This window comes from Rattus norvegicus, chromosome 13, assembly GCF_036323735.1.
Source record: "Rattus norvegicus strain BN/NHsdMcwi chromosome 13, GRCr8, whole genome shotgun sequence".
NCBI classification, from domain to species: domain Eukaryota; kingdom Metazoa; phylum Chordata; class Mammalia; order Rodentia; family Muridae; genus Rattus; species Rattus norvegicus.
In genome coordinates this window covers 16304127-16376215 of record NC_086031.1, presented here as the reverse complement: position 1 = coordinate 16376215, position 72089 = coordinate 16304127, and positions in this window count along the sequence as shown.

Here is a 72089-nt window from a genome sequence, read left to right as displayed (position 1 = left end):
AACAACCTTGAATAGGATCAACTGATTAATGAATAATGCAATTGTGGTACCTTAACACAATGGAATTTTATTCAGTTATTAAGAAAAATAAAATTATAAAATTTAATAATAAATGAGTAGTGCTGGAATTAATCATTCTGAGTTATGTATCTCAGGTTCAAAAACATAAATACCACTTTTTGTCTCACTTTAATTGTTGGTTTTAAATCTTCTGCTGTGTCTAATTAAATTAAAGTTCCTTCGAAGTCAGAAAGCTTAGAAATCAGAAATAGGCCATAGGGATATGATGAAAGGGAAATAGAATACAAGGGATTTGGAATATTGGAACAAGAAAGTTTAGGTAGAGTAGAGTTGTGAGAGAAGGGTTGAAGAATGTATGAGAAATATTTTCTGATGATAGTAATGTGCACTAATCATCCATGTGGTATTAGTTTTGAAGGCATGAAAGGTCATGGAGAAAATCTGAGGCTTGGCACTCTTTTAGGCTATTGGTGAGGGAAGCCTCACTTACGACTGACAGCCCAGGCTTGAAGGGTTTATTCAAAGAATTGATACCATGAAGAGAGTGTATGAGAGGTTTTTATGTGCTTGGCCCATGGACTGGCATTATTAAGAGGTATGGCTTTATTGAAGTGGGTGTAGCCTTGGTAAAATAGTTGTGTCACTGGGGTTGTGTACTTTAAAATTCCCATCCAAGCTGCTGGATCCCCGTCTTCTCACAGTGGCCTTCAGATGAAGATGTATAACGCTCAGCTCTTCCTATACCATGCCTTCTCTGATGATAATGGACTGAAGCTGTAACCTGGAAGCCAGCCCCAATAAAATGTCCTTATAATAGTTGCCTCAGTCAAGATGTCTGTTCAGAGCAATAAAACCCTAACTAAGATATCTTAATTGCTAAGTGATTGCCTAATTACTTACTAGTACTATTCCTGAGCCAGATAATAACCACAATCTCTCAGAGATTTCTAGGACTCTGTACATGAGATATCAGTCCTGACAATGACCCTTAAGTCCTAGATATTTAATTGATCTTTGTTCTCACCATGCAGTTGCTTCCATACAGCTTTCAGGGTGTAGGTATAAATTTCTGCATTCAGTGTATATATGCAGAGAGAGTTTTCTGTGATAGTTCATCATAAAAGCATCAAATTTTTGCAAGCTTTCTGACTTGGAGATTTCTCTTGTCTTATTCATTTCCTTTGGAGAACAGCCCTGTGCTTGTAATTGTGGTGATAATTTTTGCATATTTTTGTTTTGTTTGTCTTTGTTGTTGTTATTTCTCAGTCAACATTGGCATTTTCAGGTTCCATCGGTTTGCCTGTAAATGTTTTATATATTATGCTGAAAGAAACATACTGGTCTTTCCTGGAGTGTCCTCAGGTTTCAATATGCATATCAAGTCTGCTTGGGTCACCTAAGTTCACAGAGTCCTCTTATGTTATTTGATTTACAAAGGCTAAGACTTTCTCTTGTATTTAGTCAGAAGAATGTAAAATTTTTGTCTATTTCATCTCCTCTGAACCATTGTTTTGTCAATGTAAAAAAAAAAAAAAGAAACTCAACATTTTCTTGGGCTACCATGCTCTGAGCACTTCCCTAAAGGCAACTCAATGAATGTTCTCATTCCACATTCATATATTGTATCTCAGAAAGTTGAAGGATGAGAGTGGAGAAATTACTCAGCAATTAAGACAGACTACTGCTCTTGCAGAAAACGTGAGTTTGGTTTACATCCCCCACATCATACAGCTCACAACCACTTTTAGTTCCAGCTCAAGGAAATCCAGCTTTCTCTTCAGGCATCTGTTGGTTGCATATACCCACATGCTCATATATCCAGGCATACAAATAATTGTAAAACAAAAGCCTTAAAATAAAAATAGAAAGATGATGACACTTCTTCTGGTCCATACAGATGGGACATGAAGAAACTTATTTTTATGTGTTTATGTAGCTTTCCCAATATACTTTTTATTTCCCTTAAGGGATTTAGCACATTGTCAGAACAAACAAAACTTTCTAATGTAGTGTGTTGTAAATAATATTTAAAGTTAGAATAACATCATCTGATCTATTTCTTTATTTAATTTTGTTAAAACTATATAATTGTGAAGAATATAACAAAACTTAATTTGCCTGATCTCAAATGATGAGTGACTGGCCTCAGTATGGAAGTATCTCAATCTAGACCTCTTTGCCCTGTTTAATATTTCTTCCATCAACAAATGGGAAACAATTTAGTTTATTCATTACTACGTAAGAATAGCTCACTTAAGCAGACTTTATAAATTATACAAATGTTTTAAAAAACCATATATGCCTAAGAAACCTTGGTAGAACATTATCCCAGTCTTCCTAACTTCTTTAGCCTTCTCAGTCCATTCCAGAATTAGTTGGGTGAGAGTGACAACTTCCTACCCAGGTGACTTCTTCATAACACCACCTGTACATAAAAAGGCAGAATCATTGATAGAAGGCATCCAAATTTCTTAGGTTTTGTTATATGAAGATTTGTGTGTGCCTTTGTGTATGTATGTACATGATTGTAGGTGTCTCCTGAGAAAGGTAGGAGGTAGTTTTTCTCCAGGACCTTAAGTGGCAGATGGTAGTGACCTTCCCAAAATTGATATACAGAACTGAGTTCAGTCTTCTGGAAAAACAGTGATCATACTTTATTCTTAGCAATCTCTCCAGCCCCCACAAAATCTTTAACACTCAATTTTTAGAATAGGACATGTTCCATCCCTTACATGAATTATTTCAATAAATAGCATTGAAATGCTGTGTGTGGGTAAGGAAAAGAAAATGCAATTATCACAGTTATCATTTACACTTGCAAGACATTATATCTTGATTGAAATAGTACTTTTTTGGAAAAACAAAATAAAACAAACAACACAAACAAAACATCATCATCATCATCATCATCAACAACAACAACAACAACAACAAAAACAGAAAAACAACTTGACTTCACATTAAGAAGTAATTAGAAGTCATTATAGAGTCCTGCAATTCAGATAAGCTTAATAAAGAGATTTTAAAAATTAAAAAAAATCCAAATTTTCAGTCTCAATCTGAACATAATGAAAAAAAGAAAGAAAGAAATATAGAAAGATAGAAAGAACAAAAGAAAGTGAAGGGAAGAAAGAAAGAAAGAAGGAAGGAAGAGAAGAGAAGAAAAAATCAAGGAAGGAAGAAAGACAGAGAAGGATAAAAATTGTTAACTGGTTAATTGAAGAGAGATTTTTTGGTTGTTTTTTTTAAAGTTGGTCTTCAATAAAAATAAGAAAGAAATGCTCACATGTACATGGAAGTTAAACAATGCTCTACTCAATAATAATCTGGTCAAGGAAGAAATAAAGAAAGAAATTAAAGACTTCTTAGAATTTAATGAAAACGACGGTACAACATACCCAAAATTATGGAACACAATGAAAGCTGTGCTAAGAGGAAAACTCACAGCTCTGAGTGACTGCAGAAATAAAGAGGAGAGAACATATATAAGCAACTTGAAAACAAACCTAGAAGCTCTAGAACAAAAAGAATAACTATACCCAGGAGGAGTAGAAGGCAGGAAATAATCAAACTGAAAGCTGAAATCAACCAAGTAGAAGCAAAAAAGACTATACAAAAATCAAGGGAAAGAAAAAATGGTTCTTTGAAAAAATAAACAAGATAGATAAACCCTTAGCCATACTAACCAGAGGACACAGAGAGTGTGTCCAAATTAACAAAATTAGAAGTGAAAAGGGAGACATAAAAACAGAATAGGAGGAAATTTAAAAAATCATTTGATCCTAGTACAAAAGCCTATATTAAACAAAACTTGAAAAGCTGGAGGAAATGGACAATTTCCTATACAGATACCAGGTACTAAAGTTAAATCAGGAACAGATAAACCATGTAAACAACTCCATAACTCCTAAAGAACTAGAAGGAGTCATTAAAAGACTCCAAACAAAAAAGAGCCCAGGTCCAGAAATATTCAGTAAAGAATTCTATCAGACCTTAACAAAAGGCCTCATACCAATATTATCCAAACTATTCCACAAAATTGAAGCAGATGGAGCGCTACCGAATTCCTTCTATAAATACCCAATTACTCTTATACCTAAACCACATGAAGACCCAACAATAAAAGGGAACTTCAGACCAACTTCCATTATGAATATTGACACAAAATAGTGAATAAAATTCTTGCAAGCCGAATCCAAGAACAGAACAAAACAATCATCCATCAGGATCAAGTAGGCTTCAACCCAGGTTTGCAGGGATGGTTTAATACACGAAAAACGATCAACGCTATCCACTACATAAACAAACTTAAAGATAAAGCCATATGATCTTTGCATTAGATGCTGATAAAACATTTGATAAAATTTAACAGCCCTTCATGATAAAAGTCCTAGAAAGAATATGAATTCAAGGCCCATAGCTAAACATAGTAAAAGCCATAAACAACAAACCAGTAGCTAACAATAAACTAAATGGAGAGAAACTCAAAGCAATCTCACTAAAAACAAGGACTAGGCAAGGCTACTCACACTCTCTCTACTAATTTAATACAGTTCTCGAAGTCTTAGCCAGGCAATCAGACAAAAAATGGAGATCAAAGGGAATACAGATTGGAAAGGAAGAAGTCAAAATATCACTATTTGCACATGATATTATAGTATATTTAAGTGATCCAAAAGTTCCACCAGAGAACTACTAAACCTGATAAACACCTTCAACAAAGTTTCTGGGTATAAAATTAACTCAAATAAATCAGTAGCCTTCCTCTACACAAAAAAGAAACAAGTCGAGAAAGAAATTAGGAAGTAGACACCCTTCATAATAGTCCCAAATAATATAAAATACCTTGATGTGACTTTAGCCAAGCAAGTGAAAAATCTGTATGATAAGAACTTCAAGTCTCTGAAGAAAGAAATTGAAGAAGACCTCAGAAGATGGAAATATCTCCCATGCTCATGGAGTGGCAGGATTAATATAGTAAAAATGGCCATTTTACCAAAAGCAATTTACAGAGTCAATGCAATCCCCATCAAAATTGCAATCCAATTCTTCATAGAATTAGACAGAAAAATTAGACAAAAGGATGACAAAAGTGCAAAGTCATCTGGAATAACAAAAAACCCAGGATATTTAAAACTATCCTCAACAATAAAAGGACTTCCAGGGGAATCACTATCCCTGAACTCAAGCAGTATTACAGAGCAATAGTGATAAAAACTGTATGGTATTGGTACAGAGACAGGCAGATAGACCAGTGAAATAGAAATAAAGATCCAGAAATGAACCCACACACCTATGGTCACTTGATTTTTGAAGAAGGGGCCAAAACCATCCAATGGAAGTAAGATAGCATTTGCAGCAAATATGATGGTTCAGCTGGAGGCCAGCATGTAGAAGAATACATATTGATCCATTCTTATCACCCCATAGAAAGCATAAGTCCAAGTGGATCAAGGACCTCCACATCAAACCAGATACACTCAAACTAATATAAGAAAGAGTGGGGAAGAATCTCGAACACAAGGGCACTCGAGAAAATTTCCTGAACAAAACACCAATGGGTTACATTCTAAGATCAAGAATCGACCAATGGGATCTCATAAAACTACAAAGCTTCTGTAAGGCAAAGGACATTGTTGTTAGGACAAAAAGGCAACCAACAGAATGGGAAGAAATATTTACCAATTCTACATCTGATAACGGCTTATATCCAAAATATACAAAGAACTCAAGAAGGTAGACTAAAGGGAGACAAGTAACCCGAATACAAATTGGAGTTCAGAACTAAACAAAGTATTCACAGCTGAGGAATCCCCAATGACTGAGAAGTACACTAAAGAAATGCTCAACATCTTTTTTCATAAGAAAATGCAAATCAAAACAACCCTGAGATTTCACCTCACACAACTCAGTATGGCTAAGGTCAAAATCTCTGGTTACAGAAGATGCTGGAGAGGATGTGGAGAAAGAGGAACACTCCTCCATTGTTGGTGTGGTTGCAGACTGGTACAACCATTCAAGAAATCAGTCTGTAGGTTTCTCAGAAAATTGATCATTGTACTACCTGAGGACCCAGCTATACCTCTCTTGAGCATATACACAAAATTTGCTCCAACATGTAACAAAGACTCATGCTCCACTATGTTCATAGCAGCCTTATTTATAATAGCTTGAAGGTGGGAAGAACCCAGATGCCCTTCAACAGAAAAATCAATACAGAAAATGTGGTACATCTACAATGGAATATTACTCAGCTTTCAAAAACAACGACTTTATGAAATTCATAGACAAATAGGTGGAACTGGAAAATATCATCCTAAGTGAGGTAAGCAAGTCACAAAAAAACACACATGGTATGCACTTATTGATAAGTGGATATTAGCCCAAATGCTGGAATTGTCCTAGATGCACAGAACACATGAAACTCAAGAAGGATGACCAAAGTGCAAATTCTTCACTTCTTCTTTAAAAGGGGAACAAGAATACTCTTGCGAGGGGATAGGGAGGGGATAGAACAGAAGCTGAAGGAACGCCCATTCAGAGCCTTCTCCACATGAGGCCCATACATATACAACCAGCAATCTCGATAAGATGGATGAAGCAAAGAAGTGCAGGCTGACAGGAATTGGATGTTGATCTCTCCCGAAAGATCCAGCCAGAATATGGGAAATACATAGGCGAATGCCAGCAGCAAACCACTCAACTGAGAATGGGACCCCCGTTGAAGAAATCAGAGAATGGACAAAAAAAGCTGAAGGTGCTTGAGAGCCCATATGAACATCAATCCAAACCAACCAGAGCTTCCAAAAATTAAGCAACTACCCTAAGCCTATACATGGATTCACCCTAGGCTACACTGCATAGGTAGCACTGAATAGCCTAATACAGGCACCAGTTTAAGGGGAAGTCCTTGTTCCTACCAAGCCTCAACCCACAGTGAATTGGATTCTAGGGTGGAGGGTGGTTATGGGGGGAGGATGGGGAGGGGAACACACATATAGAAGGTCAGAGGGATGGGTTAGGGGGATGTTGATCTGGAAACCGGGAAAGGGAATAACATTTTAAATGTAAATAAGAAATACCCAATTTAATAAAAATGAAAAAAAAAAAAAAGACCGTAAGAGTATTGAAAACTTATTAGGTACTGCTTGAGAAGTTTCTTTTCCACAGAATTGATGTATTGTTCTCAATGGATGTTAATCATTTTGATTTTGAGTGATTTTATCTCTTGAATTAAATATTTTCTGATGAGTATCTATATGTTCAACACATTTTAAAGGTAAATACCAAAATTTATGCCTCTTTAATTTCTTCTATTTCTATCCTTTTGAAATATGTGTATATATATATAATCTATATTTAGTAATTTTATGCATATATTAGGGTGTGTGTGTGTGTGTTTAGTTGTGTGCAAATTCATGGTGGCTGTAAAAGACATGTTAATGCAGATACAAATGTAAGACCTATTTGACACATTATGTATATGTGTCTAGATATAGACACATATTTATTCATTTTCATTAAATTTATATAATTTTGACTACTTATTCCAGAATTTAAAGCAATATTTCTTGATCATATTCAGCACCTTTCTTCCCACACTACTCCAAAACCCATCTATCTCCTATTTTCCAGATTCTTATCATTTTATTTTATTAATAATCCATTGACTCCAACATGTGGTATTCATAATATTGGTGCTGAGCATGGTCAGCCTATCAGGTGCTACATCATTAAGGAAAACTGACTCTCATGTCTCTTCAGTTGTCAATAACTCCTCAGTTTAGGTTGATGGCTAGTGATCAAGCCTCCATACTAGAACAATGACAATCTTGATCTTATGCAGATTTAAACACTGAGTTCCGTACATGAACACTTGCCTTTCCCATTCAAAGTCCTGATTTAAATTTGTACTATGACTGATAATTACATAATATATAAACATATGAAATGATAAAACAACGCTAAAGTCTTGAGCAAACCACTGACCTCTACCCACCATGTACATTTTAATTACAGGTGTAGGAGAGAAAATGAGAGAGAACTGAAAAAGCAGCACAGTGCTTCAGAGTTCTTGTTCCACAATTATAAAGACAGGAACTTGGAATTCCAGAGCAGACTTAACAGCCATCCATGTATTAAAATTCTATTCCTGCTTGCTCTGGGATATTCAGTGATCTCTTATATCCCTCTGGACTCTGCATGTACACAGGTGAATAAAAATCTACCACCCATGTATGTGCACACAGAATCATAAGCTTCTATAAATAAAAATTTAGAACAAATATTATTTTAAAAGAATAAAATAAGGCAAGGAAATATCCATTGGCTGTAGAAAGCACAGTGGCCAAGCTCTTTCATGTAATATTTTAAAATAAAGCTTTCAAACGAGATACTATTCACTCAGATTTACACTCAGGAGAAAGCTGAGACAGAGAAATTGAACAGAATGTATAGTTCCACACAGTAATAGAGAAAAATTGGATTCAAATGGAGTTTGAGAAAAACAACCCAATTCTCTTTCAAATAGATGAATCTTGTTGATATGAGTTTACATGAAGCTTCAGTCACCATGAGCTTAATAACTGTGCCTCTCAAAATATGAAAGGAAAAAAGAATGAAAGTAGAGCAGAATCTTCATATGGTGAAAGATGCATTAAGAGGAGAAATAAATGTTGAGCTGGGCAAATGTTGCAAAGAGACTTCTCAAACATGGAAGAGCAGATGAGTGTCCATAAAACACAAAAGGAACAGTGATCAAACATAGCCTATCATGAGGGGGTCAAGTTATAAAGAGAGGTGAGTGTTTATGACTAATAAACGACCCAGTGGAACAAATCCATGGCCTTTCAGTGAAGATCAGTCTTGAACCAGAAGAGCTCTCTGGATCTGAATTGAATGTGGATTAAATGTGACAGTGATGTTTGATGGACTACTTTGCAGATGTGGGTCATGAATGTGGAACAAAGAAGAATGTCTTATGTGACTAAAATAAATAATGGCTAAGACCCAGGATTCAGTGTGAAGATGCTTTCCATTTCGTTGACTCTGTAAATGACATTTTTATTGTCTAGTCCTCAGTTTCAACATCTGAAAAAAATGGAATGTCTGGCAGACTCTATAATTCATCATGCTATGAAATTGCACCTAGTCTTGATATCATGCAGAATAAATATGTCTACATAGCAGTATGCATGGTAGTTCCCAAGACTCACAGCAGAAAAGTTCTTCCTCCTTTCTTCTATATCTCCATCCTCATAACTTCTTTTTATTCACCCCACAGATATATTTTCTCCTGATGGAAATTTTTCCGTATAAGTGTTTGTTAACCTTTCCAAATTTAGATGCATATAGACACTCTCTATCTTTGCATTATTTAATGTTGATAATAACATATGGTTTGACTATGATGTTTGTGTGTGTGTGTGTGTGTGTGTGTGTGTGTGTGTGTGTGTGTGTGTGTGTGTGAAGTCAGAGTACACACTTGAGTGATGTTCCTCAAATATCTTCTGCTTTGTGGTTGAGACCAGGTTTTTCATTGGCCTAGAGCTCCATTATAGTAGGTGAGGCTACCTGGTCATGTAGGGACAAGAGAACTCTCTGTCTCTATTTCCCATCTAACCATTTCTAGGGTTACAAGTCCAGGTTATATTGCTGGCTTCTTATGTGGGTTCTGGGAATTGAATTTCAGTCTTTATACTTACAAGGCAAGTGTCCATTAAGTAAATGTCTTCTCTATCATAGGACCTGGAAGCTAGGACAGGTATTGGATATGAAATTGCACCTTGTCATGATATCATGCAGAATAAATATGTGTACATAGCAGTATGCATGGCAGTTTTCAAGATTCATAGCAGAAAAGTTTTTTTCTACTTTCTTCTATGTCTCCATCCTCATGGACCATAACTTCTTTTTATTCCCCCCACAGATATATTTTCTCCTGATGGAAGTTTTTACGTATAAGTTTTTGTTAACATCTCCGAATTTAGATGCATGTAGACATTGTATTAATCTATGAACTTACCCAAAGGTATTCAATAAAGATAAATAATAAGTAAAGGAAATGTAAATCTTGTGCACTAATTACTCACTACATCCAGTGAGAGAATGATGGAGATTGAACTTGTGGTTTTCATTTGAACAACCTATACTCACTTCCAAATATGACTTGTCTCTCCTTGAACCTATTAACCATCTTGCCATCTAAGTTTCTGAGTCTCTCATTATCATCCTTAGATTCTATGTAATGCAACTTTAGGCTGCGTTACACCGAAAAGCATGATTTTTCCCTACAAAATTCTTGGTAAGAAGTGAAGTCAGGTTAGAGCAAGGAAGATTTAGAGAATTACAAACCCAAATCTCACAGAAGGTTGGATCTTACAGGCTGTTTCCATTGTGTTCATGTCTTTTTATTTCATATTTGACAATACACTAGAAGCTGCAGTATGTGTTGACTATAAGATGGATGATTACATCAGAGAAGCCTGAGTGAGAACACTGTTTTTTCTTTAAAATAAAATTTATTTTGTGTTTATGTGTATGTTTTTGATGTAGCATGCTTGTTCCATGGTATATATGGAGAGATCAGAAAATAACTTTCTGGAGTCAGTTCCCAACTTCCACCTCATTAAAAAAGGGTGTCTCCTATACTTTCTGCCAGTGTGGCATACTCCAGGCTACCTCATTCCTGAAGATCTGTTTGCTTATCCTATTTCTGCCTCCTATCTCCCAGTAGTGTTCAGATTACTAATGCATGCCACCATATCTGGTGTTTAAAGTGGATTCTGGGAATCAAATTCATGTTGAAAAGCTAGTATGGCAGGTGGTATTCCATCTCTCTATGATGAAAAATTGATTAATCAACAACTGTTTACATGAGATTTTATTTGTAACTTATTGCTATTATAAATAACTATCTTCACACTATACATTATGTAACATATTTACTAAACTCTTTCAGCCAAGGCTTCCAGTGAATAAATTTCTTCTTCATCAGAAGATTCGAAGGCATGTAGAGGAGATGGCATATGTGAGTGTATGTGAGTGTATGTGAGTATGTGTGTGTGTGTGTGCATATTATATATGTACAATCACATATAATACACATATAAACATATGTTCATTTATGAAATTATCAAATGATGTTAATAAAAATGAAAAATGATAAAATAGACTGGAAAAAGGTTGAGGAGAGAGGAGAGAGGCTGAGAAGCCATGCAGGTGAGGAAAAGATTCTGCTCTGTGTACTTACAGGTTGTTATCAATGTTCTTAAGGAATTGATGGTACTGGGCTTTGTATGTTTAAGTGGGCAACTATACTTTATCAATTGGATCTAAGATTATTGTTTTGTGTGTTCTTTTATGTATGGGTTTGAGTGTAGGAAAGTGTGTGGCGGCTGGAGACACTGGGCCACCCCGGTGAAGTTGGGATGTGTTTATGCCAGGATATCTAGCAGATATCTTGGGGCACCATGGTGCAGGACCTAGCAGGGTAAAAGACAACAAGACATTTTTTTGGTTCTTTTTTTCGGAGCTGGGGACCGAACCCAGGGCTTTGCGCTTCCTAGGCAAGCGCTCTACCACTGAGCTAAATCCCCAACCCCAACAATACATTTTTTAACTTTTTATATTTTTACAACAACAGATGGTGAACCTATGTGATGGCCAAGAATCCACTATTAATCCTAAGAGTTGAGAAAAAGTTTTTATTTTCTAAGTAAGAGGAGTCTGGTGCCATGTTAAGTCATGTGATAGCTCAAGGGCAGGAATCCAAACAAATAAACGGGGAAGCAGCTTGGTCTGGCAGGCTGTAGGTCCCCTGCTCTGTGATAAATAATGGCAGATCAGAAAGTTAGAGATTAAAAGCTGCTTTTTAAAGAAAGTTGTTTAGAAAGTCTTTCAGGATACTCATATTCTTTTTAACGTGGGCTCCACAGAAATTTTGAATTGAAATCCTAGTTAGACAAGCTACTTCTTAATTACAGGTATTATTAAAAAGTGATTAAGTTTGTTTTTAGAAAGAAGAGAGTAAGGAGATTATCTAAATCAGGTGGGGATTTTCATCCATGTTTCAGAACTTAGACAGGGAAAAATTAGTCAGTAACTCCAAGTAGAGAGTTGTGATAAATGCCTGTAACACCAGGCAGAGTGAATGCAGACATATATTATTGAAGTTACTAATGTAAAAGAAAAATCTGTGACTCTGGGTAGAGAGTTTAACAGATGGATATATTTTCGGCTAAAGTCCTGAGTTTTAAGTTGCTTATTGGTTTTAGAATTGATAGGTGTTTAAGTTTGCTTTATGGAGAGTAAAGAGATTAACTGAATCATGTGGTGATTGTCATCTCTGGTTTGGAACTTAGGTAGGGAAAAATTGTTCACTAAGTCCAAGTAGAGAGTTGGGATAAATGTCTGTAATACCAGGGAGAGTGAGTGCAGACATATATTATAGAACTTATTAAGGTTAAATAAAAATCTGTGGCTCCAGGTAGAGAGCTTAACAGATTGAGATATTTTGGGCAAAAGTCCTGGTTTGATATGTTCCTTATTGATATTGAGGTTGAGATAAGGTATTTAGTTTGTTTTATGAATTACCCTCCTAACGGCCTTATGGCTCATTGATGCCAGCTAGAGAGGGTTTGTTATTACTTTTGATATTTGCCACAACAGGAAGCTCAGATTCTCTTAACGTGGGCTCCACAGGAATTTTGGGTTCATTTCCTTATATCACAGAGAACAAAAGCCTATCAGGCTTATTGTTTGGCTTACTTCCTTTTTAAAAAAAATATTTAATCTTGATAATGGGTGTGATTTTGAGTTTATTATTATAAACTCAAATTTGAGATTATATTATTACTGTGGGAGAGAGTGCAAGATACAAGCTTTTCTAGTAACAGATTAAGGAAGACAGTATTTTGGGAGAAAGATTTTGTCTTTCTGTTTTTAAAAAGTGTGATAAGGCTCTGGAAACCTCACAGAGTCATACTTATCAGATTTGATAGAGGTAGGCCGCCTGAAAAAATAAATGCAGGAGAATCAAACAAAAAGTGATTTTGATTCTAAAGTTTTTGTCTTGATAGTTGTATTTTACAGAGGGTGCCTACTTGGATTCCTAGTCTCAAGGACTTTCATCTGGGTCCAGTCACGACATATCAGTTGCAGCATTTGCTTCATTCTTCCTACCCCTTACCTCCAAGGATATCTCAACGCCCATGTACAGCTTGAAGAAGTTATAGAGGAGATATTGACCCAATATCCTGGACATGGGGGGGGCGCTGAAAGTGGTTATTCTAAAGATGTTTGTATGAGGAATTTAGAAATGGATGTAATTTAACAGGGAGGAGTTAGCTAGATTGAGTTGTATAGTCATAATCTCATTTGGTAACTAAGATAAAATCATATATTTGTTTTGGAATAGAATTTATTTGTCAAAAAAGTTTAAAAATATAAGGTTTAGAACCAGTCCTCCTATTGATGTCATTACAAAATTCTGAGTTGATTACAACTGTGAGTTAAGGGACAAATAGCAAACATATTGCTGACCTTGTGAAAGTACTTTGAAGATATTATTAAGATATAAAGACAACAGTCCAGATTGTCTTATATAGGAAGATGATTTTCAAAAACGTCAGAAAGCCACAAAATTTGAGATTTAAGGTTATTTTGTCCCACGCGCGACCTCTCACTGGCAAGAAAACACACGGGGACATAAGAGTCCTTGCTGTAGTAAAAACTTTTATTGAAATCTTAAGGAGAGCCCCAAGCGCCCGCAAGGCGCGGCTTATATACACCCTAGCGCGGCGCATCCACACCTGATTGGTCGCTTACACATGATCTCATTAGGCATGCCCCGGAATGGGCAAAGACCTGGCACAAAGGCACTCTTGCACATGCGCACACAGTTAACTTCCTGAAAGGAAGTCGGCTGGCGTGGCGGAGGCCAGTGCCATCTTGTAATGGCGGAAGCTATCCTGGCCTTCCACGTGGGGTGCAGTGGAAGCCAACGCCATCTTGTGATGGCGAATGTTAAAGCGGCCCTATACATCTCCCCCTATTTATTTATTTTATCACAAATCATTTATTTTACAACAAATCATGATCACCCTATCGCGTGCAATGAGGAAACCTCAGCAATGTGGAAGGGCTGATCAAAGGATCATTGAGTCTCTCTCATCCCAGTCCAATGGATCCACAGATCCATGGGGTGCAAGAGCAGAGAACTCAGATCCTGACTAATTCCTGAGCATAGATAACCATATTCCAGGGGAGGCCCCTTGTACAATGGCCACAAGTGCTTGAGTGATAATGACCTTGTCACGTTTCTGTTGAGATCTGAGTTTGCAAACCAACCATAGCATGAATACTAATCCACAGCATAGGGCTGCACCAAACAGAGCCACTCCCGATAAGTAGTGGGCACCTCATCTGGTTCACCTCAGCTGTTACCACGAAGGGCTGTAGTCAAGCCGCTCCTATAATAGAATTTAGAATTCCCAATTGTTAGTAACTACTCCAGAAAGTTTACCCACTGTGCTTGTCTAACAATAGATTGGGGGAGGATAACTCCAGACACTGAAGACACAATGTCTGCAGCAGTAATGGCTGCTACAATAGCAGCGAAAGTGTCAAGGTCTTTTCCAGGACATTTCAGGATCTCTGGAACAACCAGCAGGCAATGGAACCATTTCTGAGATCTGTACAACCAGGACAGAGTTCCCCAGTCCACAGCAGCTTTACGCAGGTGGCATTCCTGTGAAGCTACAGTCTGTAAAATGACCAGTTTAGGCAGCAAGAGTCACCAGGGAAATGAGGGGGGCAGCAACGGCTGGAGTCCAGTCTTCTCCAGCGAGCAGCAGTGCACAGAGGGTCAGAGAGCGGGCTATAGTGGGACGGGAAACACGCAGCGGTAACACTGACTGCAGCAACAGCAAAATCTCTGTGATGACAAATGAGGAGGGGGAATCTTTCATCTTCCTCTCAGGGCAGAGGAATGACTCCAGGGACCCGAACCACGAAAGCTGAATCTTCATGCAACAAGGATCATCAAGTCTCACCCACCACTCAGGCAGCTGGCACACTCTTGTAGCATCCTGTAGAAAAAACACAAACATTCCTTCTTCCCCATATAAAATATCTGGACAGGATCATGTCAATATGTGGATCTCTCTATTTCATCTAGGCAGAAGTATGCCTAGTTGTAGGGTGCCATAAACTTTGGCATCCAAATTTTAAAATTGAAATAAAAGGAGCATTATTTAGCATACAGGAGTAACTCCTCCTTTTTTATTTATTAAGATATAGTAAATATATTATTTATTAAGGTAAGTCCTCGAGGATTAAATTGAGGACACTGAGCACTTGTATTTATAAATTGACTTGTATACCAATTTATTGTCTCCAGCATTATGTTTTGGATATATAAAGAATGAGATTTTTTTGACTAATTGTTCCTATGTAAGGCCTATAATCTGACTGGTATCATTGTCCTCCCTTGCTAAAGAGCCCAGGCAATCCAGTTTGAGTTCTTAAATGTCCTATAAAGGAACAGTACTTAGTGCTCTTAACCACTAAGCCATTTCTCTAGCACCTCACAAACTTTATTTACCTAAACATAAGCATTAATTAGAAATGTCAAATCTTGTAAATATTGTCCAATTTCAGTCTTACTAGAAATCCCTGAACTGGCAGGGTGAGGCTGGGAGTTGAAAGTAAGCAAATGGAGTCTTCCTCTTTTCATGAGGGTGTGTTATCAACTCCATTACCATTTTTAAAGAGCTGGGTCTATGGTTTTGTTTAGTTGTCTGAGACAGAGCATTGAAAGGACAGTGAGTTGTCAGACAATTTACACTGAAATCATTCACTGATTTTAAGTAGAAAACCTGTCTCTAATAAAGCATTAAGTAATTGAAATCAATTGTAAACCACAAGCCACACATTGGCTATCAGTATGTGAATTGAGAGCTTGATTTAAAAACAGTGGCTAAACTACGGAATTTAATAATCTGTGTTGAAGCAATAGAAACTCAAGAGAATAAACAAGTGATCCAATCATATATGTAGCCTTTTCATTAGATGAACCACCTATAAATACAGTAAGCGCATTTCCTATGGGTAGTATGCACAAATATACAGGAAGTACAAAAGCATGTAAAAAGTAAAATTATCAATTTTGCCTGAAAAATTTGTATATGTAATAGGCCATATATCAGTATTTTGTAATAACCAATTTGATTGTTGTTTGGAATAAGATATGTTTTACCAGGTTTCTTTTTAAAATACTTCCATGACTCTAGTCCACAACTCTGTATTAACACAGCTGAAGCTTTATCTCCAATGTGCATAACAAAGACCTAAATCCTCTGGTAAGGTGATGTACTTAGCTAAGTAACATATCCTTAGAAGCTTAAAATTAGTTTCAAATATTCTTTTCTGGAGTAGTCTAACTGCTATTCCCCAAATATTAAAGCTCATTTTGAGAGCAAAGGTTTGTAGTAAAAAATTCCATATACACTGAAAGATTCAAGGTTCTAACTTCTTACATTGAAGAAGCAACAAAATTACATTATATGAGGCTATTAGCCATTCTTTTGTAAAATTTTTAATGATATCACTTCATGGGCTCTCTAAAATTATAAGCAAGCTCACGAAATGAAAACTCAAAATCAATCCTCTAAATCTATCTTGAAATGGCAGCTGGAGTAAACAGACTGGCTGTAATGTTCTCACAAGTTCCAAAACCTCATCAATCTTTCATAAATCTTGTAACAATCTCTACCTGTTTGATTTTTTCTTAATTAAAAATAAGTTTGAGTTAGTCAATGTAACACTGGCAATCCTTAATCAAATCCTTAAGTTCTCCTTGTAACACCAGAGCACAACCACAGGGTCACCTGAGTTCTGAGTAGTGTCTAGGCAGCTGTTCTTGGGGCAGTGTAATTAGCATCAAAATACAGATAGCTTCAGGGAAAACCACAACTAGGAAAGCAAAACTCGACCTCCAACAATCTAGTACAAATTTTGACTGCCAATTCCTATATATGAATGCACGATGGTGTAGTCTCCAGTACCTCAACAAAGAGACATTGTCCTAAGTTCTTTTAGAAGCCTGGTTTCTAGAATAAGAATTCCATAAAAATATTACCTCAATTTAGACCTGTTTCCCTATGTTGGCTCATGCCACATGTTGTCTAGAAATGACTCCATCTAAATTACCAGCTTTATGTCAACGTTCTGTTACCAATATTATACCTTTTTAACCATATCCAATAACTAAAAAAAGCCAACGATCTATGACCAAGGCAAATAGAGCATATTTACACATTTAAAACCAATCAGAAACAAATTGAAGTGGCTACACATATCTTTAATATTTAGACCAAACACCATTTTTACCTATGATTTTAAGAGAAGCACCTTGTCACCTGTTGAGTCAAATAATAAGTCAGGGATTTCTCTAAGAGAAACAGCTCTCAGATCTTGTACCAAAGAAGCTGAGAAGCTGCTGGCACCTTTAAGATCAGCTCGTGCAGACGCTTAGCCTCTGGGCAGCTTCTCCAGCTAACCTAGTCTCCTGGCTGCAGGTGCAGGGCTCTAAAGGCCTGATTGAAACTGTTTTTTATTCATTTGTTCCTTTTTGAAACGAGTTAAAACCAAATCAAGGTGTAAACGCCCGGCAGATAAAGTTTTTACCATTTTTTCTTTTGAACATGAAACATAAAACATTTAAACAACGAGAAGCAAGAACCACAGATATAAACTGACAGACATGGGGACATCCTGGTGCACCAAGGACCGACAATAGACAAAGAGGGAAAAAAACCAGATGGTGTTCACGGTGACTATCCACTCGAGTGGAGTCGATATGGATGATGGATTGTCTCAATTCCTGGACTAGTCCATCAACGTGTTGAAACCCAATTCCTGTAAGATACTGAGATACATTATCTGAGCAGCACGACTGACATTCGCCAATGGTATGGAAGTGAAACACAGTCCTGAATATTTTTACGCACAACCCAATTACATTAACTCCATCAAGCTGTGCATGGGCATTGAGATGTCCTTTTGTTTGATTCTCCTGAATAAATTTTCAAGCGGTCTGCCTCTATCAAGCCTAATCAGTATGACTCTGCAAAGCTTATAGAGCCTAATCACACCTTTTACCAGCACAAAGACAAAATTTTTCTCCCAAAATAATGTGTTCCTTTTATCTCCTTTTCTTTCCGTTTTTTCTTTAGAGACCTTTTCTCCCTGTGACATACTTTCTTGTTGTTCTGTAAGGACCTTCTGACCTGTCTTAACGGCTCTAACGGCTTCCCACACAAAGAAAAAAATAAACAAAATTACCAGCCTTGTCCAGGAAGGATCCATAACTTTCGGTTTCTTCACAGTGGCTCTCCACCTAGGCCCATATCTTTTTTCTTCATAGCAAGCTGCCTCATCTTCTAAATTCTCTTACTCAGAGGAGCCAAGCTCATCGGTTTCTGAACTATCAAGCCCCAAGACCTCTAACTCCTTTACCGGATAAATGCTTTTTTCGGAGTTTTCTCCTCCTTTCCCTGTTTATTTAATTTAATCTTAGCAGGGGGCCCCTTTTTTATTCAGGGTCCCTCCCTCAGTAGCCAAGGTGGCCACTGTCCCCGGGGCGTCCTTTCCCTGTACTATCACCTCTGACGGTGGTAAGACCGCAGAGGGGCCTGGTGCTTGAGATCGATCAGTATCATTTTTTCATTGCAACCTTTCGCTACGCTCCGTTTCTGACATGCTTTCCTGAATTTCGTCCAGGGCCTCTTGGCCTGCCGCTATTATAGGACGAAAAATGTCTTTACCTAAACAATCCTTGACCATCTGCCAAATTCCTAACGTTCCCGGCCTCAGACTACCATGTAATAGAGGCCTCAACAGCACCCTCAGCAGAAGGAGAAAGATACGATAGGTCAAGACCAAAGAATTCAGAAATTATCATGTCTCCCGGAGCTTACCTCAATTCCTACAGCTTCTGACCCTTTCCGTGAACGGAGGCCCCCCTTGGCGCCGGCGATGATGAGGCGTTTGTCCCGGGTACTCGGCACCAAATGTCCCACGCGCGACCTCTCGCCAGCAAGAAAACACGCAGGGACATAAGAGTCCTTGCTATAGCAAAAACTTTTATTGAAATCTTAAGGAGAGCCCCGCGCGCCCGCATGGCATGGCTTATATACACAGCGAGGTGCATCCACACCTGATAGGTCACATACCCATGATCTCATTAGGCACGCCCTGGAGTGGGCAAAGACCTGGCACGAAGGCACTCTTGCACATGAGCACACACTTAACTTCCTGAAAGGAAGTCGGCTGGCGCAGCAGAGGCCAGTGCCATCTTGTAATGGTGGAAGCTATCCTGGCCTTCCACGTGGGACACAGTTGTGGCGAATGTTAAAATGGCCCTCTACATTATTTATCTTGTGTTGAGACATATCTTCTCCTAACAGTTCCCCTTTGGCCTAGTTAATGAAGAATTTGAAGATCTCTACCTCCAGGTGAGGCAATAATTTGTGACTAGGCAGCCACTGGACAAAACTGCCTGTTTCATCTGCAGACTATGCTGTCCAGAAAAGGACAAATTATGAACAATAGTTGACTGATAAACTCTGCCAAGATAGGGTCATTGGCCCTTCAAAATCTGCATTTCAAGAGTCTGTCAGTTGATTTTGGGCCAGAAGACTAAAGACTTGTGCTCACATGTTGCTAACAGGGGACTGTGCTAGTAGAGATTTGTCTCTACAACCTCTCAGTTCTAGAAGCCATGTTAGGCTTCCTATATGTATAGATATTTGGTCATTCTCAGATTTCTAACAGGGTTGAAGATTGATTGTAGTCTCTTAGCCTATTGGACTGTTTAACTCGGAATATACATATTTTATTAGATCGTTATCAGATAGTATACAAGCTAGCCAAGATATAATAAAGATTTTAAGCCTTTCTTAAGCTGAAATCAATAATTAAATGTTCTGTTTAACTGATATATTGTTGGACTGGGTGTTAAATATATTTTATGCTATTAATTACACAATGATAATAGTTGTACTCAACTTACATTTAGAGAAAAGTTTTTTTTTTAATTAGACAAAAAGGGTGAAATGTGGGAAGATGTCACAGGTGAGGCAGGTACAAGATAGAAGGAGGCTTGTTATTGGATGAGAAGGAAGGATGGACAGGAGAAAAGTTTGAAGGAAGAGGAGGAGACTGGAATGAAGGAAGAGGAGAGAGGAGAGAGACCGAGAAGCCATGGTGGTTGATGTAAAGATTCTGCTCTGTGTACCTACAGGTTGTTCTTAAGGGATTGATGGTACTGGTCTTTGTATGTTTAAATGGGCAATTATAGCTTATCAATTGGATCTAAAAATGATAAAATAATAAAAATATTCAGTGTTGATATTTGTTTAAAACAATATCCTCATTATTCTAATCTTTCATATCTCATCTATGAAATAGAAAATAAAACTAGCTTCCTAGAAATATGTGGTGAAAAACTGTAAATATGCGAATCCATCAGAAAAGACCATATGTGACCAATAATCAATAAACTATCCTAAAATAAATATTATTAATTTTATATGCTTTTGGTTTACATTTAGTTATTCATTTGGTGTGTATGTCTATGATGCATATGCATGTGCATGAGTGTGTTCATGTTTATATGTGAGTGCAAGCAGATGTCAATAGAAACGTCAGGTCATCATCTTCAACTCTCACCTAGATTAAGGCATGATTATTCTTGTTCATTCATGCAAAGGCCAGGCTCACTGATGGATGAGTTCCTGGAAAGTCCCCACTTCCCATCTCTCCTCCAGAGAAAGTATTATGGGATAACAGACACTTGCCGTGAGATACAGACATGTGAACTTGCGTGTTGCGGAAAGGACATGTTTAAAGTACATACAGCTACAGCTCTCAACACATTATAGTTGAGATCTCTGGGAATGATTGAAATCCCATGCATTTCATAAAATGTGTTCACTTCATCATGTGAGAAAACAGGGCATTTTTTTTTTGAAGATTCAACTGAGATTTTTTTTCACACTTCATTCATTTTTGTTCTTAACATGAGTATTACTTATTTACATTTCGAATGTTATTCCCTTTCCCAGTTTCCGGGCAAACATCGCCCTAATCCCTCCCCATCCCCTTCTTTTTGGGTATTCCCCTCCCCATCCTCCCCCCATTGCCGCCCTCCCCCCAACAATCACGTTCACTGGGGGTTCAGTCTTAGCAGGACCCAGGGCTTCCCCTTACACTGGTGATCTTACTAGGATATTCATTGCTACCTATGAGGTCAGAGTCCAGGGTCAGTCCATGTATAGTCTTTAGGTAGTGGCTTAGTCCCTGGAAGCTCTATTTGTTGGCATTGTTGTTCATAAGGGGTCTCGAGCCCCTTCAAGCTCTTCCAGTTCTTTCTCTGATTCCTTCAACGGGGGTCCTATTCTCAGTTCAGTGGTTTGCTGCTGGCATTCACCTCTGTATTTGCTGTATTCTGGCTGTGTCTCTCAGGAGAAATCTATATCCGGCTCCTGTCGGCCTGCATTTCTTTGCTTTATCCATCCTGTCTAATTGGGTGGCTGTATATGTATGGGCCACATGTGGGGCAGGCTCTGAATGGGTGTTCCTTCTGTCTCTATTTTAATCCTTCCTTCTCTATTCCCTCCCAAGGGTATTTTTGTTCCCCCTTTTAAAGAAGGAGTGAAGCATTCACATTTTGATCATCTGTCTTGAGTTTCATGTGTTCTATGCATCTAGGGTAATTGAAGCATTTGGGCTAATAGCCACTTATCAGTGAATGCATACCATGTGTGTTTTTCTGTGATTGGGTTGCCTCACTCAGGATGATATTTTCCAGTTCCAACCATTTGCCTATGAATTTCATAAAGGCATTGTTTTTGATAGCTGAGTAATATTCCATTGTGTAGATGTACCACATTTTCTGTATCCATTCCTCTGTTGAAGGGCATCTGGAATCTTTCCAGCTTCTGGCTATTATAAATAAGGCTGCTATGAACATAGTCGAGCATGTGTCTTTTTTATATGTTGGGGCAACTTGTGGATATATGCCCAAGAGAGGTACAGCTGGATCCTCAGGTAGTTCAATGTCCAATTTTCTGAGGAACCTTCAGACAGATTTCCAGAATGGTTCTACCAGTATGCAATCCCACCAACAAAGGAGGAGTGTTCCTCTTTCTCCACATCCTCGCCAGCATTTGTTGTCACCTGTTTTTGATCTTAGCCATTCTCACTGGTGTGAAGTGAAATCTCTGGGTTGTTTGGATTTGCATTTCCCTCATGACTAAAGATGTTGAACATTTCTTTAGGTGTTTCTCAGCCATTTGGCATTCCTCAGCTGTGAATTCTTGGTTTGGTTCTGAACCCCATTTTTTAATAGGGTTATTTGACTCCCTGTGGTCTAACTTCTTGAGTTCTTTGTATATTGTGGATATAAGCCCTCCGTCTGTTGTAGGATTGGTAAAGATCTTTTCCCAACATGTTGGTTGCTGATTTCTCCTAACCACAGTGTCCTTTGCCTTACAGAAGCTTTGCAGTTTTATGAGATCCCATTTATCGATTCTTGATCTTGGAGCAAAAGTCATTGGTGTTTTGTTCAGGAAATTTTTTCCAGTGCCCATGTGTTCGAGATGCTGCCCTAAATTTTCTTCTGTTAGTTTGAATGTATCTGGTTTGATGTGGAGGTCCTTGATCCACTTGGATGTATGCTTTGTACAGGGTGATAAGCATTGATCGATTTGCATTCTTCTACATATTGACCTCCAGTTGAACCAGCACCATTTGCTGAAAATGCTATCTTTTTTCCATTGAATGATTTTTGTCTCCTTTTTCAAAAATCAGGTACCCATAGGTGTGTGGGTTCATTTTTGGGTCTTTGATACTTTTCCATTGGTCTATCTGTCTGTCTCTGTACCAATACCATGAAGTTTTTATCACTATTACTCTGTAATATTGCTTGAGTTCAGGGATAGTGATTCCCCCTGAAGTCCTTTTATTGTTGAGAATAGTTTTAGCTATCCTCGGTTTTTTGTTATTCCAGATAAATTTGCAAATTTTTCTGTCTAACTCTTTGAAGAATTGGATTGGTATTTTGATGGGGATTGCATTGAATCTGTATATCGCTTTTGGTAAAATGGCCATTTTTCTATATTAATCCTGCCACTCCATGAGCATGGGAGATCTTTCCATCTTCTGAGGTCTTCTTCAATTTCTTTCTTCAGAGTCTTGAAGTTCTTATTGTACAGATCTTTTACTTGCTTGGTTAAAGTCACACCGAGGTACTTTATATTGTTTGGGTCTATGATGAAGGGTGTCTTTTCCCTAATTTCTTTCTCGGCTTGTTTCTCTTTTGTGTAGAGGAAGGCAACTGATTTATTTGAGCTAATTTTATACCCAGCCACTTTGCTGAAGTTGTTTATCAGCTTTAGTAGTTCTCTGGTGGAACTTTTGGGATCACTTAAATATACTATCATATCATCTACAAATAGTGATATTTTGACTTCTTCTTTACCAATCTGTATCCCCTTGATTTCCTTTTGTTGTCTGATTGCTCTGGCTAGAACTTCAAGAACTATATTGAATAAGTAGGGAGAGAGTGGGTAGCCTTGTTTAGTACCTGTTTTTAGTGGAATTGTTTCAAGTTTCTCTCCATTTAATGTTAGCAACTGGTTTGCTGTATATGGCTTTTACTATGTTTAGGTATGGGCCTTGAATTCCAATTCTTTCCAGGACTTTTATCATGAAGGGGTGTTGAATTTTGTCAAATGCTTTCTCAGCATCTAATGAAATGATCATGTGGATTTGTTCTTTAAATTTGTTTATATAATGGATCACGTTGATGGTTTTCCATATATTAAACCATCCCTGCATGCCTGGGATGAAGCCTACTTGATCATGGTGTATGATTGTTTTGATGTGCTCTTGGATTCAGTTTGCCAGAATTTTATTTAGTATTTTTGCGTCGATTTTCATAAGGGAAATTGGTCTGAAGTTCTCTTTCTTTGTTGGGTCTTTGTGTGGTTTAGGTGTAAGAGTAATTGCGGCTTCATAGAAGGAATTCGGTATTGCTCCATCTGTTTCAATTTTGTGGAATAGTTTGGATAGTGTTGGTATGAGGTCTTCTGTGAAGGTCTGATAGAATTCTGCACTAAACCCGTCTAGACCTGGGCTCTTTCTGGTTGGGAGACCTTTAATGACTGCTTCTATTTCCTTAGGAGTTTTGGGGTTGTTTAATTGGTTTATCTGTTCCTGATTTAATTTCGGTAACTGGTATCTGTCTAGGAAGTTGTCCATTTCCTGCAGATTTTCATGTTTTGTTGAATACAGGCTTTTATAATAAGATCTGATGATTTTTTGAACTTCCTCTGAATCTGTAGTTATGTCTCCCTTTTCATTTCTGATTTTGTTAATTTGGAAACACTCTCTGTGTCCTCTTGTTAGTCTGGCTAAGGGTTTATCTATGTTGTTGATTTTCTCAAAGAACCAACTTTTGGTTCTGTTTATTCTTTCTATGGTCCTTTTGTTTCTACTTGGTTGACTTCAGCTCTGAGTTTGATTATTTCCTGCCTTCTACTCCTCCTAGGTGTATTTGCTTCTTTTTGTTCCGGATCTTTTAGGTGTGCTGTCAAGCTGCTGACATATGCTCTCTCCTGTTTCTTTCTGCAGGCACTCAGAGGTATGAGTTTTCTTCTTAGCACAGCTTTCATTGTGTCCCATAAGTTTGGGTATGTTGTTCCTTCATTTTTATTAAATTCTAAGAAGTCTTTAATTTCTGTCTTTATTTCTTCCTTGACAAGGTTATGGTTGAGTAGAGCATTATTCAACTTCCACGATTGTGTGGGCGTTTTTCTCTTATTGTTATTGAAGACCAGCTGTAGGCCATGGTGGTCTGATAGCATGCATGGGATTATTCCTATCTTTCTGTACCTGTTGAGGCCCTTTTTTGATCAATTATATGGTCAATTTTGGAGAAAATACCATGAGGAGCTGAGAAGAATGTATGTCCTTTTGCTTTGGGATAGAATGTTCTATAAATATCTGTTAAGTCCATTGGGTTCATGACTTCTCTTAGTCTGTCTACGTCTCTGTTTAATTTCTGTTTCCATGATCTGTCCATTGATGAGTGTGGGGTGTTGAAATCTCCTACTATTATTGTGTGACTGCAATGTGTGTTTTGAGCTTTAGTTTTACATATGTAGGTACCGTTGTATTTGGGGCATAGATATTTAGGATTGAGAGTTCATCCTGGTGGATTTTTCCTTTGATGAATATGAAGTGTCCTTCCTTATCTTTTTTGGTGACTTTTAGTTGAAAATTGATTTTATTTTATATTAGAATGGCTACTCCAGCTTGCTTCTTCTGACCATTTGCTTGGAAATTTGTTTTTCAGCCTTTCACTGTGAGGTAGTGTCTGTGTTTGTCTCTGAGGTGTGTTTCCTGTAGGCAGCAGAATTCAGGGTCCTTGTTGCATGTCCAGTTTGTTAATCTATGTCTTTTTATTGGGGAGTTGAGGCCATTGATATTGAGAGATATTAAGGAATAGTGATTATTGCTTCTTGTTATATTCATATTTGGATGTGAGATTATGTTTGTATGCTTTTCTTCTCTTTGTTTTGTTGCCAAGATGATTACTTTCTCGATTTTTCTAGGGTGTAGCTTGCCTCCTTATGTTGGGCTTTACCATTTATTATCCTTAGTAGTGCTGGATTTGTAGAAAGATATTGTGTAAATTTGGTTTTGTCATGGAATAACTTCGTTTCTCCATCTATGTTAATTGAGAGTTTTGCAGGATACAGTAACCTGGGCTGGCACTTGTGTTCTCTTAGGGTCTGTATGACATCTGTCCAGGATCTTCTGGCTTTCATAGTCTCTGGTGAAAAGTCTGGTGTGATTATGATAGATGTGCCTTTATATGTTACTTGACCTTTTTCCCTTACTGTTTTTAATATTCTTTCTTTATTTTGTGCATTTGGTTTTTTGACTATTATGTGTCGGGAGGTGTTTCTTTTCTGGTCCAATCTATTTGGAGTTCTGTAGGCTTCTTGTATGCCTATTGCCTATGGGTATCTAGTTTTTTAGGTTAGGGAAGTGTTCTTCTATGATTTTGTTGAAGATATTTACTGGCCCTTTGAGCTGGGAGTCTTCACTCTCTTCTATACCTATTATCCTTAGGTTTGATATTCTCATTGAGTCCTGGATTTCCAACAGGGCATTTTTATTACATAAGGGCTCCACACACGGAGCACATTATGCAGTAAAACATGTTCTACAATGTTAGTGAAGAGCAAGATACTCACAGTTGGTAAATGATTTGCAAGTATTCTTTTTCAAAGTCCTCATTCTTTTACAATGGTGAAATAAATTGTAGCTCATCAAAGATTATGACTTGAATTGTTATCCCCAAAAGTCATATAAATGACAGATACATATGGCTACCTGTTTATAACTCGAGCATGGAAAGAAAAGATACATCGGTTTAACCAGCAAGCTGGACCAGTTGAATTGGTTCACTCAGAGTTCAATTGAAATATCCTGTTTTAGCAAGAAGATGAAAATAAAAAGGAGTATACTTGACATTAATTTCTGCCGTCCATATGGCTGTAAATGCATGCTAAACACAGACACTCACAAGGATACACAAGCACACACACACATTAAAAAAAAAGAAATAAAAATAAAAACAAAAGCAAGATACCACAGCCATTCTTATGTGCTTACTTTCTGGGTTTTGTAAATCTCTTTACATGGGCATGAGACAAGGGAAATATTGTGGATTTTCACACAGCAATGGTCACAGCATTGCTCCTCCATGCTTGATTTAGATGTGATTTATACCTCATGTTATTCTGTGTTATTTGTGCTACTGATATCATAGTCTCACTGTTCAGACGTTTGGATAGAAATGTGCAGAAGCAACTAAACTAAAGGGAAGAACAAGCACTGGTCCAGGTACTTCGGTCTAATAGAGGCATAAAGGATCACATATATTTCCATGCAGATAAACATTCAATAGGGAATTTTCCATAGTGGACAGAAGGATGGCCTGATGGTTTGTCAACGCCTTAAACAAAGTAATCAAAGAAAACTGACTTAGTATAAATAGTGTAAGTGGAAAATTTTGTGTTGTGTTTGTGTATTCATTTGTGCCTGTCCATACATGCAAATACAAGTCAAACTTGGGTATTTCCTTACCAGAGACACATACCTTGATTTTTTTTATTTACAAGGAATTCAGATTTACTAAGTGCTTTTATTTAAGATAAGCAACAATGGACACAGCAAAATAAATCATGTAGCCATTGTAATATCTGAATAATAGATTTCAAACCAAAATTAACCAGAAATTATATATTATATAACATATATAACTTATACATATCAACATAGAGTAATCCATATGACTATGATCCAACACTAACCATGTGTTCTAGGAAACAGATCACCAAGTTTCACAAAAGGTGCACTACTACACCTAAAATCACATAATGACTTTATTACAGTAATATTTCACACTTGCCAATATACAGAGTACACAAACCAAACTTCAAAAGGAAAATGCTGGAACCAAATATTATAAAACACAAGGTATAATTACATGATAATTACAGAACATTTTACCTAAACATCAAAGAAAATAATTTTCTCACAGAAAGTTACTCATAGAACATTTTCTGAAGCAGTGTGTATGTGTTTGTATTTTTTCTTCTCTCTCTCTCTCTCTCTCTATATATATATATATATATATGTGTGTGTGTGTGTGTGTGTGTGTGTGTGTGTGTGTGTGTGTTTAGTGTGTGTGTTTACATTTGTGAGAACTTATATCTTCTAGCATTTGTCTGTAGATCACACTATAAGTTCTCTTTTGTCAAAATGTGGTTTCTGGTGATAATATACACATCATCAGATTTGACAGCAAGCATCTTTACACACTAAGTAACCTGAGATACACAAGAAACTCAATTGCAACTAATTTTACTAGGTAATAAAATCACTCTAATTAAATGTGTAGTTAGTAGATTTCAGTAGTTAGAAGATCAGAATATGTTCCTGAAAAGTTACCAAGAAAAATGTACATAGGGGTCTGAAAGGCAGTGTCTACCTTTTTGTATAGTACAATGGTGCCATTGCCTAATATGTTAAATAGAACAGAAAGACCTAGGTTCGATTTACAACATTCAATAAATTTAGATTTGTCTTTATTTCCTAAGAGAGGCCAAGATAATCCTTGTTTAACAATTTGCATTTTTTGATTGAATGGGGTAAATTATAATGAAAGAGACTCAACATCTCCCAGACACTCCTTCTTATCTACTATACTTGAGTTACAAAGTGGACTCAGCATCAGCAGGATCACTAGACAGTACAAGTAAGAAAATTCCTAGATGAGTTCCTATAATGGTGCCCAGTATAGTGAAAATGAACTTTGATGCCCTTGATCACCTTTCACAAGCCCCACCAGTTTTCTCTGCTTTCCTGAATGGTAGCACTCTTCCCTCATAAACACATATCCATGCTCATTTGACCGTCTCCAACAATGATGAGAAATTTAATACCTTGTCTATATTTCTTCCTATAGTACATCTGTGAAATCACCATATATGAATTTCAAATAAGAAATACAGCTTGACAGTGAAACGCATTATTGCCTTTTTCACACTTGCAATTCTAAGATAGGAGCAGCACAAGTTTGGGTTATATAATGAGAGATTGTCTCCCTAAAAATACCCTTGCAAAAAATTAATAAAATCTATATGTTACATCTACATTTAACATGCATCCTCTACTTTTCTTCCTTCTTGTTCTGACCCTAGTATGTATAGATTCCATACTTACCATAACAATTTTTCATGAAACACATTTTGTATTATTTACTATACATAATGGAAAGATTATTTAGAATAAGTATTAGGATGTTTGTAGGTTTTCTAATATGTGAGATGTGCATATGGTAGGTAAGAATATCCTTGCAGGATAGGTGCAATGAAATCAGATTTGCATTTTTGTGCTGAAAAGAAACAACTTTGGAGACAAAATGGTTAATTTGACTTGTATCTGAAGTCATAGTGTATTATGAGGGAAATGAAGAAGAAACTTGTAAAAAGAACTTGAATTCAGTGATGAAAGCTATTCTACATGGCATTGCCTCCAATCACAGCCAAAGATTTACCTCAGGAGCCATGGCGCATGCTGTGTGCTAGCTGGTTTATAGTCATTCTTATACCCAGATAGCTTTCTTTTATATTTTAAGACCACCTACCTAGGAATGCTACTGTCCGTAGTAATATCAACCTTTCTACATCAATTCAGATGTTCCCTGCCCCATTCATACCCAGTGGGCAATCTTATTTAAGCAGTGTCCCAACTGAAGCTATTCTCTCAAATAACGTTAGGCTCTATCATGTTGAAAATTTATGCTAAGCAAGACAAACCAACCTCCTAATGTTAGTCTTCCACAGTGTGTTTGAGAGAATCTCATGTCATTATATACTGCTGTGTTGCATGTCTTTGTAATCCATGAGGATTTTTAGTGTTTAAGTTTCATACCATATCAACATAGTAACACTGGGATTCCAGATATAAATTACTGGGCTTCTACATGTGTTCTGGTAATATAAACCCAAGTCCCCTTAATTGTGTATTATAGGTTGTGCTATCTTCCCAAACCTGTTGGTGAATTTTATAGATATATTAACACATTACACACAGAGGCTTAAGATAAGGACAGAAACAAGAAATAAAGTCTTCATAGTCATATTTAGACCCTCTGACATCTGATTCTATACCTATAACAGGAACTATCCATTGCCTTGGTGTCTATTGCAAAGTTCCATTCAGATATCAATATATGGGCATGTCAAATTTGAGTACCAGAGTTAGAAAAAAATCCAAAATATCCATAGCAATGTCAAGCAGAAAAAGACAAAGAAGAAAAAGAAGGGTAAGTGCTTCAAATAGTTTTCAAAAATACTACCAGTTTTTTCCTAGAAGCATGAAACCTCAAAAGCAACACATATACATACAGATAGGTAAGTTGCCCACACAGATAGAGACCTCAAAAACAGACACAAACAGAGACCTCATCTCAAGCACTATTATGGGTTCTCATTAATATATCACCTTTCTTAAGAACAGAAGTTAATAAGTAAATCTAGGTAATTTTTTTCTATTTATTGAATAGATTTCCCAGGTTTAGTCAAGAAGTTATGTAATCCATATACATACTGTCCTTAGCACTCTAGAGGTTTTGCCAGTATAGCCATGATTCTGATATTTGGACCCGTGCAGAACGGCCAACAGAAGTCAGTGCTACTGGCTATGCAAATGTCTGCAACATTATATAAGGTCTCTCTCTGAGGATGCTGATTTTCTGTGATTTGCAAATAGTTAATGTGAACGATCCATTTAGGTTCATGTCAAAAACCTTGTCTTTGTGCTTGACATTCATGTCACATTTGTGTGTCTCCACTGCTCAGTCCTAGAAGCCAAGAAGCCTGTAGTCTCAATTGCTCATGACCTCCTTATGAGCTGAAAAAGTTCCAAACACTGAGCTTTCCAGTATGTCTAACAAGCACTCTGTCAGGACTACATATTGAGGAAAGAGAAAATATGGACAAAAAAAGTGAGGTGTGAGTTTTCCTTTGCAGATATTAAAGACACCACACAGGCGTAGGAATAAATCCAATGACTGGCACCACTTTAAAATAAATTAGAAAGATATATAAGCTGGTCTATAAAACAGATAAAAAAATTACCACCTAAAATTGTTGAATAGTCAGAAAAGAAAACTAAATTTTTCTCAGGGGAAAATTATACCCTGGACTGTGGGTAACTTTGCAGATGAAAAGAACAAGGGGCCAGAAAATAAGTGGCTCAAATCCTACCTTTCCGGCTTCTCCCTGGGCAAGGTAAAATGGTTTGCTTTTAGGCAATGGGTGGGGTATCATGCTGTATGTTTGCATTGCTGATTGGGTGACCTATGGCCACAAGTATGCTGCTTAGAAGAGACAAGGCAATCCAAAGATCTCTGGCCCAACCCAAACAAAAGATTCTGCTGGGCTTTTTGGTCTAGCCAGAATGCTCAAAGTGTTATGATAATCTAAAGGGAAATCCATGCAGGACACACAGCCAGGGCCACTCCTGGTACAGTTGCAGCACTTATGCTCACAATCATCAGTTAAGATGAACAGAGGCCGGCAGCTGAAAACTGGAGCAGGAGACATCAAGCAACTGACTAGAACTCACAAATAGAGGAGCAACTAGTAGCTGTGAGCAGTTGGTAATCAGTTAATGCCCATCAGCAAGTGGTGGCACATTCAGAAAGTAGAGGTGCAAGCCTGGCCTGCTGGCTGGATCTGAGATCCTACGATATATGCTTACAGCTCCATAAAGCAGTGACTCTCAGGCAATTCTTGGTAAAATATCTTGTGCCCTTTATTCCATGTGGAAAGGCACCTTATAAACATTTTGGGAATAGCATGACATCCAAGAGCAGATGCTTCCCTTTGACTCATTCTGAGATGTGAGGGGTGCTTTATTTGCATGGGGATGCACTTCTCGTGTTGTCCCTATGTGACTGATTCTCTTGCCTTCTCAATGGGGTGTCATGATCACCTGTTCCAGCAGGTTCTATGCCTGCCATTTTCAATTATGTGATTTCCTTGATTTTTAAACCTGCTTTAACCTTACCATTTCTTCTTTCTGTTAAAATAGTCTATTTGTCCCACAGTGGGAGTCATGTTAACTATTTAGTACAGACAAATAAAAGCAAGTGAAGTTGCAGGGGTAGAGCAGAAAGCAGTGAGAATTTTTCAGGATGTCTCTCTATCCTGTTTATATTAATTTAAATGAGAACCCAGACAAATGTTTTCGTTACTGTTTGTGAAATCTTCTGCCTCTGAGCAAATCCCTCTACTCCAAGGGAAGGTCTGTCCTGTAAAACACATTCACCTTTCCAAATTTTCAGTCCACACACATACCCTTTTTCTCTAAATATCCTTACTGACACCACACGTTTGTTTTCAGGATAAATGAGATAACTTGTGACAAGGTCTGAGGACCATGCCTTCAAGATACAAGGTAAATCTGAGTGCAGAAAAAGCCCTGTGCTAATAATGTAGAGAGTAAAGTCCTTGCCATGTAAGGTGGAGTACTGGAATTTGAATGGCTAGAAACCCCCAAACTGGGATATGGTAAAATATATTTCTAACCTCAGATTTTTTCTGAATAACTTGTGGCACATATTCCTGGAAATTCACAAGTCAGCTAGCCTGGTATACACAAAGGAGACTACTCCTCATAAAAAGTCAAAGGAAGGCAAGGGCTAATAGCCAAGCTTATCCTCTGACCCCACACTCACACCAGGGGTCAGAAACAGTAAAACACACACATACATAAGAATACTATACATACACAAACACAAGCACACACACACAGACACCGAATACATTTTATACCGAGAGAATGTTTTATAAAACTAGAATCTAGGTTCCTTTGGAATGTTTATGCTAAGTGCAAATACAGGGATCCCAGGCTATTTTAATGCATTGTACATCACACTAAAGAAATGAAACTTGAAGAATGACTGTTGTGATAAGGAATATTTAATATGTGTGTGTGTGTGTGTGTGTGTGTGTGTGTGTGTGTGTGTAGGTTTCTTTGTGTCTCTGTGTTTATGTGCAAATTCATTGTAGATGTGAAAGGCCCACTTATGGAGATAGAAATATAAGAATTATTTGCTACACAATGGAGTCACATATATGGAAAATATATGTTATTTATTTTCCTAACTACATCTTCAGTGATGGTGGAAGCCTTGGAGAGGGTATGCTTCTAGTTGACATATAGGACAGCATAGTGAGTAGAAGCAGCCATGTATGAAATATGGTACCATATCCTACCCACCTCTTTTTCATCCAAAAGGACAGAGATATTTATGTTCATGATAGTTGGTACTTTTAACAGGATTTTTTTTGTCCATTATTTTTATGGCGATTAACTAACAGTGAGAAATGTACATAAAAAGATTTGAAAGTACCCCAAAGGCTAGGGAGATGGCTCAGCAATTAAAGCCATTGCTGTGCAATTTAGCAGACAAAGATATTAATAACTAGAACCTGGTGTTTATCAGATAGGTATGGCAGCCCACATCGACTTGTATCTTTTGGAAGAAAGTAAGAAATTTCGTGGAGACTAGCCAGATAGGGAAGTTCTATGTTAAAGAGACCATAACTGAAGAATAAAGTGGAGAATGATTGGAGAAGTTTCCCTACTACAACATTAGGCCTGGATTCATATGAACAAATATGCATGGCTACCCATTCACAGAAACAGGCACAAACATATCCGTACATACACACCTGAAAATGAGGAGAAAATTAAATCTCTAGAAATATTTAATATGAATCAAACCAGACACCCACTTTCTGAATCACTCTGTCTAATTCAGGAATGCTCTGCATTATTATACACATACAAAGAGAACTCATCTTTATTAAAAGATACACACACACACACACACACACACACACACACACACACATAAACACACATTGCACAAACATAAGCAGCTTAAACACTGAACTATGTCCACATAGAATCACATCTTAATGAAATTTTAGATCAGTAAATGGAAACCTTAATTTCTTTTAAAATTGTGTGTGTGTGTGTGTGTGTGTATCATAATTTCCCTCAACCCATCTTCAATTAATTGGCATGTAATTTGCCAGTAATTACTACTATTAAAAATAATATAGGTTCAGGATACTTCAATCAGAAATAGGTTCGCTGCATAAAGATAAAAATAAAAAATTAATTCCTATCTAAAAAGCTGAATATGAGGGGACTGGTTGTAATCCTAGCACTGTTGTGATATAGCTTTTTCTGTAAGTGCTAAGCAGTCAGCTTAGCCTAAGTTTTGGGCTACCAATCAATGAAAAACTCTGATCCAAATCTAAGATGAGCAGCACCTGGAGAACAAAAGTGTCTGATTTCTACATGCACATTTGTTCATATGTACGCATAAAAATAAAGATACACACACATATACTATAGTGAGCATCTTTGTCCACCTGATGTTATTTTAAATATTAGAATACATGTTTACAAATTCTAGAAGAAGGGTTGCTGAATCAAAACATGAATAATTGTTTTATTTTCTAATATTCTAATTTGTGACCCCAGATTCAGAGAAAAATTCTGTCTCAAAAGAAGAATATGTGAGCAAAAAAGCAAGATATTCCATCCATTTTTCTATAAGTTCCAAATCATGTAAGCTCTGTGAATAATGCTAAACATGCTTAGTAAATCAGCAGTTAGCAAATTCATCTAGACCAACAGGCTAGTAATTCTCAAAGGTCTTCTGTTTCCATCTCCACAGTGTAAAGAGTAAAAACATATATAGCTCTGCCCAACACATTTACATGGATGATGGGAATTGGACTGAGTTTTTCATGCATGGTTTTTGACTTTTCTTCCAAGCAAAGTCTGAGATCACCATGCCAATAATGTGTGAATCAGGTTATGTTTGAAAATTATGATAAGTCATTTATACATACTCCAGCTTCACCCCTGATCTACCTAGATCACTGATCACTCACTTCTTTGACATCTTTTATACATAGTCCAACAAGGGACAAGACAATTTGTTTCTCTGAATAGAAATGAGATTGTCTGTGGAGTCTGTTGTATAATTACATTAACTGCTTTCTTCTGCCTTACATTATCTTTCTACATTAACTCTCCCTTTCCTCTTTCTTTCATTATCCTTCTTTCTCTTCCTCTCCCCCCTACCTCTCCTTGTCTCTTTCTTTTTCTCTCTCTCTGTGATTAAATATTCTGTAATTTTTAAATGTACACATATTTTAGTGGTTAGTATTTAATTTTTATAGAAAAACAGAGGCTTACAGGAAATTTGCTCTCACCTTCTAACAACTTCACATACAGTGTTTTATATTTCTGAATGTTTCTGTATGTTTAAATGTTTGAGCTTGTACAGGAATTTTTCAAACTGTGAAAGTCATAGTTCAGTTTAGAGTATCATTACTCAATACTCACAGCTTTTAATTAATTAATTGATGGATGTTTATTTATTAATTGAGATAGAGTTTCTCAACAGAACCCAGGGCTCACTGATTCAGCTGGACACGCTGTCCATTAAGCATAAGGAGTCCTCCTATCTCTGCCTTTCAAATGCTCAGATAATAAGATGTGCCACATTCTTGTCTTTAAAAAACAACAATACACACACATACACACACACACACACATACACACAAACACACACATACACATACATACACACATACACAGACACAAACACACACACAAACACACACACAAACATACACACACACACACACACACACACACACACACACATATACACAAACCCAAAAAACAAAAACCATGGTTCTAAGGATTTAACTCACTTAATCATGCTTAGAAGGGCAATTTCTTATTGACTGAGCTGTCTCTTCAGGCTAAATCATGTCTGAAACAAAAAAGACAGTGAATGTGCTTTGAATGAGGAGCCTAGGAGAAGAGCCTACTTCATCTATAGCCAAGGAATTATGAAGAATCTTTTCGTTTAAATGCATGTTTATGGTGGTGGCTCTGGGTCTGGGTCTATGTCTCTGTTATTATGTGTCTACAAGTGTCATAATGTAAGTGTGGATGCTAGACCACAACTTGGTGGAGTAGGTTTTTTTCTTTTTACCTTTACAGTAATTAAGGAGCTTGAACTTATGTCTTTGGATTTGTACAGCAAGCAATTTAACTTTGAAAGTTCTTTCCTTTGAGAAAGAACATGTCCTATGGTCATTATAGTGTTTTTTTTCTTTGGAGCCAATTCATCCCTAATATCCCAACTGCTGATTCTTCCTACTCCACCCAATTCTGTTCTTCACATTCACACAGTGTATAGATGGTACAAACCTAGAGCCCCCACCTCAACCTCACACACAGAAGAGTGAAGGCTGATCACACATTTTATTGGGACTATCTTGAGACAAGATGTAAAAATTATCCTTCCCTAGGCTGTTAATATCAGGAGAATAGGAAGGCAGCTAACAAGAGTCACATTCTTACCAACTCTTCATTCAAGCAATATGTTCTGAAGCAGGACGTACAAACTGTTAGACTGAAGAGAGGCCTTCTTGCAATGAAGACTCTTATTTTTCCACCTGAACATGTTACAATGTCGAGGACCTGGCAAGAAGGAAAAGTTCAATCTGAAGAATCTCATGTGCCTACTTACCAAAGCCCAAGGGGTTTCAGTTACCTGCCACTATCTGTACTGAGTTTATTGGACTCCTTTCCTTCAGGGTATTAATATAAAGTAGTAAATACCAAGTAACTACAAAAAAGGTCAAGAGAGATAAAAAATGTAACATAATTAAAAATATTGTATTAAATATATTATATATAATAATGCACATGTACATGTGTACATGCCTGTGTGCGTGCTTGTGTGTGTGTGTGTGTGTGTGTGTGTGTGTGTGTGTGTGTGTGTATTTTTACAGTGTGGAAGTGGAAGTGAGAAAATGACTTTCAGTACTTGGTTGTTTCTTTTCACTGTGGACTCCTATTGTCATGGAACTGAAGTACTCCTGCATACATAACAAGTGCTTGTACCTACTGACCCACCTCAGTAACTCTTATTTTCTTATTTTTTAACCATTTTTTTCTATGTAGCCTCCTCTTATCACATATTCATTAAGTTCTAGAGGTAATACACTTATCAGACAATTTTACTAATGGATCCAACTAGAGGGTATTCATTCATAAAATGATAATACATGGACAAAAGCACTTATTTGTGTTTTACTTAGTCAATTCGGTATGCTAAAGTCTCACAATAAATGTCTGTGCTTTTTCATACAGTGGATACACACACTTTCAGGATGCACCCACTGTTTTGTACATTTTCTGTAAGCACTTAGAAAACATTCACTTGCCTCATTTTCTGATGCAATTATACCATCTCCTTACCCAAGCATAGTGATTTTCTTTAGTGATATTCTTTTGAATATGAATATACTCAAAACTGGTTAAAACACAGAGTGGTGATTGCACTCTCAGGCTTAGAGATATGAAAGAGCCAGTTTTCTATGCATATACTTGACTATGTTTGGCCCCAGAGGGAAGGTAGAGCAGTAAATCAGATCTGTATCTAAGGATTGTAGACTCAAGCTGTCAGCAGAGCTCACGTTAAAGAAAGGTAAACAGAATGATGGGGTTCACAAGAAGGACAATGAGCAAAGCAACAAAGAGCAAAATGGAAGATTACTGAATACTTTTTGCAGGTGAGACCTGGATGAGGTTACTGTCCTGACAGAAGACTGCTGCCCTTTTGCTTTGTATGTAATCATAGTCACTCATGAGTGTGTATGATATGTCTATGCTTCGTGTACTTGGTAATGGTGGTAGTGGTGTTGTGTGTATCCATATGTTTGGAGAGTAGATAATGACAATGGTGGTTTTTCCTCAGTGGATTTCCAGTTTGTGTTTTAAAACAGTCTCCTAATAAACCTGAAACTTATCAGTTAATGTTTGTCTCTCACCAATGAAATTTTAGGATCACCTTCTCTTCTCCCTTCCTTCGACCCAACACTGGGATGACAGGAACTAGTGAAGTCATGTTTGTCATTCTACACGAGGTCATAGATCTGAACTATGGTTCTTATGATCATATGCCAGGGAGTTTATCTACTGAACTCCTATTTCCTTAGTTTAAAAATAGCTGAAACAAGGAATAAAGTGCTTACATTGTTCTTAGAGGTCTCTCACATACTTTGGCACTCAGAAGTAGGTATCTCTGATTACAGAGCATTCTACTCAAAGACTATGATCTTCACAAATGCCCATGCCAAAGGTCACCTACTCAAGAAAGGGGAACAAAGGACACAGAAGGGTTAAAGAGTCAATATCAATTCACAAATGTGTCTTCTCTGATCTCCCATGATTTCTAGATGGTCTGGTAAATGAATGGACCTAAAATGTACTGTACAATCAAAGTGTGGTTTATCAAGGCAAGGCTACACAAATAATGTTTTCAGCATAAACAGAACTAGATGCAGCATTTAAGCAAGCCCTTGATCAGACACATATTATTATTTGGCTCTCAGACAATAAAAAATTGCAATGCAGTTTGGGCAAATACCATAGGAATGGCTATGCAGACCAAGAAAAAAACAAAATCATAGAGAACTATTAAGGATTTAGGTTATATTTGGATGATTAAGATATTTGTACACCCAGTATTTAAAAAAAAAGCTTTCCATGCAGTGCATAACTTAGACTGGAGACTGAAAATGTATGCAATATCTGTGACTACAGATAAGCAAGAATCTCCTTTCTGGCATCATAAGGGTATGTTTGGCAGGTGAGTTGTTTCATGGGTTTTGAAGCTGTGTTGATGTATAGGGTTAGGTAAGAATCTAGAGGGTACCCAATGATGTTTTCAGGTCTGTGTGTTCCATGACAAATAACTATATCAGGATTGTGTAGTTGTAAGTAGAAATAGAAACATTTTATTAAAATGAGAGAAAGTGTGAGGAGCTGTCTGAGGAGCTGTCCTCACCTATGTGAGGAGCTGTTCTCACATACTCCATTACAAGATGGCACTGGCATCTGGCAGAACGCACCTAGTAAAAAGGGCAATACGCAGGCGCCTGGTAACTTCCCTACTCAAAGGAACACTTACATTTTGGTACGTCATCTGGCATAATTGGCAGCGACCAGTCAGAGAGTGACACGTCCTAGGCGAGGATAGTTTCCTATATAAGGGACAGTTATTCCTCACTCAGCGTCTCCACATTGTAAGCTTATGCTCTCCCTCTCAAGACGCATTAAAGCTTTTCTGCAGTAGGATCCTGTGTGTGCCGCGTCGTTCCTGCTGGCGAGACGTAGCACGGGACATCTGGTGCCGAAAACCCGGGAAAGACCTCGCCATCGTCAGCACCTTCGGAGATCCCTTGGCGACAAGGAGGATTCAGAACTGCAGGTAGATACGTTCGGAGAGGCAGCCCTCTCTTGGACTTTGGTCTGGGGTTGTCACCGCCTTGGGAAGGATTTGTTGAGGCTATAGTATTTGTCCTGGGAGCCACCCTACTCTTTATGTTCTGTTTTCACCGTTTTCGCTGTTAAAAGGACGATCACAGCAGCTGAAGGCACGTCTCAGTCTCTCATATATAAGTGAGATTCGCGCACCTCCCTTTTACCTTCGATTTTGACTGTTGAGGAACAAGGACGCGATAAGGCCGACATAGATAAGCGGCACCATCCGGGGAGGCGCATATAAGACTCCCGTACATAAGAGAGCAGCGTGTCCGTCTCTACCTTTTCACCTCACACCTTGTCAGACGGACGTAGATAAGCCGCCAGCGTTCCTGGCCCATCATGGGATCCTCACAGTCTGTTGTCATGGCCTTGGAAACAGTGTTAAAGCAGAGGAACATCAAAATTGGAGGAAGAACACTTAAGAACTTTGTGAAGGAGGTGGAGAGGGTGGCGCCTTGGTTTGCCTGTTCAGGCTCGTTTACGATTGCCTCATGGAACAAACTTGGAAAAGACCTTGACAGAAAATTGGCGGAAGAGGATCTGCGCCTAGGGACCAAAGCTATATGGAAGCTGGTTAAGAATTGTTTAAAGGATGAAACGTGTAAGGCAGCAGTAGTAGAAGGACAGGCCACTCTCGAGGTAGTCCGGGAAAGTCTGTCAGAAACCGAACGTAGTGAGAGGTTGGACGCACGCAAGAAAAAAGACGTCCTAAGAAAGAAAAAGGGCCCTCCCGGTAAGTCCGCAGACAAGGGAGCGTTGAAATTTTCAGATTCCAGCACTTCCTCCTCTACACATAAACCAGGAGGGGGAGCCAGCCTATACCCTGTGAAAGAGCTAGAAGCGCTGAACCTCGACAGTTCTGAAAGCTCTGAAAATAAAACCTTAGACTCAGAGGAGGAGGCCGAGCTAGTGCTGTTAGTATTCTTGAAACCGCTAGTATAATTAAAACCACTAGTAAGGTGGCAGATATTTTCCGAAAAATCCAAATTATCCTATTAAATAGAAGATTCCCTGTACACATTACTCATATACGGGCCCATTCTGGACTCCCTGGCCCAATAAGTTCAGAGAATGATTTGGCTGACAAAGCCACAAAAATGATAGCTGTGGCCCTGGCCTCTCCTTTAGAGGCCGCTAAAGCCTTTCATGGCAATTTCCATGTCACCTCAGAAACTTTATGCCGCCGCTTCTCTATAACTAGAAAAGAGGCACGTGATATAGTCACCCAATGCCAACAGTGCTGCCAGTTCCTCCCAGTTCCTCACATCGGGGTCAACCCGAGAGGAATACAGCCATTACAAATCTGGCAAATGGATGTTACTCATAATTCTACTTTTGGAAAATTACAGTATGTGCATGTATCTATAGACACATGTTCTGGCATTCTACATGCCACCCCACTTACAGGAGAAAAAACAACACATGTCATTCAGCACTGCCTTGAAGCATGGAGTGCTTGGGGAAAGCCAAAATGTGTAAAAACTGACAATGGCCCTGCCTACACATCTCAAAAATTCCGTCAGTTTTGTGCTCAGATGCAGGTTACCCGCCTGACGGGCCTGCCCTACAACCCTCAAGGACAGGTAATCATAGAGCGTGCTCATCGGACGCTCAAATCATATTTAATAAAACAAAGAAGGGGAATTATGACAGAACTCCCCCCAACACCCCGAGTGGCCACTGCTCTGGCCCTTTTTACCTTAAATTTTTTAAATCTTGATGAAGCTGGACAAACAACAGCTGAGTGACATTGCTCAGAGCCCAAGAGGACAAAAGAATTAGTCAAATGGAAGGATGTATTAACAAACGAATGGAAAGGCCCCGGACCCTGTTTTAATAAGATCCAGGGGAGCTGTCTGTGTTTTTCCACAGGACAATGAAAATCCCATATGGATCCCAGGACGACTTACTCAGAGCATCACAGCAAGTGATCAAGAAGGGACTGGGACTCCTGCACCTCCTCACTCTTCTTCCATGGATGCCAGCAACGGTGCAGGGCGAGCTATGATGGGGAATAATGTCAACCTTTCCACTCCCAATGCCGGTGGTGTACCACTAACAGGGATTTAGGGTTGGCCTATTTACCTAAGGATCTACAGGTTGAACGACTAAAAGAAAATAGGACTATTCCCCTTAAGGGCAGCCTTTGTTTTGGCGTATTCAACAAAACATCTTTTGATCTCCCTTGCATTATGTTATGTAATCAATCTTCTGCTTGGTTAAGGGAGGCCACATGGGGAACTGGTGAGGAGGACATTGTGGCTAACGCCACAGTTCTCTATGGTGGTGGCCTTACATTGCGTTAATGGTAGCTGCACTGATCTTACGCCCATGGCGATGCTACATGGAGGAAAAGGCGAAAAGGGACGGTTGTCATTTTCCTGGATGGGGAACATCAAACCTGCTGCCTCTGTCTGGACAGCTACTCATATAAAATATCGCAGTAGTTACCCGCATGCCTCGCTTTATCCCGATCCCTGTTGATGCCCCGGGGACCATGACCTTATTTAGAGGAAAAAGAGATTTTGGTACTTCTGCAATTATTGCTGGCATTATTGCTAAGACAGCAGTCGCTGCCTCGGTTACTGCCTCGGCATTGGCCTTGTCAAATACAGTACAGACAACCAAAACTATCAATGATTTATCGGCCACCGTCTCTGTGGCTCGGGACAGACAGGCCTCAGCCAATACTCAGACATAGGGAGGCCTTATGCTTGTCAACCAACGTATAGATCTGGTCCGAGAGCAATTAGACATTCTATGGCAACTGGCTCAGCTTGGCTGTGAGCAAAAACTCCCAGGCCTTGTGTCACCTCCATATAATATGACAAATTTACCCGAGCTGCTAATCTGTCTAAGAGTCTTTCACAGCATCTGTTACAGAATTGGACCTCGGAGTTTGAACAGACACTTCGAGAGCTGAGAGCGACCATCATTCGAGTAAATTCTACCCGACTGGGCCTGTCTTTGACGGAGGGATTGTCGTCCTGGATCACCTCAGCAGTCTCTTATTTCAAGGAATGAGTGGGAGTGGGACTTTTTGGAGTGATCCTCTGCTGTGGATTAGTGTTACTCCTCTGGTTGCTTTGCAAATTGAGATCTCAAACAAGAAAGGACAAAGTAGTGATCGCCCAGGCGCTTGTAGCCCTTGAACAAGGAGCGTCAGCCGATATCTGGTTGACCATGCTCAAGCAACAGGTCGCCGGCTGGACAGCTCTTGCACTCCTAGAACCTCGGTTCATTGCACAGGATTAGAGTGTCCGGCTTGAGCAGCCCATGAGGGGTAACGAGCTTAGCATCGCACAGGGAAGTTCTACCAAATACGCTCCCTGGAAGGCATGTCATATTACATGAGGGTTTCTGCCCTAGTTTCCCCCCCTCGAAAAATGGCAGTGCAACGGGTCTGGAGTGCCCTGGGTCCCAACAACAGCCTAAGGGTATCTCTCTTGTACAGGTTCGCCAACTTTGCACGAGGATATGACCTTATTTGGGCTTTCCTATATGAATGCGGCATGGGAAAATAGTTCTAATAAAGATGACTTAGCAATGGTTACACTGTTGAAGGATTTAATTCTTCTTCTCTGAAGTTCATTATCTATCTATATCTACCCATAGAAGGTTGAGCCTTCTGGACCGTCCCTCATCCATTTTGGAATATTACCTGACTTGATTTTGTGCTGGCCTATCCACTACTGTGACTGCATGGGGTCAACAGTCATGTCACGCTCAAAAGACAGTATTTTTAGCAGTTCCTGACCCCTCTGAATGGATGACATTGTTGCCTGATTGCAGTTGAGGACTCAGAAGTCACTTAGTCTCATCATTTTGATATGTCTGAACTCACTGGAGCCACTGCAAAAATAAACTTTTGGTACACTTGAAAGCCTTGAGTGTTCAAAAGATTCTTTACTCTAAATTCCTTCACTAGCCACCTTTTTCTAAAATTTTATGTTTAAGATTTGTCTTTTCAACAGTATGAAATGAAGTACTGTTATTTATTTGATTAACTTGTCTCTGTCGTTAACATCCCACAAAGGAGGAGACCAAATGCTGTAAGTCCCCAATGCTGAAAACAAACAAGACACACTTCTCAGTATATATTGTTGAGATAAAATTTATTCCATTCTATAGCAAGAAATGATGAATTCCAATCTCTCAGTTTGTTATGGAAAATTAATGTTCAATGTGAAGGAAAGTAATTTTCAGTCTAGTATGAAGTACTATTTTAATGATTACTGAGTTTTCTACTATTTCAAAGCAAAAAAGGTCTTGGTGAAAACAATGATTCCCTTGCTTAGTCTCGGCTACTCATATACTCTTGGAGATCTTTCCTATTCTGTTTTCAAGGATAAAACTTTGTAAAAGCAGTAAATAGTAAATGTGAATTCTAAGGCATGGATAAAATGGTCAAATCAGTGCAGGAGTAGATGGATTTTGATGCTTCATAACACTTATAAATATTTACCTATGTGAATTTATTGCTACCTTGCATAATAAATTGTTTACTAAACTTTCCATTCATACCAGAGGATAAAGCTCTGTTTGTAGAGTGCTGACCTAGCAATTACACAATCCCAAGTTTGCTTCTGATACTCACATAAATTGATCACCATGTTTCATGCCTATAATTCTGGCATTCAGCAAAGGAAGACAAGAACTAGATGTACAAGATCATCACTAGAGAGGTAGGACATTAGAACCCAGCTTTGCCTACATGAAATCTTGTCTCAAAAGTTTTTTCTAATCCTTTCACAAAAATATAACAGAAATGAAAACACTGATAACAAACACGATAAGAACATGTCCATGTATTTTATTACATACATTTGAATAGCACATGTAGGTATGTGTATATTCATGTATACATATACGTCTCTGTACATAAATACTCACAGAGAGTATTAAACCAAGAAATATATTTTCATCAAAGTTTTGAAAATTTCATATCCAAAAAGCCCCTCCTTTTCTTTAGATTTTCAGTCTATCCAGGTAACAAAGCACTGTTCCACCAGGAAGAGATGAGAAGGTAATCTCAGGTTTATTTATTCCAGAAGGAATTTTTGTCACTGAGTGGAATGTAGAGCCAGCAAAGTGTACTAAAAATATAATGATGTTGTCTTCCTTTAGAATGTGCCTTAATGCTAAGTCGAATTAATTGCAAAGGAGCATGACCTGATCAGCTGGGGAATTCCTGGGCTTCAGAGAGAATATTGACAGGAGGCCCTCTAGAGAGATAAGGCTAGAGGGAGGTCAAGTATACATAGCAAGGCATGGTTCACAATACATGCTGTCTGCTACAGGACCTGTAGGGCTGCTAGGAAACAGGTGGATAACATGAGGTATGAAAAAATAACAATACTTTTTAAACATTCAGTATGTCATAGGAATTTTTGTAGATAACAACATATCTATCATAACCCCCAGACTAATATCATCAATGAAACATAGCTCTGTCATCAATGGAAGTAAGAGTTTGTTTGTTACATAGTCAAATATGAATTAAGATCCTTGAGACTCAGATTTAGATTTTCTCACATACCCTATTTCAAAATAATAAAATTTCATGATATTTGTATATTAATAGGGCAGAGCAAGTTGTAGGGCAGTTTTTATTAGATCATTGGTGTGAACATGATGCAGAAAGTTCTCAAACTACGCAGATACTTTAGCTATTGGGTTTATGGATACTAGGAATATGCTCCTAATCACCAATAACAGGAAAATTCCCAGCTGACTCTCAGATGGTCACCATGTAACATTATCCTCCTAGATCTCCTAAGCTCAAAATGGATCAGTGTTTATACCTTCTGTAAATTCTTGTCTCTACATCTCTTGTAGAATAGAAACTTTGTAGGAACAGGGTGGTTTATTGTTTTTTGTTTTTTTGTTAGTTTTGCTTGTTGTTGTTGTTGTTGTTGTTGTTGTTGTTGTTGTTGTTGTTTTCTTCTGAATACACTGGACTACATAATTTCTATTTTCACAAATAAGGATAAAACATTGATTCTTTTTTGAAGTTCTGCCCAAGTAACCTACAAGTAAATTTTCATTGAAAATGCATTTATTGCCCAAATTATATGTGGATCACTCCATGATGAATAACAATAATTTAAAATAAATTACAATATAGTGCTTCATTTGACTCAGTCAGACCCACTGATTACAGGAAAAATCTACAGTGAAAGAACAACCAACAAAAAAAAAAGGGAAAGTTGGTTGGTTTTTTCAACAGGACAGATTCTACTCAGTATGGAACAGATGAAGACCGCCTTGTTTTAGACATTGGGAGGCAGTATGTCTCAAACAAAGAAATTCTTCTTGCCTGTGGTGTTCTAAGTTGCATCTGACATAGTTGTGCTGTGGAGTATTGTGAACTCCCAGAATAGTCTGCTATAGTGTCAAGCAGGAGAATCTGGTATGAAGACAGAGTAGTGGCAATTCTTGTTATCAGTTTCTCAGGAAATGTGGAGACAGAATTATTATGATATAGGACTAGATATGAAGTAGAATAATCCTGACCAGGACTTGCTATAGGAACATAGACCTGGTCTTCCATAACTATTCAATGATTACTTCTCAGAATCTCAGCAGAGTAATGAAGAACAAAGAAACAATGTCTGAGGTAGTATATCTGAGGCAAAAATGTGAGAGAAATAAAACAGAAAGGAATAAAGGAGAGTTAGAAAAAATGAAAATATTTGGCATTTGTTTGGTCCATGAATATATGCGTGAGAAAAAGGAAAGCATAGTCTAAGACAAGTATTTTTGAAGGACTTAGGATATAAGCTCTATATGACAGGTAAGATAGAAGTAAACACCATAAACAACACTAATTATAGCAATATACATAGTTGAGAGTGCTTAAAATGTCTGCAATATGTTATTTGTAGATGTGTCATAAAAATATGAAAGTTCAAACCCAGCCAGAGCTATAGAAGATGTTGTTTTTCAAAAGAAGAAACACAAGGGAAGGAAGAAAAGAAGGAAAGAAGGAGGGAGGGGGAAGGAGAGAGAAAGGGAGGGAAGGAGGGAAGGGATGAAATGAAGGGATATGTGGAAGAAGAACAAGAAGAGATGAAGGAGGACGGAAGTGATGGAGAAAAGAAAAACAAAGAAAATATGTGGAAAAGATGAATGGAAAAGAAAGCAAAAGGGAAAATATATACATACCATTTGGTCTTAATAGCTTATTTTACCAGTAAGGATTATTGTGATATAATACTTTTAGTAATTCTTTCCCAAACAAGCTACCAGAAGTAGTGAAGTCTCAGTCTGGACTATTATATATGCTTGGAGTGTTCTGTGAAAGACTGTCTGGTATTTAGGACAGTAATTGCACTTGGGAGAAATATAGATATCTATAGAATATAGACACATGCACATTGCGTTGTATGAACTGACAGAGATTTCTAGCTACTCAATTATTCTTGCATGAGACCATTTTCAAAGATAATTTACTTTTACAAGCTGATAGTTCTTGGAATAGGTGGGTGACTCATCACGTAATGTCCCTCCCATCCACGAATGAAGAATCCATGTTAAAAAGCTAAACACAGTTGTAATTCAGACCTGAGTGGGTAGACATAAGTGGATCTCTGAAGCTCATTGGGCAGCCAGTCTTGCAACATTGAGTTATGAGTTTTCTAAGACATTTTGTATTAGGAAACAATAAAAATAGGTACCTGGCCTCTTCTGTCAAAATCATATACATATATGCACTCACTCCCACATCAATATGTGCAGCCATCCATCATTACCACCACGCATTGTAGGCTTTGCTTTGCTCAAGACCTCAAGGAAGGAAGCAAACCTAGGGAGAAAGTTCCTTTAGGTTTTATCACTTGGCACCACTTCATGAGCATTTTCTCTATTTCATCTATGTCAATGAAATGAAATCACTCTGCTTCTTGGCAAGCACCTCATGCTCCTTGTGCTATGCCTTTCCCTATGATAGACTGTATCAACTCTGGACCTGTAATACAAAATAAATCTTCTTTTCCCTCTAGAGTAGAGTCTTTTCACAGCAACTAGAAGGAAGCTAACGCGGCAAAATATAAGGTGGTCATATACTGATTCCTCTGTGTGATATATTGATCACTCAGAACGTTCACTGGCATCTTGGCTTTGACTGGATTTTTGAATGAGACTGGCTCCCAAAACTCCATATATTCCAACTCTCCATCGCTAGTTAGTAAAACTATTTAGGGAGGATTAAGAGCTGTGGCCTTGTTGGAGGAGATGTTTCACTTCGATTTGAATTTGAAGTTTTAACACCAACATCATTGCTAGTTACCTCTTTCTACCATGTGCATGTTAATCAAGATGCTAGCTCTCAGCTACTACTCCAGCACTATCCCTGACTCCCTGCCTGTTTCCATGCTCCTATACATGATGCTCATCAAATGTAACTCTCTGGAACCATGAGCATCAAATTAAATATTTTGTTTTATAAGTTGCTTAGGTCATGTTATTTGTCATGGCTATTGATAAGTCAGGTAAAAAGTTACCTGAATCTTTCTGTGAAGACTTTTCTGTATTAGAATTATGGAAACTTTGGTATATTTAAAACACTCCCACCCCTAACACAAACTCTCCCTCCCTCCCCTCCCCATGCCTCTCCCTCTAATGGACTTTTCTTCCATATAAATTTAAATCCTTGCTAAGGCGCCCTTGCAACCCTTAACTATTCCATCAGTTAGAGACTGAGACTTTCAATCAAGCTTCAGCACAGCAAAATATTGACTGCAAAAGCCTGGCGCTTCCTCTCCAGCTGGTCTTCCAGCACATAGGAACACATTTTTCCTTTCTTGCTTTCTTTGTTGTATTTTCTTCTAAAAAATAATTCAGAGGTATTTCAGGATATTTTTCAGTACTTTGAATTAAACAACGTCAGTGCAGCTGAGGCAGTTGAGGCGCAGGAGAGAAGCAGCCTATGATTGGTACATCTTCACAGTCAACACAATGATTGCTTGTGTCTGACTTCCAAGATTTTTATAATCATTGAGGGGCTAAATGCATATATTTTGTGCTCAAATCCTGAATTAGATTTAAAAGCAGTCTACAGATGGGAAAATGTTGAGCTATTTTGACTCTTGGGCTGTGCCACAGGAAATGAGCTAAGGAACTAATTGCTTCCCCTGTCTCTATCCATCCCTGAGGTTGCAATTGTATTCAACTTTCACTCACTACTTGTAGACTTGACAGCTTTTCTACCATGCAACCCATGTTGATCTCTCTTCTGGGAACATCATTTGTGTTTTGTAGTATGTACCAAAACAACGTAACACAACACTGATCGAAAGAGATTAAATAAAATCACTTCTGCAAAAGTGTCTGCTGTGAACAGTATTAAAATGATGCATGGCACTATTACAGCCACTAATTAGATTAATTGTTGTGTGTTAATTTAATTCTTCTTCCACTCTCTTGTGAGCTATCTGCTGGAGGGTCCATATCAGCCCATTCATGAAACGAAAGGGGGAAGATAATAAATGGTTGTGGATTTTTTATAGGTGAAATTACTTAGAAAGCCAAAGTCATAGTGATCTTATTCTTTCTTGTTTGTGCTTTCTCCTTGAAAATTCTCACTTACCTTAACCAAAGGAATAATGCCCAAACCCACATCTCACTATATTTTTTCAGCCATAAATGAAATATCTAGGATATAATGGCTAAGCTCAAGTCCAGGGAAATGATACTACTAATTGAACTGTGAAAAACTAGGTGGACTGTTAAGCATGGGTATATTTAAAGTCATAGAAGCTGTTGCTTATTTTTAGTGTTTGTATGTTGACTGATTCATGTAAAACTATTTCTATTTGAAAGTCTCAAGTTCTCATCCAAATTAAAGTGACTGTCAATCTGAAATAAATCCAGACTCAAGAGAACAACTTCTTTCATAAACCACTTTTCCTGTATATCTTATGTGAATAGGATCATTCAATTTCAGAAGCAACTTTTAAGCTTTTCAGATTCTAAGATCCAAAATATAGGTTGGGGAAGGAAGAAGGAAAACTCTGGAGAGATAGAACTATGATGTAAGTCATGCTCATCCTGTGACAGTTCCATAACACTTTTACATTTCTGACTGTACCTTTTGTATTTGGCACATGAAAAGGAAAACGAAACTCCCAAAACCTAAAGTAAATAACTGTGCACACAAATATGACCTTCTTCTACAATACTCAATTAAAAAAGACAAAACTTCATTTTTAAAATGCCAAACTAGAATTCATTTTTATACATGTAAAGGATGTATTTTATTCACATTTACTCCAATAATACTCTCTTGTCCAATGCTAATTCCAATCTTCTTCCTGTCTTCTTCTATTTCTACATTTTTGTGTCATTTAACAAATTTTATTGAGTTTATTAATAGAAGCATAAAAATGCTTGCTTATAGGAAGGTAGACTCCTCATTGTTGGCTATACTAAAGTAAATCTCTATATCTAGTCTAGTAATATTTAGCAGACAAAGATCATATGGAGGAATGGGGCATCATTTAAATGTCTATGCAGATGCACCTGCTATAGGATTGATTTCCTTACCAATTAATCTTTTTTTTCTCAAAAGATTTGTGTATATTTCTGTATGTTCTCAGGAAATTTAGTAGATATATTAGAATAAAAAAATCACAGTTTTCTCTCAGAGGTGGTCACTTCCTGAGTTAAAGAATTTAAAAGACAAAATATGTGTAGCCACTGATCAGAAAATAGAACAATGAGCTTGAAGTCAAGGCTATCTATAGTCCCAGACTAGGTCAGATGGAAAAGTACATGACCATAAGCACCTCACTCTGTCAGGAAGAGAATATTGTAGATAACATTTTATCAGCCTACAAGAAAGAACGAGGGAGTGGGCAAAATGTTTAATTAGTGAAGTCTTATTGTTCAAATATGAACTTGAGTTAGGGTTCCAAGAAGGTACATAAAAGTCAGATATAATTGCATAGTTCTATAAACATGGCAGTGAGGAGAAGAGGCAAGCCGACCATTGGACCTTACTCTCTAAGGATCTTATCTTTATCCCAGAACTCCAACTTCGTGGAGACATGCACTCTTATGACATAAATAGGGACTAAAGATGGACTCACACATCTGCTTCTGCCCATCATATACATACATTCACGAATAGGCATCTCCTAACACAAACACCATACATTCAAAAAATACACATCTCACACACACACAAACACACACTCTCACACACACACACACACACACACATATGAAAAGTGAGGGGCAGAATAATTTACAAGATTTTCAAAATTATATTAATGTGTTTGCTTATTCTCTGAATAAAGATATACTTAAATAGAATATATTGCATCTTTTAAAGCACCATTAATATATCTTAATCATCACACATTAGATTGAATACAATAAAATATAGCTTAAGATGAAAGAAAGGATTTTGTTGATTCATATTTGGGAAGATAATCATTGCATTCAAAATCTATCTTCATTTGAGCTTTTATCATATGATCTTAGAGAGGTATTACTAGCTGACCTACTTTGCATACGAAATCACTGTCAATGTTCTTAAGGCTAAAAGTAAGAAATGGATCCCAGGAAATTACATGCACAGAAAAAAATGGTTAGGGGGTGTTAAATTATGGCATAAAATCTCATCTTTTTCCAGATACATTGTCATATTTAAAGTCCGAAGATATGGTTGCAATTAGGTACTAAAATCATTTCCATCCCCAGATTTTTTTGTTTTTTTGTTGACATGGATTTGTGCTTGACATTACAAATGTATTATCAGAGTCTATGTCTATTTTCTTTTCTTATTTTTTTTCCCAAAGCTGAAGACCGAACCCAGGGCCTTGTGCTTGTTAACTTTAAGATCATCTGATTCAATCAAACAACATATTCATTTTAGCATTTATACTTTCATTTTATGTGATTTTGTAGCATTGATAAAGGTTTTATCTAACCTAGTAGTTAACACTTATTGTCATAGATAGCCTGTTCCTTCTACACCCAGTGCTACACTACAACCTAAGAAGATATCTAAATGCTGTGCCAATTACATTTTCTGTCACTATTACATTTTCTGACAGAAGCAGCTGAAGAACTAAATGGCTGATTTGGGCTTACAGTTTAACAGGTCTGGTAGTATATGGCAACCATAGCAGGGAAGTCATGACAACAGTAGCTGAGATGACAGGTCACATTACTTCTGCTATCAAAAAGTAGGAAGGATGGGGAGGACAACACCCACATAGAAGGGGAGAGGGATGGATTAAGGGAATGTTGGCCTGGAAACCAGGAAAGAGAATAACATTTGAAATGTAAATAAGAAATACCCAATTTAATAAAGATGGGGATAAAAGTAGGAAGAAATAAAAGCTGATGCTCAGCCATATTTCCCTCTTTCTTCCTTGATTTCTGCCTAAAGAATGATTCCACTCACATTCAAGGTGAGACTATAGAGTTACAGGCGTACCACAAGACAACACTTGTTTGATCTCTCTCCCTTTCTCCTTTTCCCTCTTTTCCTCATCTATTTCATCTCTCTCTCTCTCTCTCTCTCTCTCTCTCTCTCTCTCTCTCTCACACACACACACACACACACACACACAAACTCACACACACACACACACAAAACACACACATATAGTAGTACATTTTTATTCTTTTTCTTAATAATTAAAATGACAGTCAAGCTCAACTCTCACAATATTGAACAATTAGTACAATAAATAAGCAAAAATTATAATAAATTTGTTGTTTTCCTGTCTTGTTGTATAATACCATATGATGTCAATACCTGGAGGTAAAAAGCTTCTGTGAATCACAGTTCAACAAATATTGGTGATACCAGACATTTTGGACATTAATATTTAGAAAATTCTGAAAGCCAGGATATTCTACTTGACTAATATTCTATCCATGTGTGCAGTCACACCAGTAGATATATTACTGGCATAAGAACATTTTTCTGACTGGGACTATAGCAGTGTCTCTGATAGAAGGGTAGTAAAGTCCTATGTATATTCTCTCAGGTTAATGAGACTTCACATTTCTTACTTGTACCTTCAGTCAATACAAGAAACTTTAAAATCACAGCCATCCTGTGATAGTGCCTTTGAAAATAGTGTTATGAAAAGCAACATTAAGAAAGAGGAACCCAACAGTATTCATACTGCCAGAAAGTGACCTGATATTCAGAAAGTGACTTCATTCAGGATCAAGTTATGATAACAATCCTATATTTCTAACCACATTTGCAGCTCAGAAAATAAGACTCTTGGAAGAACTAAAGAGCACCAAGTTAGCAACTGAGAAAGATGCCTACACAATGATTTGGCCACAAATTTAAATGAATACTATGATTCCAGGCCATTTTTGCTTTTCATACACAGAATACCATTTACATTATTGCTTAGGATAATAAATCTGAGATTAAATTTAGGATTCCTTTACCTTTGATAGCTTCCAGCAGATTGGTTCAAATTTGTGTTAACAAATTACTAGAGGAATTGAAGATGTTTTTCATTTGAAGAGAGTTGATTGTTTTTTTGCAAGAACTTAATGAAAGAGGACTGAAGAGGAAAAAAACTCACAGTCTATATAATAATCATCTTTACTTGCATATTTTACATGCAAGTGTATTATACTCTTAAAAATGATAATTCAAAACCACCCATTCTTCTGAGATTAAAATGCAATCAGCGTTATTAACCTCAATTTCAAGATAAACAACTTGGTAAATAATTGCTAATTATTAATATTGATTCTGGGACTAGTCAGAAGCCAAGCTATATTGGCATTCAGTAAGTTCAATGCAATCATATGTGTGCTAATACAAAATACTATAAAAAGTTCATATTTGATTTTATGATAGGCACCTAGATAAAGACCATCTCAATTTTCTGTCTAGTTAATGAAAAATATAACTTGGCCTGGTGCCTATATAGATCTGTAGAATATGTGCTGTAATGTGTGGTAGAATGTCTTGACTTCTGTCTTAGTTAGGGTCTTATTGCTGTGATCAGACACCATGACCAATGTAAGTTTCATAAAGGACAGCATTTAATTGGGGCTGACTAACAAGTTCAGAGGTTCAGTCCATTATCATCAAGGTGGTAGCATAGCACCACTGCAGCATCCGGGAAGACATGGTGCAGGAGGAGCGGAATTCTACATCTTCACCCGAAGGAAGCTAAGAATTGACTGAGCATCCTTAGGCACCTAGGAGGAGGGTCTCCAAGTCCACCCCCAGAGTGGCACATGTCTTCCAACAAGGCCACACTTCTTAAGAGTGCTACTCCCTGGGTCAAGCATATGCAAACCATCATAACTTCTTATTTGAAAATAAGTGTTCATTTATATACTTATTGACTTTGTAAAAGGATTATTCCCTACAACAAAACTGGACCTACAATAAACTGAACCACGTAGTTCTGGCTCTCAAGGAGTTTCCTTTCAATTTTGTCTCACAATCAGTTTCTCTCTTTAATTCTTTCATAACATTATCAGTAGCATGGTATTGATGGATTTAGTAATAATAGAATAATATTATTTTCTATTGTGAGAGCCTATCTGACTTAGAAACTTTTTTAATACATTTATTCAGCAAAGTCCGCTTGTAACCCTATTTAAAAATAGGATATAGTGCTAAACAAAAAAATTCTCAGCTGTGGAATATCGAATGGTTGAGAAATAAGAAAGAAATGTTCTACATCCTTAGTTATCAGGGAAATGCAAATCAAAACAACACTGAGATTGCACCTCACACCAGTCAGCAAGGTTAAGATCAAAAACTCAGGTGACAACAGATGCTGGTGAGGATATGGAAAAGGGGAACACTCTTCCATTATTGGTGGAATTGAAAGCTGGTACAAGAATGGTGGAAATCAAACTGGAGGTTTCTCAGAAAATTGAACATTGCACTACCTGAAAAACTAACTATATCACTCCTGGGCATATAAACAAATGATGCTCCAACATACAATAAAGATACGTGCTCCACTATATTTATAGCAGCCTAATTTATAATAGAAACTGGAAAAAACTCAGATGACTTTCAAAATAGGAATGGACACAGAAAATGGAGAATATCTACACAATTGAATACTACTCAGTTAACAAAACTAATGACTTCATAAAATTCATAGGCAAACTGATTGAAATAGAAAATATTATCTTAAGTGAGGCAACCCAATTCCAAAAAAACACATATGTATGCACTTATTGATTAATGGATATTAGTCCAAAAGCTCAAAGTACCCAAGATACAATCTACAGACCACACGAACCTGAAGAAGAAGGATGACCAAAGTGTAGATGTTCCAGTCTTTCTTAAAAGGGGAATACAAATATTCATAGGAGAGGATATGGAGACAAAGTTTGGAACAGAGACAGTAAGGATGGCCATTCAGAGCCTGCCCACCTGGTTATTCAGCCCATATATATATATATATATATATATATATATATATATATATATATATCCACTAAAACTAGACAATATTGATGAAGCCAAGACAGGTATGAGATATACTTGTCTCCTGAGTGGCTCAGCCAGAGTGTGGCAAATACAGAGGTGAATTCTAGCAGCAAACCATTAAACCAAAAATGTGGTCCCTCTTTGAGGAGTTAGAGAAAGGATTAAAGAAGCTAAAGAATGGGGAGGGAAATCCCGTATAGAAGGGGAGGGGGAGGGGTTGGGGATTTAGCTCAGTGGTAGAGCGCTTGCCTAGCAAGCACAAGGCCCTGGGTTGGGTCGGTCCCCAGCTCCGAAAAAAAAAAAAAAAGAAAAAAGAAAAAAGAAAAAAGAGAAGGGGAGGGGGAGAGGTTAGGGGAATATTGTCCGGGAAACCGGGAAGGGGAATAACAATCGAAATGTAAAAAAGAAATACTCAAGTTAATAAAGATAAAAAAAAAAAAAGAAGAACACAGCCAGAATACAGCAAATACAGAGGCGAATGCCAGCAGCAAACCACTGAACTGAGAATAGGACCCCCGTTGAAGGAATCAGAGAAAGAACTGGAAGAGCTTGAAGGGGCTCGAGACCCCATATGTACAACAATGCCAAGCAACCAGAGCTTCCAGGGACTAAGCCACTACCTAAAGACTATACATGGACTGACCCTGGACTCTGACCTCATAGGTAGCAATGAATATACTAGTAAGAGCACCAGTGGAAGGGGGAGCCCTGGGTCCTGCTAAGACTGAACCCCCAGTGAACTAGACTGTAGGGGGGAGGGCGGCAATGGGGGGAGGGTTGGGAGGGGAACACCCATAAGGAAGGGGAGGGGGGAGGAGGATGTTTGCCCGGAAACTGGAAAAGGGAATAACACTCGAAATGTATATAAGAAATACTCAAGTTAATAAAAAAAAAGAAGAAGCTGAAGGAGCTTGCAACCCTTCAACAATACCAACCAATCAGAGTTCCTAGGGACTAAACCACTAACCAAAGACATGGACAGGACCATGACGCCAGTTGCCTATATAACAGAGGATGGGCTTGTTGGGGACCATTGGGAGGAGAAGCCTTTTGTCCTGCCAAGGCTGGGCCCCTCAGTTTAGGGGACTGTCAGGGTGGGGAGGAGGGAAGGTGGTATTGTTGGGGAGAAGAAACACCTTTATAGAAGAAGAAGGGGATAAGATAGAGTGCTTATGGACATGAAACCAGGAAATGGAATAAAATTTGAAATGTCAATTAAAAATATCCAAGAAAAAGAAAGAAAAAAAAAAGATAGTATTCCAGGTATTATTTATTCTGTTCAGAGAAAGTAAATGAGATTTAGACCTAATAGTTGAAGCACCTTCCAGCAGCGAAAAGAATCTCATACAATTCTTTTTTCATCCAAGGAGCTTCTTCAACTGATGTTTCTGTTCCTATTTCAAAATACATTAAATAGAAATTTCTTTGTCTTCTTCAGTGATACACTATCATATCCTGCAAAGTTCTAACGATGCTTAAGTGACTCTGTCCAATGTGATGCTCCTTGCAAGCTCTATTCCTCTTTATAGAACCAGATAAAATTCTGGGGATCAATGGCCAGAGCTGCTTTTTATGCAAGTTTTTTCTCTGTCTTTCTGAAACAGTAGAAAATTCCATGCCAGTATCTTCTTCTGCAAAAGCTTTGCCCACACTCTTCAGGGATCTCTGCTCTCTTTGTGACTCTTCTTTTCCCAAAATATCTGAAACAGTGCCGAGTTCCTGGAATTACAAATCAAAACTACAACATAGATATGTCATTCTGTGCTTATCCTAGCAAAATAAGTGTCACATAATAAACATAAGATATATTTTTGAATAAATGACTTTATAAATGTAATAATGTACTGCACCTTTTAAGTTACAGAGCTTCTATCATCTCTCTGAAACATTTAGGATGTGCTGGGTTTTGAAGCAGCTGAAGCAGCTGCCTCATTAACTGACCCTTAATTGTTGTTCTTTCTTGCAACATTACTAGTGTAATGAACTGGTTCTTCCCCCATGTCACCCTGACACACTTTGCAGATGTATGCAGCAACTAATTCTGGTTGTACTCATTTGTATAAGCCAAAGTTGGGAAAGTGCCAATTTCTACCTCTGTTATAACAGCAAGCTTCTCAGTGGTTCATTTTCCAGGCCATTAGTGGTCTAATTTTACCCTCCCATCTTTTTACATAGAAACAAAATGAAAAGCTACAAAGATGACTCGTCTGTCTTAAAGAGTGATAGGATTTAGAAATGCTCTCAATGGAATTAGACCATGGAAACCACTGCCCTCCCAAAAAAGGTAAAATATCTGGCAGTTTGCACTAGTGACTTTAGATTCCAAAAGGAAATTCTATGCACTGTTAATAACATTAGTTTTAAAAGACCAGCACAGTTGATCCTATTAAATGGCACTCTTTTCTTCAGTAATGCTATTAGTGGCCCTGAGCAGACCTTGAGCACTAGCTCCATACTTAGTTCCATAAAACCCAGGGGAAACTCTATTCCCAGGTAACATCTTCAGGATCAGTTAGCATCTGCACCCAGAACATGCCTGGGGATTTGTTTCTGACCCCACTCCTATGACACTCAGAGGGAGCCCAAGTCCCAGGTGCTCTGAAGCACCCAGCATCCGAGGATCCAAGTAACATAGAGAAAGCTTAGCAATCAGGAGATAGGTCACACCAAGAAGCACTAGAACTCAAAAAATTCAAGATCAGTGTTGAGGCCACAACATCTTTGGCAACACCCAGCATAAGTGGGACCCACACAGGAACCAGCAAATACAAACCCCACACCCAACAAGAGACACAGGTACCTTCTAGCTTTCACCTGTGTCCAGAGCAAACCCAGGCCTCTGACTTCCCACTCACTCCAGCAACACCCCAGGTGCTTGAATCCAGGAACACTGACACAACAGGATCTCAAGATTACAGGATCTTAGAAACACAGGGTGACAGAAAAAGCTGGACAGTATGGACTTCTGATATATACAAGATCACAGGTAGGATAGGCTCCAGTCAGAGACAGCAAAACCAGGTAGCACTAGAGATAATCAGATGGTGAGAGGCAGGCACAAGATCATAATAAGTAGAAACCAGGCTCCTTAGCATCAGCAGAACCCAGTTGTACCACTACAGTAAGTCATGGATACCCCCATCAGAGGAGAAAACCAAGATTCAGGTTAAAATCTCACTTCATGATAAAGAAAGAGGCCTTCAGGAAGGACATAAAAAACTCCCTTAGAGATATATAGAGGAACAAAGGTAAACAGGTAGAAGCCTTTAAAGAGGAAACACAAAAATACCTTAAGAATTACAGAAAAACACAAAAAATCAAGAGAGAGAATTGAACTAAACCATCCAGAATCTAAATACAAAAATAGAAAAAAATAAAGGAATCACAAAGGGAGCAACCCTAGAGTTAGAAAACCTAATAATGTGATCAGGAGTCATAGATGAAAACATCACCAACAAATTAAAAAAAAATAGAATAAAGAATATAAGAGGCAGAAGATACCATTGAAAACATTGACACAACAGTCAAAAAAAGTGAAAAGTGCTAAAACCTCCTAACCAAAAACATCCAGGAAATCAAGAACACAATGAGAGACCAAACCTAAGGATAATAGGTAGTGAAGAGAGCATAGATTCCCAAATTAAATAGCCAGTAAATATCTTCAACAAAATTGTAAAACATCCATAACCTAAAGAAAGAGATGTCTATGAACATATAAGAAGCCTAGAGAACTCCAAATAGATTGAACCAGAAAAGAAATTTCTTCCATCATATAATAATCCAAATGCCAAGTATACAAAACAAAGAAAGAATATTTAAAGCTGTGAGGGAAAAGATCAAGTAATATGTAAAGGAAGACCTATCAGAATTACACAAGACTTCTCACCAGCGACTCTAAGAGACAGAAGATCCTAGGCAGATGTCATACAGACAGGAGAAAAACAAAAATGTCAGCTCAGGCTACTATACACAGCAAAAGTCTCAATATAGACAGAGAAAGCAAGATATTCTATGACAAAAAATTGCACAATATCTTTCCACAAATCTATCCCTACAAAGGATAATAGATGAAAAATTCCAACACGAGGAGGGAAAATACACCCTTGATAAAACAAGAAATTAATGTTTTTTCAACATACTCTAAAAAAGATATCCAGAAAAACATAATTCCACCTCTAACAACAAAAATAACAGAAAGCAACAATCACTTTTCCTTAATATCTCTTAACAACAATATACCCCATTCCCCAATATAAAGTCATTGAATACCTGTCTGGATATGTAAACAGGAACCAGCATTTTGCTGCATACAGGAAACTTACCTCAGTGGCAAGACAGAGACTATCTCAAAGTAAAAGGGTGGAAATTTTTTTTCAGGCAAATGGTTCCAATAAACAAGTTGGAGTAGACATTCTATTATTTAATAAAATTGCCTCTTCAACAAAAGTTATCAAAAAGATAAGGAAGTAAACTTCATACTCATCAAAGAAAAAAGTCTACCAAGAGGAACTCTCAATTTTGTACATCTAAGAGCCACTTTCAGGGGCACCCACATTCATAAAAGGAACTTTATTAATGCTCAAAGCACATATTGCACCTCACCCAGTAATAGTGGGAGACTTCAAAACCCACAAAGAGATAGATCATGGAAACAGAAAATAAACAGACACAGAGAATGTAACAGAAGTTGTGAACCAAATCGACTCAGCAGATATCTATAGAACATTACATTCTGAAACAAAAGAATATACCTCTTCTCAGCACCTCATGGTATCTTTTCCAAAATTGACCATATATTTGGTAACAAAAGAGGTGTCAATATATACAAGCAAATTAAAATAGTTCCATGCATCCTATGAGATCACCACTATGGCTGCCCTTCAATAACATCATAAACGAAAGAAGGCCCACATACATATGGAAGCTGAATGACAGTCTGCTCGATGATAACCTGGTGCAGTAAGAAATAAATAAAGAAATTAAAGACATTTTAGAACTTGATGAAAATGAAGGCACAACATACCAAAACATTTGGAACACAATGAAAGCAGTGCTAAGAGGACAACCCATATCACTGAGTGCTCCAAAAAGTAACTGGAGAGAGAATATATTAGCAGCCTGACAGTACACCTGAAAGCTCTAGAACAAAAAGAAGCAAATAAACCCAAGAGGAGTAGACAACAGGAAATAATCAAACTTGGGGCTAAAATCAAATAAATAGAAACAAAAAGAAATATATATATATATATATATACATTAAAAAAAAAGTGGGGTTGGGGATTTAGCTCAGTGGTAGAGCGCTTGCCTAGGAAGCGCAAGGCCCTGGGTTCAGTCCCCAGCTCCAGAAAAAAAAAAGGCAACAAAACCAGGAGCTGTTTCTTTGAGAAAATCAACAAGATAGATAAAAATCTCATCCAGACTAATCAGAGGGGAGAAAGACAGTATCAGAAATGAAAAGGGGAGACATAAGATCAGAAACTGAAGACCTCATACTGTCCAAATACCAATACTGTCCAAAATATTCTACAAAAATCAAATCGAAGGAGCACTACCCAATTACTTTTATTAAGCCACAATTATACTTATCCCTAAACCCAATAATGACCCAACAAAGAAAGAGACCTTGAGACCAATTTCCCTTATGAATATTGACACAAAATACTCAATAAAATTCAGGCAAACCGAATCAAAGAACAAATCAAAATGATCATACATCAAGATCAAGTAGCCTTCATCCCAGGAATGCAGGGATGGTACAATATACTTAAATCCATCAACGTAATCCACTTTGTAAACATACACAAAGAAAAAAACCCACATGATCATCTCATTAGATGCTGAGAAAGCATTTGACAAAATTCAACAGCCCTTCATGCTAAAAGTCTGGGAAAGATCTGGAATTCAAGGCCCATACCTAAACATAGTAAAAGCAATATGCACAATACACTGGTTAGTAAGCAACATCAAACTAAATGGAGAGACTTGAAGCAATCCCAGTAAAATTACGGACTAGACAAGACTGCCCATTCTCTCCCTACATATTCAATATAGTACTCAAAATGCTGGCAGAGCAATCAGACAACAAACGGAGGTCAAAGGGAAACAAATTGGAAAAGAAGACATCAAAATATCACTATTTGCAGATGATATTATAATATATTTAAGTGACCCCAAAAGTTCCACCTGAGAACTATCAAGCCTGATAAACAACTTCAGCAAAGTGACTGGGTATAAAATTAACTCAAACAAATCAGTAGCCTTCCTCTATTTAAAGGATAATAGACTGAGAAAGAAATCAGGGAAACAACATCCTTTACAATAGTTCCAAATAATGCAAAATATCTGGGTGTGAACCTGACCAAGCAAGTAAAAGATTTGTATGACAAGAATTTCAATCTCTGCAGAATGAAATTGAAGAAGATCTCAGAAAGAGCTTCCACATTCATGGACTGGTAAGAATAATATAGTAAAATTGGCCATTTTACCAAAAGCAATCTACAGATTCAAAGTAATCCTCATCAAAATTCCAATCAGTTCTTCATAGAATTAGAAAGGGCAATTTGAAAATTCACTTGGAATAAAAAAAAAAAAAAACAGGATACTGAAAGCAACTATCAACAATAAGAGGACTTTGGGGAAATTGCTGTCCCTAATTTGAACCTGTGCTAAAAAGACTATATGGTATTGCTACAAAGACAAGCAGGGAAATCAATGGAATAGAATTAGAGACATAGAAATGAACCCATACACCTATGGTCACTTGATCTTTGACAAAGGAGCTAAAACTCTGTAATGGTAATAAGACAGGATTTTCAACAACTGTTGCTGGTTCAAATTAAAGTCAGCATGTAGAAGAATACAAATTGATCCAACTTAACTCCTTGTATAAAGTTCAAATCCAAGTGGACCAAAGACCTGAACATAAAACCAGATACACTGAAATTAACAGAAGAGAAAGTATGGAAGAGCCTTGAACACATGGGCACTGGGGAAAATTTCCTGAACAGAACATGATTGGCTCATGCTTTAAGCTAAAGAATCGACAAATGGGACCTCATAAAACTGCAAAGCTTCTGTTAGACAGAGGACACTGTCATTAGGACAAAACAGCAACCAACAGATTGGAAAAAGATCTTTACCAATCCTGCATTCGATAGAGGGCTAATATCCAATATATACAAAGAACTAAAGAAGTTAGACTACAAAGAGCCAAATATCCAAATTAAGAAATGGGGTACAGAACTAAACAAAGAATTCTCAACTGGGAATTATTGAATGGCTGACAAGTGCAATTTAAAGCAATCCTAAGATCACCTCACACCAGTCAGAATGGCTAAGATGAAAAATCTGAGGTGATAACTGAAGCAGGCAAAGATGTGGAGAAAAAGGAGCCCTTCTTCTTTGATGGTGGGATTGCAAGCTGGTACAAGTACTCTGGAAATCAGTCTGGAGATTCCTCAGAATACTGGATAGAGTATTACCTGTGGACAAGGCTATACCACTCCTGTGCATTTACCAAAGAGATACTCAACATATAACAAGAACACATGCTCCACTATGTTCATAGCAGCCTTATTTATAATAGCCAGAATCTGGAAAGAACCCAAATGCCCATCATCAGAGAAATGGATACAGAAAATGTTGTATATTTCTGCAATGGTGAACTACTCAGCTATTAAAATCAATGACTTAATGAAATTCATAGGCAAATGGATGGAACTGGAAAATATCATCCTGAGTGAGGTAACCCAATCACAAAAAAAGCACACATGGTATGCATTCACTGATAAGAGGATATTAGCCCAATAGCTCAGATTTCCCAAGACACAACCAATAGACCAAATGAAGCTCAAGAAGAAGCAAGACCAAAGTGTGGATGCTTCAGTCCTTCTTAGAAGGGGAAACAAAAACATTCACAGGAAGAAATACAGAGACAATGTTTGGAGCAGAGACACTGCCCTTCCTGGGGATCCAGCCCTTATGCATACAGCCACCAAACCCAGACAGTATTGCTGATGCCAGGAAGCATGATATTTCTATCTTCTCATAGGTTCTGGCAGAGCATGACAAATAGAGAAGGGGATACTCATAGTCAACCATTGAACTTAGTACGGGATCCCGAGTGGAGAAGTTGGAGAAAGATTTTAGGGTGCTGAAAGTGTTTGCAACCCCGTAAAAGAATAATTCTAACCAACCAGAGCTACCAGGGACTATATCACCAATCGAAGTGTACACATGAACAGACCCATGGCTCCAGTTGCATATGTAACAGAGGATTGCCTTGTTGGGTGTCAGTGGAGGAGGATCCCTTGTTCCTGCCAATGCTTGATGCCCCAGAGTAGGGGAATGTCATGACGGGGCGGCAGGAAGGGTGGGGTTGATGGGTAGGAGAACTCCCTCATAGTAGGAGAGTGAGGGGGTATGGGATAGGGGTTTATGGATGAGTACCTGGGAAAGGGGATAACTTTTGAAATGTAAATGAAAAAATGTCCTTTTTTTTAAACAAAAAGTAAAAAAGAAAAAAAGTAGTGCTGCCTCAGGGTACACTTTCCATAAAGTCCTAAGCGATTTATTTTGTTAAAAAAAATAACAAATTGTGTACTTTTTCTCTAATACCAAAACACTTGGAACTTAGTTGTATTTCAGTGGTAAAATAATTGCTTGGTATATTAGTTTTCAAATTCTTGTGTTTTATGTGTGTGTGTGTGTGTGTGTGTGTGTGTGTGTGTGTGTGTGTACATATGTAAGTAAGTATGCATTTCTAGTTGTTTTGTCTCAACTACATCAAGTGAATGAGCTAAGAAAATCAGATTTGAATTTCACATAATCTGGGTGTGACCAAGGAGTAAGTGCTACAGTTTCTGTTTATTCATTTCATGAATTCACTCATTTTACATGGTAGGAGTTACAGTTAAAAACTTAAGTTTTAACAGACAATATGCAAATTGATCTTAAATATGTATTATGAGAATCCTCAATCTAGAATTTTTGCATGTCTTGTTTCATGCAATTGTTGCAAAATTATTATTGGCCAAACAGATAAATCAACAGGTATTTATTTCTCAGCTCTCAGGACTGGAAATTTGAGCTCAAACTGTCATCTGATCCTCATACTTGAGAGAGATATGCTTCCTGGTTTTACACTGCTATCATCAATCTGTGACCTCCTAGATTGGAGAGTTATTGAAAAAAAAGTCAGAGGATATTCACCTTTATATTTTTGATTATGCTATTCTCACCACATGCCCTCTTCTTCATGAAATAATTAATTCCCAGAGGTTCATGTTGGAAATGAGAATTTCAGCAAGTACATTCAAGGCACACAGAAACACAGACACACAGACACACACACACACACACACACACACACAAACACATATACACCATCATACAAATATATGACCTTCAAATACATATTTGAAGGTTACAGTGTCCCAGACAGTCTCTGTTCTGAAATGTAACATGGTACTCTTTTGATGTGAGGTATATTCATAATTTTTATAAAGGTTCCCACTGAACATCAATTTCTGCCCAGGTATTAAGCTCCATGTATGCAGTAGAAACTTGGTATTCAGAATGTCGCTAAACAAGATGCACATGGAGTTTTATAAAAAGGACTAAACAACGTAGCTTAGATCCTGGTAAACAGCAGAGAAATATCTAGAAGGTGGTATAGCTCCTACAAAGGGACTCAGGAAGATCATGCCTGACCCTGATTTAAATGTAGAGTGACTGGGTCATTGGGTGTAAAGGTCTTATAATAAAAGATATAGGGTGAGCTAAAATGGGACTCATAAACAGGAACCTGTGGTCAACCCCAGGAATTTTATCCAAATCCTAAGAGCTAGGCCACTCCAGGAGACAGAAATGCATTGGTGTCATCTGGTCTCCAGGTGTTTCTTAACCAAGCTTGCTCCTTTCTTTGACTTTTCTACTGAGTATCATTTCAGATTTTGACTATCACTGCTAATCTAATGGTATGTTTTTAGGCTCTGAGATTTAAGGTTAAATTGAAGTCTGCCATTCAGCCATTTGTGGTTAAACACATATTTCACTGAACTTTGCTTCATTAATCAGGTCTCTTAATAAACTGTTAAATCTATATTCTAATACTCAACACTGTTATTTATTATTATCTCAATGTGAATTTCAATTACATGACTGACTCACTGCCTTCTGCATTTCAGTGGAATTCCAAAATAAAAATTATTTGTATTATAGTTTTTTTATTTCTATTTTGGCCTGCTGTATCAGTTTTGATAACATATGGCCTAGCTTTATGGAGTTGCCTTGCTTGATGTCAACATACTCTTGTCTACTTAGCTAAATAGTCTCTGTCATTCTTGGTCCCAGGAGTCAATAAATATCAGACCCAGGATTCAATCACAACTGCTTATAGTTTGTTTTGATATTGTATGTTTTAAGGTACATGTGTTTTCAGGTATATAACAACTCATTAATTATCTGGTAAGAACCAGATACTGACATTTGCTTAGGATATTTCAACTTCGTATATGTTAAGTAAGAGAATCAGTGAAATAAGATCATCTGTATGGATTCCAGCTTTAAGAAATCTCATTGACAATTAATTTGCATTGAGTGTTCATTGAAATGAATCCATCTGAGACTTTAGTAGATAGTAATAAGTGATTTTATGGACAAGTATGTGGAGCTGAGTGACATAAAGCAAGTGCCATTTGCATTACTTTGATTGCTGTCTAGATTAGGTTCTTGTGTCTTCCTCATAATGATAGGATAAGGCACATTCTGAATTCAAAACAACTCAAAAATAAAGCACATTTCAGAAATACAGTGCAAGGAGTTTCATGCCCACTAAGCGAGACAAGTACTCAAGGGACTCGGGTTATTTTGAAAGATTCGTTAATGAAAATCTATTTGAAGAAAGACACTTTGCAGGGTGTATAATTTGAATGACTTCTATTCATTGAAAGGCGTGAACTAGGTAAGCCTCGTGCATTGTACACATTCTAGCCTATTTTGCACCTGACTTTAATCATATTATGTGTACCTGTAGCACAGTTTCTGGATTAATGATTGATGTGGGCCAACTGGGTTCCTTCAGAGTGGTGATATCCTTGGCCATGTGATACTAGATTATATAGTTAAGCAAGTTAAGCAAGCCATAAGAAGCAAACCATTGAGAAGCATTTCTCCACAAGCTCTGTTTCAATTCCTGCTTCCAGGTTCCAGCCTTGAGTTTGTGCCTGGACTTCTTTGATAGATTGTAATCTATAAGGGGAAATAAAGCTTTTCCTCACCAAGTTGCTTATGGCCATCATGCTTTGTCATAGCATTAAAAAACCCACTAGGACACAAAATTTGAATAATCAATAGAAAGATTTTTTTCTAACCAAATGGTGCTTTATTTAGCTGCATATGATATTGGAAACTAAAATATAAAATGGTGACTCTACTGCATACCACAAAAATGAGTTTCTGGGATAGATTCTAGGGGTGAGAAATTGCACAATCTCACCAAATGATTTCCCTGGTTATCCTGGGCCAGGAAAAACTGTTCATGTTTGCTCTACAATATCCTTGACAGATGGCCATTCAAGCTTCTCTTAGAAATTGTTCATGAGACAACTCTGATATTCTCCAAACCGTACCACTCTCTTCTTTGACAGCACTAATTTTCCCAATGTTATTTGTCTTAGGCTGAGTCAAAACTTCCTCTGAATATTGCATCCATCATCCTTGCTCTACAATTTTGAACAATGCTGAATGAGTCAACTTCATTTTGTAGATGACTACATTTTAAACATTCAAAGGCAGAAGTAATGTCCCAACTTGACTTTTCTTTTTTCACTTGGAAAACTCTCAGCTACTTCTAAAACTTCTATTCATATTTGAGTTTCCAAAAACAGTATAGACCACATAATGCTTTGATCACTATAAGTTAGATCAAAGACAAACTAAACACTGTGAGTGGCATCAAGTGATGCTTATGCTGGGCCTATATGGAGGGCCCAGTGAGGATGATTACTATAGCTACTTGTTAATAGCTCATGAGGTTTCATCAGGATAGCTCAACTCTACCATTACTAGAGCTATCTGACCTACAGAAAGCACTTACTATCTCTTCACTTTCATTTATATTCTGTAAATCAGAGAGATTTACTAACAATACCTAACTTTGAGTGCTTCAGAGATGGCTAAGTGGATAATACCCTTGACTCATAAGCCTGGTAACTAGATTTTCAACACCTACTACTCAAATATGGTAGTGAGTGTTTATAATCACAGCACTCTATTAGAAAGGTAACAAGCAGAGAGAGAAAAATCCCAGAAGTTCATTGAGCATGTAGCCCGAAGTACACAATAGTTTAAAAAAAATAAATAAGTAAAATAAAATTTATCAATTAAAGTGGAAAGGGGAAAAGGTAGATTGATAAAACCAAAACCCAAGGTTGTCTTAGTACCATTATTAATGGACAAGAACATACAAATATATATATAAAACACACAAGACAGAAAAAATGCCCATTTAGTGGGATTATTTTGTAGGGACTTATAATGTATAATGTCTATTTTTAACTTGTTTGTGACTGTCATGTTGACATATTTAACAAATATTAATAACTTGAAGATAGTTATTTCTTATATTGAAGGAATATTTTACATGTGGTAACATTTTACTAATGGTAAAATATGGGTTACAGATATAGCTTTTTAGTTTTTTACATGTCAAAAAGCCAGATATATGTCCTCTTAATAACACAAGATTTATTCTTCAGTGTTTACAAAAATCTGATAAGTATCTTTCAGTTATTTCAAGCTAGATCTGTGGAGAACAGATTGTTTATGCATTGTGAGAGGAAGCATAAGATCTGACTCAGGGAAATCTTATACTTCAAAAATAACACATCTTTCTTATACAAGTGTGTGCATTGTTTGTACATATTAACACCCGCACATGGGCTCATGGATGCCGAAAATCAATATGGCATGCCTCTGTAATCCTTTTCTATCTTATTCTTTGAAACAGGGTCTCATTCTGAACCTGGATCTTGCCACGTCAGCCATTCTAGATGGCCAACAATCCCCAAGGATTCTTCTGTCTTCATCTCCAAAGCACTAAGAATACAGGCATGCACTGTTAGACTACAGATCTAATTCTTGCACAGCAAGAAATTTATAAACCAAGTCATCGTCTAAACCTCAATATTTCTTACTTATAATCAACCCTGTAATATTCAGAGAAAACTTGAGAATATACTCAAAATGAACATTCCTATTCCACTGTCTTTAACATTTTCTCTCCAGATTTATTCAAACCCATTAATAGAATTAGATTTATATAAATATATAAAACATTGGCATTGCTTAAGGGATACATGTGTAGTAGTTCAATGGTTTATTTAATGCACTTGATAATTGACAGTTTAAAGCTCTTTCTCTTTGTGCATTGGCATTTGGAGATACTCCTTTATATTAAGCAGAAGTCAGAAAACTTTCTGCAAAGGGGCAGAGAGTAAACAACACGCTTACTTTTTCAGGCCATATATTTTCTGTCGCAATTATTCATATCTTCTGTTAAATCAGCAAATTATACAGTATGTACATATATAACTGCATTGCCACCTAAGTGATACTTTCTTTGAAAACATAACAGATGACATTTTACCTCTTGGTCATATTTTTCCAGCCTCTGGTCTTACTTAATGGAAAAATCAATTGAAATTTTGTGCTGACCAACTGTTTTGGCCATTGCTGAAATTATTTGCTATCATTGTGATGTACTTTTCTTACATTAGAAACCAATAGGGTAGAACAAAGTGACTCTGCATTTTCACTTATACCTCACAAGAAGCATTTTGTGGTGTCATTGACATTTCAAAGTCAAGAAATTATCTTAATGTAAATAAAGAGAACCAAAAAATTCTTTACTGCAAATATACATTCGATAGTCTCTCTCTCTCTCTCTCTCTCTCTCTCTCTCTCTCTCTCTCTCTGTGTGTGTGTGTGTGTATTGTGTGTGTGTTGCATGTGTGTGTGTGTGTGTGTGTGTGTGTGTGTGTATGCGTGTGTGCTCTGAACACATATAGGGACCAAAAACCAATTCTGAGTGGTGTTTTCTTCAATGACTATCTTAGGTTTGTAGAGTCCCCTTGTCTCTGTCTTGTCTGCATGAGTGTTACAGATACACACAAACACATCACACATTTACTTGGTACTTGGACTTGGACTTGAGCTTGCTTGACAGGTACTTTATTGAGTGACCTACATCTCCATCCTCAACAACTCTCTGATAGTACATGGTGTATAATCTAGTTTTCTTCTGCCTCGTGTTTGGTGACTCCATCATTTTAGTTTAATTTTTATATGAATACTATATTTTATTCATTCATATACATCTTATTTTAATTAAGGAAGTTTTAAGAGTTTGTCCTATTATCTTTTATCTTAATACATTTTAACTGTATTATTTTATTTATTAGTCATTTTATTTGCTTACATGTTAAATTATATCCCTCTTCCCAGTTACCTCTTCACAAAATACTCTCTCTTATGGCAGCCCTCTTTTTTGCCCCTTTGCCCTAGAAGGGCATTTCTCTGCCCACCTACCATTGCTGGAGCATCAAAACTCCACAGGACCAAGGGCCTCCCTTCCAATTGATGTCAGACAAGGACATCCTCTTTCCATAATTATCTGGAGCCATGGATCCCTCCCTGAATACTACTCTATTGGTGGTCTTGATCCCAGGAGCTCTTGGTCATCTGCCCAGTCTACGTTCTTCTTCCTATGGAGTTACAATCTCGCTCTGCTCCTCTAACCCTTCTGCAAGCTATGCTCTGGGGTTCCCAAGCTCATTCTGATGGTTGGCTCCAAACACCCACATCTGCATTGCTCAAATGCCGCATCCCTCAAGGAACCGACATACAGGATTCATGTCAGCAAAGAATTCTTGGTAACAGCTACAGTGTCGTGGTTAGGTGTCTGCAGATAGGATGGAACCGTAGGTGGGGCCTTCCCTGCATGACCCTTCCTTCTGACTCTGCTCCAAATTTTTTGTCCCTGTCTTTCCAGACATTTCTAGGTTAAAAACTTTGAGATGGTTCAGTGGTCTTTTCCCTCCACTGGGTCATATCTATCTAAAGGACATGATCTCTACAGGTTCTATCTCCCTTTCACTGCACATTTTGGCTAACTTCACCCTCATTGGGTCCTCTAGCTTCGATGGAGTCTGAGACCATCCAGTGGCTAGCTCCAGTTTCTCATCCCCCATTGCTACATATTTTTATTCAATTTCCTGACCTTCTGTACCTCTCTCAAACCCCATCCAGTAGCTGATACTGTCCTTCTTTATTCCTCCCCTTCCTTTCTTCCTCTCAGGTCCTCTCCTTCCTCAATAATCCTGTTCCCAACATAATACAAGACTGAAGAGTATATACCATGGTCGTGTTTATACCTAAACTCTATAGGTCAGTTGGTTGTATCATTCTTTGAGAACTTTTGTGCTTATATTCACCCTCCTGAGTAAAAACATGTGGATTCTTTTCTGTTTGGGTTATCTCACTCAGGATGATATTATCTAGTTCCATCCATTTGCTTTTGAATTTAATGAAGTCAAGGTTTTGTACCACATTTTCTGTATCCATTTTTCTTTTGAGGGATATCTGGGTTATTTCCAGCTTCTGAACATTTTAAATAAGGCTCCTATAAAAATAGTGGAGCATGTGTCCTTGTTATATGTTAGAGCATCTCTTGGGCATACTCTCAGTAGTGGTATAGCTGGGTCTCAGGAACATCTAGATTGATTGCCAAAGTCGTTTTACAACTTACATTCTGACCAGCAATGAAGGACTAATCCTCTTTTTCCACATCCTTGTCAGCATCTGCTATCACCTGTGTTTTTGATCTTAGTCATTCTGAAAGGTATGAGGTAGAATCTCAGGGTCATTTTGATTTGCATTTCACTGATGACAAAGGACACTGAATATTTCTTTAAGTGCTTATCACCACTTAAGATTCCTCAGTTCAAAATTCTGTTTAGCTCTGTATCATCTGTTTTTTTAATACAGTTATTTGATTCTCTAGAGTCTAACTTCTTGAGTTCTGTATATATTTGGGATATTAGATCTGTTTCAGGCATAGGGTTGGTAAAGATCTTTTCCCAATACACGGATTGCCATTTAGTCCGATAGACAGTTTTCTTTGTCTACAGAATTTTTTCAGCTTTTTGAGTTACCATTTGTTAATTGTTGGTCTTAGAGCATGGGTCATCAGTTTATTTTTCTGGAAATTTTCCCCTGTACCCATGTGTTTGAAGATCTTCCACATGTTCTCTTCTATTAGACTCATAACATCTGGCTTTATGTGGAGGTCTTTGATTCCCTAAGACTTGAGCATTATACAAGGAGGTAAGAATGGATCAGATTGCATTCTTCTGCGTGCTGATCACCAGTTAAACCAGCACCATTTGTTGGAAATGCTGTATTTTTTTTCCACTGGATGGTTTTGGTTTCTTTGTTGAAGATCAAGTGACCATATGTGTGTGAGTTAATATCTATTCCACTGATTTACCTCTGCTTGTCTTTGTACCAAGGCCATGAGGTTTTTATCAATATTACACTATAGTAAATCTTGAAGTAAGGGATGGTTAATCCCACCAGAAGTTCATTTATTGTTGAGAATAGCTTTCTCTATCCTGGGATTTTTAGTTATTCCAAATGAATTTGCTCGTTCTAACTCTTTGAAGAATTGAGTTGGATTTTTGATAAGTATTGCATTGAATCTGCAGATTGCTTTCAGAAGCATCCATGAACATGGGAAATCTTTCCATATTTTGGGGTCTCCTCCAATTTCTTTTGTCAAGGACTTGAAGTATTTGTTGTACAGAATGTTCACTTGCTAGGTTAGACTCACATGAAGATATTTTATATTATTCTGAAAGGCATTGTTTCCCTAATTTCTTTCTCAACCCATTTATCAGCATAACTGTGCCTTCACAGAAAGAATTGGGGAGCGTTCCTTCTTTTTTTTTTATTTTAGAAAGCAGTTTTGGAAGTATGTGAACTAGATCTTTGAAGGTGAGATAGAATTCTGCACTAAAACTATCTGGCTCTGAGCTTTCATTTTGGTAAGATACTTGTAATAACTGCTTCTAATTCTTTGGGATTATGGACTGCTTTAAATGGTTTATTTTCTCCTGATTTAACTTTGCACCTTGTATCTGTCTGGAAAAATTATCCCTTTCATCCAGGTTTTACAGTTTTGTTGCATATATAGACTTTGGTATTAGGATCTGATAAATCTTTTAAAATTGTCACAGCTTCTGTTGCCTTTTCATCTGTGATTTCATCAATTTGTATACTGTCTCTGTGCACTCTGGTTAGTCTAGCTACGGTTTTATCTATCTTGTTGATATTCTCCAAGAACCAGCTCCTTATTTTGGTGATTCTTTGTATAGTTCTCTTTGTTTCTCCTTGTTTTAGCCCCGAGTTTGATAATTTCCTGCCTTCTACTCTTCTTGGGTACATTTCTTTCTTTTTGTTCTAG